The 72,089-nt window shown below is 38.5% G+C and overlaps 3 non-coding genes across 3 annotated transcripts; 1 reads left to right on the plus strand and 2 right to left on the minus strand.

Moving 5' to 3' along the window:
- Positions 1-20,440: 20,440 nt before the first annotated feature.
- Positions 20,441-20,544, minus strand: LOC148567345 (small nucleolar RNA R71). The gene has a single exon (XR_015881437.1). It is a non-coding gene; the product is annotated as a small nucleolar RNA R71 (small nucleolar RNA).
- An 11,356-nt stretch (positions 20,545-31,900) lies between these two features.
- Positions 31,901-32,008, minus strand: LOC148567346 (small nucleolar RNA R71). The gene has a single exon (XR_015882094.1). It is a non-coding gene; the product is annotated as a small nucleolar RNA R71 (small nucleolar RNA).
- Positions 32,009-50,845: 18,837 nt separating this feature from the next.
- LOC148567347 (small nucleolar RNA R71) lies at positions 50,846-50,953 on the plus strand. The gene has a single exon (XR_015882877.1). It is a non-coding gene; the product is annotated as a small nucleolar RNA R71 (small nucleolar RNA).
- The last annotated feature ends 21,136 nt before the right edge of the window (positions 50,954-72,089 follow it).

Below are 72,089 nucleotides of genomic sequence, written 5' to 3' on the forward strand. Positions count from 1 at the left end.
AGTTCTTCTTCAAGGACAAGCAAAGATGCAAAGAGATGTACTGGAACATGCGAATGCCTTAACCGAGGTAGTGAATAAATTAGCTTCCCAACATCTGAACACTCAAAGTACTTCCATGGCTACATGTGGAGAATCAAAAGAAGTGCGTAGCATGAAGGAGACACTAGAAACTTCGATGGACAATGAGGAACATGGCTTTGTATTGGAACAAGTGGAGAAAGCCATAATAGTTAAAGAGGAGGAAGTGGTTGAAGACTTAGGAGATGCAGAACCTCCATGGAAAAGTCCAGTCATAGAACCTCCTTCCAAGACATTTGAATTTGATGCCAAAGAGGGAGAAGAAGAGATTGAATTGGAAGAAAGCTACCAAGAGGAAGAGGTTGAAATTGAAGAAGTTTGCAAAGAGGTGGAAGTTATCAAAGAGCACAAGGGAGTGGAGCTTGAAATCACCTTGCCAAAGTTATTGAAGACCTCTCCGCCTAAGTCACCATCATCCTTCACAACATTCAAGTGGGTAAAATTCATATCCCTTAGCTTTCTCATCCCACTTGAATATAGTTTACTTGAGACAGATGGTCAACTTAGAGCTCTTTGTGGTTATAAGAGTAAGAGGGAGATGGTTAGTGGTAAGAATTGTCATGCAAGGTTCAATATGGTTGCATGCTTCAAACTGAAGTATCATGGTTAGAAGAATAGTAAATTGTATGGGTCTAGGAAGCTGTTTGGATGCCTCAGTGAGAATTCGGATTGCTTACCACCCGGTTGGAACAAAGATGGTCAACAAGAAGACGGGTGCAAAAGCAAGGTCTGGGACCCCGGAATTCAGTCTAGAAATCAACACTCTTGGGACCTTGTCACTTGCTTTAACCTGCTTGAAGGCTTTCTGTGCCTAGTTTGGGATCCCGGAGGCCATTGGAATCACAAATATTGGTGGAGATTTCTGGATGAGTTCAAGCACAAGCCACCATAACAAAGGACTCCCAAAATGTCCAACTTAAGGACTTTAACTAAAAGTGATAGGTGGGAGACAACCCACCATGGTATGATCGTTCCTTTTCTTCAATTTTGATTTTATTTCGTTTTGTTTGTTTTTGAGTTTTATTTTATTCTATTTTCATTGAACTTGGAATTATTCATAGCATCCACACTATCATTGCATTTTGCATCCTGCATATAAAAAAAAAACACGCACACGACGCGTAAGCATCACTGACACGTCCGCGTCACAGGTGCATTAGGAATAAAAGAAAAGTGAACAGAAAGTAACGCGAAAGCGTGGCTGGAGGCATGCCTTAGGCACAAGCATGCCCACGCAAACGCGTCGCTGACGCGGCCGCGTCATTTTGAAAAATAGCCTCCCATGCGTCCGCGTCACCCACGCGAACGCGTGCCCCTAAAAATCGACGTAAAAGAGGTGTATGGCAGTAAGTTATGATGGAGTGGGGCCGGAATGATGCTGGGAGCACCAGCCCTACCACGCGACCGCGTGCCCCACGCGGCCGCGTCGTTTTACAAAATCAGGCCATTCACGCGATCGCGTCACCCACGCGAACGCGTCAACCAAAATTTGGCAAAATGCATTTAAAATAGAGAGTTGCGCGAACGCACGGCTGCACTCGCGCCAATAGCACAAATCAGGCCACGCGATCGCGTGACCGATGCGTCCGCGTCACCTGAACTTATCACACATCACGCGAACGCGTGACCCACGCGTCCGCGTCGCCTGCGTCGCACAACTTATCCAGATCAGCGCCAATTATCTTATCTTTTCTTTTCTAATCCTAATTTCTTCTATCTTTTCTTCTTTCTTCTTTCTTTCTTACTTTATCTCTTTAACCTCTCATCCCTCTTCACTTCCATTCCATTTTATTTAATTTATTTGCATGCTTTCATTCATTGCATTTTAATTTTGTGCATATTTTTATTTTTATTTTTTTTTCTAAATTTATTATTTTTCCATTGGTAGTAAATTTTCTTTTTCAACTGTTGTATCTTTTCAGGAATTATTTTGGTGCTTAGTGACTTGTTTCACACTGTTGGATGATATTAATTATCTGTCAATGCCAATCTTTTCTGATACCTGTATTCTTTTTGCATTGACATGAATTTATATTGTCTTTCATTATCTACTGTCTCTTCCCCTTTGTTGCAATGTTTGGCACTCTTGATTTGCCATGTGCTTCTATTATTTTCTCACTTGCATATTGTAGCTACCATGTAATTGAGACCCTTATTATTTGACATTAACACCGATATTTTATTTATTTTTTATCTTTGTTTCTGGGTTACTTTTCTTCTTTTTTTCTCTTCTTTCAGGCTGGCCACCGAAGAAGGAAAAAGGGAAAGCTTCTAAATGGAGAGACAAACAAGTCCATCTGCATAATCTCTAGAGAAAAACGTCAGTTGTAGCAGCCCGTCCACTTGTACATCTTAGCATGCACCGAGGACGGTGCAATCTTTATGTGTGGGGAGGTCGATACCGATCTCCATGGGTTAGTTACTCTTCTATCTCAACACCAATGTTTAACTTTCTTTGTTAAATTAGTTGTTGCATTTATATGTTTGATTGCATATTTGTTTGATTTTGTGCATATTTTACCACTTGGTTGAAGTAATATTTTCTTTTTTAAGAAACTTTTTTTAGAGTATTTCACTAATTTAAATTAAAATTTTTGTTAAACTTGTTTGAAGAAATATTATACTGGAACATGGTTTAGAGCTCGAACACACAAAACCTGTGAGATTTTGAGCCTATTTGAATTGGTTACATTCTATCAACAAATATTTTATTTTTGGTGTGTGTTTTTCTCTCTAAAATTGTGATCTTTGTCTTGCTTAATTCTATATTTTCATGGTTTGATGTATGCATGCACTTATATGATTGAGGCCTTTGTTTTACTGAGCTTACATACCCATATGGCCTTAACCCTTCATTATCCCTTGCAAACCAATTTGAGCCTATTTTACCCCTTTTGTTCTTTACTTTAGCACATTATTAACTCTAAGCGGAAAACAATAATGTCCTTAATTTGAATCCTTGGTTAGCTTAGACTAGTGAGAATGCTTATGAATTAAGTGTGGGAAAAAGTGGGTTTGAAACATCTTGTTTGAGAATTAAGTATGTTAGAATTTTCTGAAAATGTGAAGGAATGTTGAGAATATGTTCATGCATTCAATACCTTAATCATATGCATTGAGAAAAATAAAAGAAAAGAAATATATAAAAATAAAAAAAATAAAAAAAGAAAAGAAAAAGAGCAAATAATAAAAGGGGACAAAATGCCCCAAAGTAAGTGGTGAAAGCAATGCATATGTACTGTACTTGAAATTAGAATGCATGAATATGTGGAAAACATGGTTAATGGATGGTTAGATATTGTATTATGATTACATGGATTGTCCTAAGTTAGGTGGAAAGTTTAAAATAATTAAGTATTCAGATTTTAGTCCACTTGGCCAAATACAATCCTACCTTGACCCTGACCCCATTACAACCCTTAAAAGACCTCTTGATATGTGTATTTTGTGCATTAAATTTATGTTGACTGTTAGATGAAGAGCAAGCCTTAGAAAGCAAGATTAGTAGAGAATTGAGAGATCGAACCTTAAACACCTGAGCGATTAGAGTGCATACACTTCCAGTGAGGGTTCGATGCTCGATTCCTTGTTCCCGGCTTTCATGAGCTATTTTCTTTTGCAAGTTTACTTGTACTTTATTTTGTAATTTGAATTAGTGAAATTCAGTTCATATTTGTTCTTAAAAGATTTGTTTACTTTTAACCAAGTAGGTAGAAATATTTTTGCATATAGTTGCATTCATATAGATAGGTTGCATTTCATACATTCTACCATTCCTCTTCACTCTTATAGCTTCTCTTGACCATAGCATGAGGACATGCTATTGTTTAAGTGTGGGGAGGTTGATAAACTACTATTTTATGGTTTATCTTGTGCTCAATTAAGTGGTTTTTATCAACTCTTTACCCACTTATTCATACTATTTGCATGGTTTTACTTTTTTCTTCCTGATTTTGTGCTATGATTGAAAACATGCTTCTTTGGCCTTATATTTGCAAATATTAATCTTCTCTTATTACCATTCGATGCCTTGATATGTGCGTTAAGTGATTTCAGAGATTACAGGGAAGGAATGACTTAGAGGATGGAAAGGAAGCATGCAAAAGTGGAAGGAATACAAGAAATTGAAGGAACTGCTAAAGCTGTCTAGCCTGACCTCCTGGTACTAAATCGACCATAACTTGAGCTACAAAGGTCCAAATGATGAGGTTCCAGTTGCATTGGAAAGCTAACGTCTTAGGCTTTGCAAAGATATATAATTTTTCATAGCTGCCTCGAAGCCAGGCAACGCGAATGCGTGGATCACGCGGATGCGTGACCTGGCGAAAACCCAATCCGCGCGAATGCGTGGACGACGCTTCCGTGTCACTTTCCCGCGACTTGTACATACCAGAAATCACTGGGGGCGATTTTTGGGCTGTTTCTAACCCAGTCTTTGGCCCAGAAAACATAGAGTAGAGGCTATAAAGTGGAGGAATGCATCCATTCATAAACATGTCTTCCATTATTAACTTTTCATAATTTAGATGTAGTTTTTAGAGAGAGAGGTTCTCTCCTCTCTCTTAGGATTTAGGATTAGGATTCCTCTTAAAGGATTTAGGATTATTTCTTCTCAATTTCCAGGCTTAATGTTCCTCTTGTTTATTTTCTATTTTTATTATATACCTTTAATTATTATTTATCTTTCCAATTTAGCTTATGCTACATTCATGTTATGATTTTCTTAATTAATATTATTTGAGGTATTTCAGTTTTTGATCGTTTTATTCTATTTATGAATGCTTTTAATTTAATTTAGATATTTTTTTCCTTTTGGGCTTTGGTTAAGTAATTGGTAACACTTGAGTTGTCAAACTCAGTAGTGGTTGAAATTGGCAGATTACTAATTGATCTAGATCGCTCTAAAGCTAGTCTTCCCACAGGGATTGACTAGGACTTGAAGATCAAGCTAATTAGTCCACTTGACTTAATTAAGTGGGATTAAAACCCAATTCTCATCACATCTAATAAGGATAACTAGGATAGAAATTCCAAATTCATATACCTTGCCAAGAGATTTTATTAATTATTAATTTATTTTTCTTGTTAATTAAATTACTTGTTCCTTATTTTAAAAAACCCAAAATTCTACCTTTTCTATAGCTAATAATAAGTCATACTTCCCTGCAATTCCTTGAGAAGACTACCCGAGGTTTAAATACTCGGTTATCAATTTTATTGGGTTTGCTTAAGTGACAACCAAAACTTTTGTGAGAAAGGAATTCTTGTCGGTCTAGAAGCTATACTTACAACGGAAATTTATTTGTAAAAATTCTAGATCGCGCGAGAGTTTCGTTCTTCAATGAACTCATGTTGGATTTGGTTTACATTTAATGCAATTTGATGTAATTGTTTCTTCTATTGATGAATTGAATTGTGATCTTACTTTTCTTGCAATTAGTAGTTGTTAGATTTTACTATTTCTTGCAATTTATGATGCTTACTTTTATTGCACTCTATGTGTTTGATGAAATGTTCTCTTTAGTTGTTGAGTAGTTTTGTCAACTCTTGGTCTAAGCTAAGGGAATTGGGTAACCTTGAGTTATTGGATATAATGGATTTGGTGATTTGAGAATCCTTGGTGATCAATTTGACACCCATTGACGCTAACCTACTACTAAGTTAATTAGTAGGTAGGTTTGAACTTAAGGATTGATGTGATCAAACCTATTTGACGTACTTCAAGCTTAGGAGTAGACATTACGTACTTAAGGCTTCTGGGAAGTAGACTTAATAGGTTGGCCTCTCATGATTATCAATATTTGGTTTGTTAACAAGGACGGTGATCTCAATTACCTAAGTCTTAGCCAAGAGTTCTTTATCTTGCTTTATTTAATTACTTGCTTAATTTACTTTTCTTTCCCTCTTATGAACCAAAACCCCCTTACCCCTTTATAGCCAAAAATTGAGCACTTCATTGTATCCTAGGGAGACGACCCGGAGTCCAAATACTTCGGTTAATTTTCATTGGGGTTTGTTATTTGTGACATAAAACCACAAATTTTTTACTGCGAGAATTCTTTGTCGGTTTGGAGCTATGCTCACAACGAAGTAAATCTTTTCTATAAAAAGAAAATCTAAACCGACACCACACGACTTCCGTCAATAAAAAAAATGGTGCTGTTGCCGGGGAACGCAATGATGCTATGTTATTGGCTATTGTATATATTGTGAACAGCTTGAATTTTGGTTTGTTTGCTAGTTTTTGTTAGTTTAGGATTTTATTTTCTTTGTTTCTTATTAATATTTGTTTTTATTTTCTCTTTCACTATGAATTCTCATCCTTTTGGCTATGAGTGTAGTTCAAACTATGTTATAGGAAATGGAAGCTCCAATGAGGATATACATCAAGGATTTGGAAATCAAGGATGGGAGGAACCCCAAGCTTATGAACAACCTTCATGGTAACAACCTCCTCCGAATTCTTATGGGTATAATCCTGATCGTAATGTGTATCAATCCAATGTGTATGATGACCCTCATTGTGGTTGTCAACCACAATCATCATATGCATATGATCCCACTCCTCAATATAGCCATACCATACTCACATGCCTCACACCATCATTCAACTCCATATGACCATGACCCATACCCACCATACCAACCACCATATGAACCACATCTAGAACCACCACCATCCCAATACCAATACTTCCAAGAACCACAAATTCCACACACACCACCTCAAGAATTCCACCAATATGAACCACCTTCCAATTATAACAATCTTCCCTCAACCAATGAACCCTCTCTTCCACCACCACCTCCCGATGAAGCCTTCATGTTAGAATTGAGAGACCTTGAATCTCGTATCTTAAGACGACAAGAGGAGGATGAAACTAAGTTTAAGGAGCTAAGAGCAAGGATAGCTAGCATGGTAGAAGCCGTGAGTCAGCTAAAATCCCACCTAAGCTCATGCACCATAAGTACCCCCATTGTTAGATGTGGAGAAACAATTAAGGATCTTAGTGAGGAAGTGAACTTGAAGCTCCATGGTGAGGAAGGAGAGTTGAAGCAAGAAGTGCAACAAGAGGAGAAGGTAGAGATTTGTGAACAAAAGGAAGTAGTGGGTGGATGTTTAGGATATGTTGAGCATATAAAGAAATCTCAAGCTGAAGAACCATCCTCCACAGAGTATGGAAGAGATGTTAAAAAGGAGAGTAAAGTTGCGGAAGTAAACGGAGAGTTGAAGGAAATTGATCAAGAAGTGGATTCCATCGCTAGTGATTTTTTGCCCACGTTGATCAATCCCCTTGACAATCTTGTTGAGCCTTCTCCTAGTGGAATAGAAAGCAAGGTTGAGGAGGATTGCAACCTCCAAGACCTATTGTAAGTGAAGAACCAGAAGAAGTGTTCCAAGCAACAAGCCCTCCTATCTATGATGATTCCGCATCAACATATGATCCTTATGAGTTTGAAGAGCCCTTCCCCACAACGCTTAAACTTGATGGTGAGGTAGACTTCACTAGACCTCCTATCTATGATGAGAGTGATGGGGAATAGATAGAAGAAATTGGTGAAGAAGAATGTGAACTTGAGGAAGCTTGGCAAGAGGAAAAACTTGAAAAACCTTGCCAAGTGGTGGAAGCCTCTAGAAGAGGATGGACGGGAGTAGAGCATGCTTTATCAAGATCTTTGGGAACTCCTCTACCTAGTTCGTTGTCCAATCCTTCGCTTGAGTGGGTAAAACTTCTAACTCTTAGCTTTATTATCCCACTTGAGTATGGTTTGCTTGAGACAGATGGTCAACTTAGGGCGCTTTGCGGAATTAAGCGTAAGAGGAGGATGTTTAGTGGTTGGCGTTATAAATCTAGACTCATTATGGTTGGAAGCTTAAAATTGAAGAGCATAGATTGGTGTAATGCTCAATTAAATGGGTCTAGGAGGATAATTTGGTGCTTTCATGAGAATTCATGTCTCTTGTCACCCGGACGGAATCAAGGCGATCAACTAGAAGATGGGTGCGAAGATAAGATATGGGATCCCGTATCACACTTTGGAAGTCAATTTTGGGAGCTCATATCTTGGAGAGAACCTCACCAATGCTTGGTGAAGATGGTTGGAACTTCTGACAACCAATTGAAGGACAAGCACTTTTGGAGGTTCAAGGATGGATACAAGCATAAGCCACCTTGACAAGGAGCCTCCCAAATGTCCAACTAAAGGACTTAAACTAAAAGTGCTTGGTGGGAGACACCCCACCATGGTAAACTCTTTCCATTCTCTTGTAGATATAATGAATGAATGAATTGGGTTCTAGTGTATATAATTTCTTTACTTCTTATTATATTTTGCTTTTCTTGCTAAGGTGTTTATACATTCTGTGCTTAATTAGGGATGATTCTTTGAACTTGAGTTTTTGCTTGGATTGCAAGTTTCCTCAATTTATTTGAAAAATCCCTAAAATTTCAAAAATGTGTTTAATTTTGCATCTTTCCTCAATAATGTGTTTAATTTCAAAATTTCACTCATCTCCGCTCTCCCTTCCCTCCGTTTGCTCCATTCAGTTTCTGTGCCCAGGTTACATACCTTCCCCTGTTCTGCTCCCTTTACTGCTTTATGTTGATTTTATTAATTAGTTAGATTAGTTTAGTTAGTTTAGTTTAATTAGGTGGTTAGAGAACCTGGGCTGAGTAGTGGATTTAGGCTTGTGTGAATTTATGCTGCTGTTTGAAATTGCTCTGTTTCATTAACTTGTCCTGTACTTATTTGATTTGTTGATGCTGCTGCCTGTTTGTAGCATGTTGGATTAGTTTGAATTGTTTTCCCATGCTTTACTGCTGAACTATTGGCTTAATTGTTCAATTCATATGGACTCAAACATGGTTTTTGTGCTTTTGGTTTTTAATGAATTCATATGAAATTGACTTGACTGTTTGAATTTGGAAAATGGCCAATTTGCTGCTGAAATGCTGTTGGATTTTTCCTAACCATATTTCATGGAATAACATTATTTTGATTGGTGCACAAACTTCTATTTGATGATTTCTGTGTTAATAAGATTTTGTTGCCTAAATGTTTTGGAAACTCCTCAAGAACCTGTTTACGAGTTTTGGTCATACTTTTATGTTCCTTACTTGCTTACAATTCTAATTTGTTTATATGCATTGTATGGTTAAGTAAGTTTTCAAATTGACCACAACTTGAAACTCTCTTGAAATTTTGCGCCTCTTTTGCATAAACACACAAGCTTGAAAGTTTTTAATCTATGTGACTATTGATTCATTATATCCATACCTAATCTCATTAAGTCACATGGATCATGAGGTTTTCCATTCTTATTTGAACTTGTGGCTTGTATGCATTGTTTGAATTGGTGTTAATTGTTGTTTGATTTATTTGATTCTCAAGGTTTTGATTTCACCAACACCACTAGTGATCTTCACATTGATTGATGACTTGTTTTCACATTAGTTGCTTTCTGGCAATATTATATTTCATCATCAATTACTTGATGCATTTCATGATTGTGAGTGTGCTTACATTCTTATTTTGTACATTCCCTTTTGAATTGAGCCGGTAACCACCATATCACTGATTTTCAACTGATTTCTAACTCTAACTTGTTTAACTAACTAACTTCTTTTGGTTTTCAACTTAACTCTTTTGATCATTCTTTTGGACATGGTGTTTCCTAGGCTTAGTAAACAAGTAATGTGAAAATGTGGTTTAAATTCTTGGTTTGAAGTTTGATTTGAATTCTGAATTTTGTTGCTTGCATTCCAAGAAATCTCTTTTCTTTACTCACTTCATGAATATGCTTTGCTTCGAGTGCTTTATATCTGCTTGGCTAGCTGCTTATATTGTATCATCTCTGTTTTTCAGGATGTCAGACAAAGGAAAAGCTATAGCCACTACTTCTAAAAAGAGAAAGCGCTCTAAAACTTCTACCCCTTCTCCCTATACAAATTATGCTAAGAATCCGCTGAATGAGGTGGACAAGGAAAATCAGTTGCTACCTTCCACTGATCCGATCAAATTCTCTAATCTTTACTGTGAACTTTGCTTCCACAATTTCCAGAAGAAAAATCTAAACATTGAGAAAGAAACTGCTTCTTCCCAATGATGTGAGACGTGCCATTAACACCTGCATTCTGGAGTTAGGATTGAACTTTGTTAACAGAGATTTGGGGAGGGTAAACACTTCATGGGTGAGAGAATTTTATTACAACTTCTTTCGTGCCACTCTCGATTCAGTTCAGCTACGGGGTAGAGAGATTATGATCACTGAGACTGCTATTGGGGATGCACTACTTTGCCGCCATCGTCCTGATGACACATGTGCCTATAAGTAGGCATAGGTGGCTATCCACTGCATGACATTTGACTATGAGGCACTTAAGCACGTGATTACCACACCTGACGCCCCTTGGGTGATGGATTCTGGGAACAAGAAGCCCAAGGGGATGCGTTTCACTTATCTGTCGAGTGAGGCCAGGACTTGGCAGCATATATTCGCCCACTATGTCTTTCCCACCATTCACTTTTCAGAGATTCCGATGGATATGCTGGTTCTGATTGGTTGTGTGATGGAGGGGAAGGAGGTGAACTTCCCCCGTCTGATCAGGCAGAGTATGTGGCGCACGCATATCTGTGGCCTTTTGCCATTCCCTACACTGGTTACCAGCATGATTGAGATGGCTGATGTTCCGTGGGAGGATGATGACGTGACACCACCACCCCCAGATAACGACGACAAGGAGGTTACCATTTCATGGGGTGGGTGGGTGCACGAGAAGCCCCCACCCAAACACCATTCTCGAGCGAGAATAGTGGAGGAGGCAGCTCAGCCCTCATCATCATCAGCAGCAGCAGGACCCTCTCTACTTCAGTAGCCGCAGCATCCTTACCACCACCACCAGTGCCTGAGCCGACTTACCTGTTGGTGCAGCACCTGCTTCACTTCATGGAGCGCCTCGAGCGTCGTGTCATGCGACGTCTCGACCGCATAGACCAGGTATTTGTATCACAGGGCATCAAGCTACCTCCACTCCCAGACTCTCCCGCCTCCGACGAGCAGGATCAGGAGGAGGAGCTTACTGAGGAGCCGATTCATCAGGATGCACCACCAGAGACACAGGTCACCACAGAGGTTCAGCACCCTCCTGAGGTTTAGCAGGACACTCCATAGCCATAGTCAGAGCCACAGCCGATCCCAGTTCCATAGCCTAAGCCTGAGCCATAGCCTGGCGCAATTGTTGACCCCCATCCCGAGCTGCAACAGTAGCATCGAGGACGATGCTTGATTCTAAAGTGTGGGGAGGTCACCGTTCGTGACCGGTGTTTGCATTTGTGTGGTGAACTTTCAGATATCTATTTCTATTTCCTTCTACTTTAGTTATTTTGCATTTTGTCTTTTAGATCATTTTGGGATTACTGTACATATTTGCTATTGTGGATACCCTTATCTTGGTTGATGCACACTTTTATTTACTTTTATTATATATATATATATATATATATATATATATATATATATATATATATATATATATATATTTTGCATTTTGGCTTTGATTGTGATTAGAAAAATATTTTAGATTGTTAAAAATCTAGTTAACCCTTTTTGTATAAGAATTGTGCTTTGATTAAAAAGGGGGTAAACTAGGGAAAATTTTAAAATTTTCTAAATCACAACATTTCATTAGAATAAGCTCAGTCAATATGATGAAATTTTTCAAGAAATTCATTTTTAGGGCACCACCCCAATTGGTTGAAAATTTTTTTTAGAACTTGCTTGAATTATACACTTGTGGATCATGTTTTGAGCAAAGAACACAAGCATGTGAGATTTGATATGTTTGATTCTTGTGTGCATTATTCTCTTCCTATGATTGTAATCTTTGATTTGTTTGATTCTTTATGTCCATTATTTTGTGTTTACATGCATTTATATGATTGAGGCCATTGTTCAATTAGCTCACTTACCCATATAGCCTATCATTTTATCTTTCATTGTTAACCAATCTTGAGTCTATGCTTGACCCATTTCTTCATAATTATAGCACATTACAAGCCTAAGTGAAAAATAATAAATGTCCTCAATTTGGATCTTTGACTAGCTTAGGCTAGTGAGAGTGTTTATCATTTGATTTTGGGAGAGTTGGGAACATTGGGTAAAGATAAAAGTCTGTGTGTGTTTTTGATTGAAAAATTTTAGGAATTAGGTACATACTCATGTATTAATCATGTGTAAACCATATGCATTGATGTCCTTGTATATATTTGATCTTAAAAAAAATTTTGCAACAAAAAGGGAACAAAATATCCCAAGGTTTAAAGTTTCCAAAATTCAATGCATATGTGTGATAATCTAAAAGGAAATGCATGAGTGTGTGAATGATAAACCATTATTTTATGGTTTATATTGTGTTTAATTGTGTGGTTTTATCAATTCTTTACCCACTTATTCATATGATAAGCATGTATTTACAATTCCTTCCCAAAATCACTCCATGATTGAAAACTTGCTTCCTAGAGACTTTTAATTATGTATTTTAATTCTCCTTTATCCCATTCGATGCCGTGATTTGTGTGTTAAGTATTTCAGGCTTCATAGGGCATGAATGACTTGGAAATTAGAGAGGAGGCTTGCAAAAATGGAAGGAACACAAGAAACTAAGGAGATAAACAGCGAGCAATGACGCGAGCGCATGGCCCATGCGGACGCGCGAAATGAAGAATTCGCAGCGACGCGGATGCGTGCCTGACGTGAACGCGTGGATTGGAGTCTGCACGCATGACGCGGACGCGTGAACGACGCGAACGCGTGACAAGAAAAATCGCTGACTGACGCGAATGCGTGGACGACGCGTACGCGTGACCTGCGCGATCTGCAAAAATAACAGAATATGCTGGGGGCGATTTTGGGCCACTTTTTGACCCAGTTTTTGGCCCAGAAACACAGATTAAACCTAGGAAACATGCAGAGACTCAATAGGCATCCACTCATATTCAGATTCATCATATTAGGATTACACTTAGTTTTAGATCTGAATCTAGATTGGTGTTACATTGATAGTTTTATGCTTTTGCTTGGATTTTTGGATGCTGAAAGTCATTACCTCTGTTGAAGACATTACTTTAGTTTGCTTCTTTACTCCCTTATTTTTAATTAGTTACTCATTGACTCTATTCAATTAAGTATGTTACATTTTGGATTTATTAATATATGAAGTTATTTTTATTTTAATTAATTTTAATTCTCTATTTTAATTTAATTAATCATATATTCTCATATTTTTATGATTATTAATTTCATGTCAATGGAGTAGAATTTCTACTTGACATGGGGGTTGATTAAGAGCTGATACTTGAGTTGGAATGCTCAAGTGCTTGGTTAAACTGGACGTTGTTAGCTAACTTCATACTTACTAACACTAGACCTCCTCAAGGGAGAGGACTAGGATCTGAGGGTAAGAGTTAGTTCAATCACCATATCTTTCCTTATTTAGTAAGGGAAAATCAAGTGAGAACAACAACCTTTTTACACCAGACTTGAGAAGATCCCAACAAGGATAGAAGTTCCACTTAATTATTCCCCCAGTCAAGGCCTTTTATTCAGAATATCAATAATTATTTTTAGTTTATTTTTATTGCCTTAATTTATAATTATTTTAATTACTCGTTATCAAACTCAACTTTCTGGGAATTTTCTGATTAATAAATTAGCACTCTTTCCTGCAACTCGTTGGGAGACAACCTGGGACTCATACTCCCAGTATTTTATTTCTAAAAGGGTTAAGTTCAATTTTGGTCCCTAATGTAGGGGTCAAAAATTTGTTTCGTCCCTAAGTTTTTTTTTTAAACAAAATCGTCTCCGAAGTTGACAGTTGTATTAAAATGGTCCGACGGACAATTATGCCCCTAAGTTCGTTACTCTCTCCTTAACTGTTTGTTAATTAATTAATAATAATAATATTAATAATCATAGTATTAATAATAGAAGAGAACGTTGTGGGAGAGGGAGGAGAAGATGTTGGGTCAAAGGCTTTGAGGAAGAAAGCTGCGCTAGGGTTCGATGAAGTGGAGGACGGGGACAGAGACGCTGATTGGATGGCTTCCCAGGGTTCAAGATCGGGCAGAATTCGAATGCCTGTGAAGGAGATGCTATGTGGGCATGGGAAGAAGCCAATTCTGCGAACCTCAATGACGAAGGACAACCCAAGGCGACGATTTTGGGGTTGTGTCTACTATGAGGTATTTTGTTGGCCTGTAATTTCTGAGATTGAGGTTTTTCATTTGGGTTTCCTTCATCTTATGAGATCTGGGTGGTGATAGGTTCAGGATGGCTGTGATTTTTTTAGGTGGGCAGATCCAGAAGCTGGAGGAGTGCTGCGGGATTCTGAGATTGCAAGATGCAGGAAAAAAATTACAACGTTGAAGACAAGGTTGAAGGATGTGGAATGGAAGCTGAGGATTATAGCTGCTTTAGGGGTAGTTGGGTGGATTGGGTTTCTCTATTTGTTGCTGCATAATCCAAGCAGTTGGAGGCAACCATATGGAATGCATCTAATCAGGAGATGAGTAGAACATCATTTGTAGGATTTTTGTGTGTTGTTTTGGTTTAGGGATGCTGTTACTTTTATGGCTATAATGATGTAATGTGATGTATCCCCTGTTAAGATGTTTGAATGAATGAATGAAAGTGTTGAAGCAGTGAAAATGTGTTGTGCAAATTTCCAACCATGATGTAGCGAAAATCTGTTGAAAACATGTAAAGAACACTTATGTGCACCAGGATAAAACATTAAGCAATGATTCTTAAAACACTGACAATAAAAGTTCACAACATCATCCATAAGCCAAAATGGCAAATTACAGAGTTGTAGCTAGCACTTAAACAAAAAAAACACAGACCAGCATAAGCAATAAACAAGCTTAAAATTTGTCCACCATATGGAACCAAATAACAAAATAACAAAATACCAACATAACATTGTTTCAGACCTAATGAAACAGCCTAACAGCCAAAACACATAACTAATCCTCTTTAAAGATTGCCCCATGCACTAGGAGGCAATTTTGCTATTAGCTTGAGTTTCTGCATTGTGATATGAGGTGCACCAGTCTGGATAACAGAGAAATGCCTCTTCCTCTGAATTAGTTGACTATGTGATGGCTTCTTGCTAGTGGAGCAAGCTTCTGCACTTCTCTTTTGAGGCAAAGGTTGGGATGAAGGAGCTGTAGGGTTGGACTGAGGTGGTGCAGGCCCGGCAACTTTTTTGGTCTGAATCTTGGGCTGGGTTGAATTATCAGTGGGCCTAGCTACCATCTTCCTAGGCCTGGTTACTGGTTTGTTGGGCTGAGTAGTTGCTGTGTTGCAATGACTTGTTGCAGGGCTAGGTTGAGAGCATGATTTGTTGCTAAATCTCCCTCTTTGCACTGTTTGGCCAGGGGGTTGTGAGCTTGCAACCTTAGTACCTCTTCTTGGACCCTTGGCAGCTTGCTAAGATGCAGGTTGGATCTGTGACAGAAACAAAAAAATAAGGAACATTATGAAGCACAAGTAAATATAACCCAACCTGAACACTATAGCAGAATGGAATGGAAGATACCTTCTTCTTAGGCTTTGTGCAACCTGATTTCTTGTGACCTTGAGCACCACAGTTAGAACACCTCTGTGTTTGGCCCCTACGGGAGAGGTGAGTTTGGCTTCTGTTATCATCATCCCCAAGTCCTCTCTTCCTCATCTTGACTGGCCGGTGACTTGGCTTCCGATATGGTGGTGGCATGACATCATCATACTGGGATCTCTCCCACAGGTCTGGCCCATTCAGAGGATGTATCACTTCTTGGTAGCACCTCAGGTAAGCATCCTTCTTGTAATGGTCATCGACAAACGACTCCAAGTCCAAGCCTTTGAATGTTATGCAGCTAATGGCATGAGGACAGGGTAGCCCGCTCATCTGCCACCTCCTACATGAATACTCACAAGCAGCCAAATCTACAACAAATTTATCTAACCCACACATAACCTCATACTTACTAGCAGCTGACCAAAATGGCCTCCAATCTCTAGAATGCTTTACCCTTTTCTCTAGCTTCTTCAATATCAGTGGCATAATGTTACCCTGGTAAACTTGAATCCTAGCTCTATTGGCAGCCCACTAGTCATAATATACACCCTAATGTCCTCTAACATAGTGACAATGGGTTTTTCTCTAGCCTCAACTATCACAGCATTAAAACTCTCACTCATATTATTAACAAGACAGCAGATGCTTTGAATAAAATGAAAAGCGAGAACGGGACCAGAACCTGGGTGGAATGCTGTTCAAGTGCCGAAATGCATCCTCACTCTTGGCTCTCATTGTCTTCATCTGCTTCTCCCAGTCTTTCCAGTGTGTAGATTTCGCACATCTCCACATTTGATTCTTCAGCTCCAATCCAGGATACTTCTTCCTGAAGTTGTTATACAGATGCCTCACACAATAGCGATTGTCCACCCCAGGGATGACTTCCTCAAGAGCTGGTAACAAGCCCTGCATCAAAAAGGTAACCAAACTAATTAGTACAGCATTATTGTTTAAGTTATAAAATGCCCAAACAATTTCAAATTATTGTTTACCTTCTGTTGATCCGACATGAATGTACACCTTCCAATTTTATCAGCACCCAGGTCATCAGATAAGTGTCGCAGAAACCATACCCATGAATCCTTGGTCTCAGCTTCAACCACCGCATAAGCAATGGGAAGGATCTGGTCATTAGGATCTCTTCCTATTGCAGTGAGTAACTGGTCACCCTTCAAACTGATAAAGGGTCTGACATATTGAAAACTCCTCTTGCATGCATTGAAGCAGACATACAATCTCTAGAACACACAATAGTTCATCAATTTAGGGTTCTGGACCTCCTGGGCAAAGTCTGGGCTCCTAATAACTTTCAAGCTGACAGATGAACCTGGATTGGCCCTTAGAATCTCTGCACAATAATCATTAATCCTTCTATACTGCTCCCTAAATGCACCCTGGATTTGACTTAGTGCTTCTTGCTTAGACTTGGCTGCCATGGACTTGGTCACAGTAACATTCCATTTTTTGTGTGCCTTTTGATGCCAAGGCATCTTAGGCTAGTTTCACTAGTATTTTTCTGTTAGTTTTAGTGGTTTTATGCATTTTCTTGAGCTTAAAGTAACCAAGAATGGTTAAAAGAATAACAAAGCAATGAACCATCCAAACAATATAGTTTTGATGCAAATTCCATGAGTTTTAGTTATATTACTTGAATGCTATGAATGGAAGATTTCTCATGAAATTTTGCAAGACTTTGATGCATTTGTTTGGATGATTTCAGGGAAGAAGAGGCTAAGCAAGGAAGCAACAAAATCAATAAAGGAAGCTTGAATATCACATGTGGAGTTTAAGTTCCAGTTTAAGCCTAAACTGGAGCTTAAACGCCAGAATCATGAAGGATAAGAAATGCTGGAATTGAAGTTTAACCTTCAGTTTAACCTTAAACTGGAGGTTAAACGCCAGAATGAAAAGTCCCACCAAAGAAGCATTCCACGTTTAACCTCCAGTTTGACCTCAAACTGGAGGTTAAACGCCAGAATGATAATGCCACTCAGGAAGGAGTTCCACGTTTAACCTCCAGTTTGACCTCAAACTGGAGGTTAAACGCCAGAATGGGAAAAGCACCAGGGAGCCATTTCCACGTTTAAGCTCCAGTTTGACCTCAAACTAGAGCTTAAACGTGTTCGACAGATTTTCTCCTCCAGGGTTGCTCTCTCCATTTCCACGTTTAAGCTCCAGTTTGACCTCAAACTGGAGCTTAAACGTGTTCGACACCTCCAGGGCTACCCTTCTAAGCTTCCATGTTTAACCTCCAGTTTAACCTTAAACTGGAGGTTAAACGTGTTCGACCTCCAGGATGCTTCCTTCCATTCCCACGTTTAACCTCCAGTTTAACCTTAAACTGGAGGTTAAACGTGTTCGACCTCCAGGGCTGCCCTTCCTTTATCCACGTTTAAGCTTCAGTTTAACCTTAAACTGAAGCTTAAACGTGTTCGACTACATTACTCTCCAGGGCTGCCTTCTTCCATTTCCACGTTTAAGCTTCAGTTTAACCTTAAACTGAAGCTTAAACGTGCTTCTACAAGAGGCCTCACTGGAAGTATCTGGCGTTTAAGCTGCAGTTCAAGCTTAAACTGCAACTTAAACGCCACTCTTGAAAAAGGTTTCTGGGCCAATAACATTGCGGTTTAAGTTAGTCTTTGAGCACAAACAATAACTTAAACTTACTCTGGTATGAAACCCAATTGAATATCATGGTTTATGGGATTGGGCCTGAAGGATTGATGAGTTTGAAATCTCAATTTATTGAGTCATGTGTCATTATTTGATTATCACTAAGTTGGCTCAATGAATGTTACAGAGTTTGGATCAACAGCCTCATCAAGATTATGGATCATAAACCCAAGGCAAAAGGAAAGCAAGGAGAGGCCTCAAAGCCCAAGAAGCACAACAGAAGCTCAATATAGAAAGTTTATAAATAGGATAGAATTTAAGTTAGAGAGGACTTTTTACTTCACTTTTAGCTAGTTTTCATTTTTTTTGTAATTGAATTCAGAGCTATGACTCACTAAACCCCCTTTCATTGGGTTAGGGAGCTCTATTGTAATTCAATGAATCAATAATAGTTTATCTTCTTCTTCAATCTTTTCTCTTGAATTTTGTTAGAAAGCTTCTCGATCTAATTCCATTGAGTAGTTGTCTTGGGAAAGAAACTACTCATACTTGGAATCCTTCGGAACCTTGGGAAAGGAATGGAGGATTCATGCTAGAGAAGCTTTCTCACAGTGAATTGGATTGGGGTTTGGATGGATATTGTGACATGTAATCCTACCAAATTGTGGTTCATGAAACTGTGTGGTATAATCAGTGATCAAGCATCATCTCTTCTTATGAACATTTAAACCAAGGGATTGGGAATTTGTTTGTTTTTAGAGAGAATTGGTGAGCCAAGGGATTGGGATCCAATCATATAAGATTGCCAAGCAAAATTCAATGAACGCATTGGTTGAGGAAGAGATAAACATGTTTTGATTCGGAGATCTCAATATCTCCTATAACCCAATGAATTCCCCATTTCTGATTTCCACTTTCTCTTTACATTCTGCTACTCAATTCATGCAATCACCCCCATTCCCTTTTAATTTCAGCAATTTAGTTTCTGCTCTTTAATTCATGCAATTTAAGATTCCGCCATTTCAATTTCTTGTCATTTACTTTTCCCGCCAATTTTACATTCCGCAATACTCATCTCAATCTTGATTCCGCTCAACTAGAACAAACTTCTAATCCGAATTGCTCACTCAACCAATCCTTGTGGGATTCGACCTCACTCTATTGTGAGTTTTTACTTGACGATAACCGGTGCACTTGCCGGAAGGAATTTTGCCGATCGTGCAATTTCCTAAATCGTAGCATAACTAGTTTATGTGCATCAAGTTTATGGCGCCGTTGCCGGGGATTGGTTTTCGATTGACAATTCTCCAATTGGAAGCTAACTAGATTGAGCAATTTTCTCTTGCTTTGTTAATTCTGTTCAAGTTACTTGTTGAATTTTAATTTCTGCACTCGGTTACATGCTTTCTTTCTTTATGCCTTTAAATTCAAGCAACTAATTCACTGACTCACTAACTGTTTGAATTAATTCCTCAATTGCTCTAACTATACTCTTCCAGTAACCAAGAGTATTTCACTTGATTGTGCTTGTGCTGTGTTCTTGTATGACAGGTAGGAGAGGAGAGACATCAACTCCTCCATATACCGAACCAGAGAGGACCCTTCATAGACTGAGAAGGGAAGCAAGAGGGAAGAGAGTAGTGGGAGAAGAGGAATCTGAAGGAGAATCTGAGGACAATTTTGAGGAAGCTCTAGATCTCAACATGGATAGAGAAGTTCACAACCATGAGAGAGCTGATGGAAACAATGCCATTCCTGAGAGGAGGGTTCTTAGTTCATACATAAACCCAACCTCTGGGAATTGTGGTAGTAGCATCCAGAAACCACCGATTCAGGCCAACAATTTTGAGCTCAAACCACAGCTAATATCACTTGTGGAGAATCATTGTTCATTTGGTGGAAGTGCTAATGAAGATCCCAACCAACATCTCACAAAATTCCTAAGAATTTGTGACACTGTGAAGTCCAATGGAGTCCAGGAAGATGCCTATAAACTGCTTTTGTTCCCATTTTCACTTAGGGATAAAGCAGCTAAGTGGCTGGAATCATTCCCAAGGGGGAGTTTGACAACATGGGATGAGGTGGAAAGCAAGTTTCTGGCACGTTTCTACCCCCCACAAAAGGTCAATAGGCTTCGATCTGAGGTTCAGACTTTTAGACAACAAGATGGTGAAACTCTCTACGAGGCATGGGAGAGATTCAAGGATTTGACAAGGAAATGCCCACCAGACATGTTCCATGACTGGGTGCAATTGCACATTTTCTATGATGGACTCTCTTATGAATCAAGGAAGGCTGTAGACCATTCATCAGGAGGTTCATTGAACAGGAAAAAGACTGTGGAAGAGGCCATTGAAGTGATTGAGACAGTGGCTGAGAATGAGTACTACTATGCATCAGAGAGGCACAACACTAAGGGAGTCATGGAGCTGAACCATGTTGATACAATTCTAGCCCAAAACAAGGTGTTTGCCAAGCAGCTAGCAGAGCTTACCAGGCAATTAGAAACAAAGCAAGTGGCTGCAATACACACACAAGATCAAGAGGAAGTAAGCATTGAAGGAGGTGATTGGGAAGAGGCCAACTATGTGGGAAACCAACAAAGGCAATCATATGATCCACATTCCAACACTTACAACCCAGGCTGGAGAAACCACCCAAACTTTGGGTGGGGAAACCAACAAACCCAACCACAAAACCACAAACCTTACAACCACAACCAACATAACAATTCCACATACCAAAACTCCAACCAAAGATCATACCAAGCCACACAAAACACTTACTCCCAACCACCATATCATGGCCAAATTAATCAACCTACCCAACCTAATCCGAACCAACAATTTCAAGATCAATTGAACCGGATAGAAGGAATGCTTGCAACCATGAGTCAAGACATAACCGAATTGAAAGCTTTCAAGGAAGAAGTAAATTCTAACCTGCAAAACCAAGGAGCTGCCATCCTGAAGCTAGAAAATCAAATTTTGTATTTGTCTAAGCAAAACCCTGGGACAAGCGTTTCTCATGCGGCCAAGGCTATTGCAAGGGAAGAATGTAAGGCCATAACCCTCAGAAGTGGAAAGAATCTAAAGGAGATCTCAAAGGAAACCATAGAGGATGAAGCAAGGGAACATGTGAGAGACAAGGAACAAGGACAACCTTTTACACAGTCCGCAACAAAAGAAAAAGAAAAAGAGGTCCTGAAGCCTTATACACCTAAAGCACCATATCCTCAACGTTTGATGAAAAGTGAAAAGGATGGTCAATTCTCCAGGTTCTTGGAGATTTTCAAGAAGCTCCAAATCAACATTCCGTTTGCTGAGGCAATAGAGCAAATGCCACTCTATGCAAAATTCTTAAAAGAATTAATGACCAAGAAGAGAAGCTGGAGAAATGAGGAAACTGTGTTGTTAACTGAAGAATGCAGTGCCATCATCCAGCACAAACTGCCTCAGAAATTGAAGGATCCAGGCAGTTTCCAAATCCCCTGCATCATAGGAGAAGTCATGGTGGAGAAGGCCTTGTGTGACTTAGGGGCCAGTATCAATTTGATGTCTCTAACAATGATGAGAAGAATGAAGATTGAGGAAGCTAAACCAACAAGAATGGCCCTCCAATTGGCAGATCGAACTTTTAAATTCCCTCATGGGATAGTTGAGGATTTGTTGGTGAAAGTGGGAGATTTTATATTTCCTGCTGATTTTGTGGTGTTAGATATGGAGGAAGAAGCAAAAGCTTCAATAATTCTGGGAAGACCCTTCCTAGCTACTGCTGGAGCCATCATAGATGTACAAAAGGGTGAACTCACTCTTAGACTACATGATGAGAAATTGGTGTTTAACGTATTCAAGGCAATGAGCTATCCATCAGAATCACTAAGGGAATGCATGAGGGTTGATGTAGTGGACATTGCAGTACAAGAAACTTTTGAGGAAACAATAAAGGAGGTGGCAGAGGAGGAGTTCACCAAGGATATTGAAGATAGTGACATCAAGGCTGCTGAAACAACCATGCTAAGCATGCCAGAGAGAGTGAAAGAAGAGAAGGAAGCACCAAAACCTGAGCTCAAAGCGTTGCCCCCTAATCTCAAGTATGCATACTTGGGTAGTGATGAGAGTCACCATGTTATCATTAGCTCTGCCCTGAGCCAAGAACAGGAAGAAGAATTGATCAAGGTGCTGCAAACTCATCAAGATGCCATTGGATGGACCCTAGCTGATTTGAAGGGGATAAGTTCATCCATATGCATGCATAAAATCTTGTTAGAAGAGGATGCTAGACCCTCCATTCAAGCTCAGAGAAGATTGAATCCCGTCATGAAAGAAGTGGTACAAAAGGAAGTCATGAAGTTATGGCAGGCAGGGGTAATCTACCCCATTTCTGATAGCCCATGGGTTAGTCCCATCCATGTAGTTCCCAAGAAAGGTGGCATAACTGTGGTGCCAAATGAGAAGAACGAACTCATACCCACAAGAACCGTCACTGGGTGGAGGATGTGCATAGACTACAGGAAGCTCAATGAAGCCACCAGAAAGGATCATTTCCCACTCCCATTCATGGATCAGATGCTTGAAAGGCTTGCCGGACATGCTTACTATTGCTTTTTGGATGGATATTCAGGCTACAACCAAATAGTAGTTGATCCTAGAGATCAAGAGAAAACATCATTTGTTTGTCCATATGGAGTTTTTGCTTATAGACGCATGCCCTTTGGATTGTGCAATGCACCTGCCACTTTCCAAAGATGCATGCTGTCCATCTTTTCGGACATGATTGAAAAATTTATTGAGGTCTTCATGGACGATTTTTCTGTGTTTGGAGATTCTTTCCCTAGCTGCCTACACCACCTTGCCTTGGTGCTTAAGAGGTGCCAAGAGACTAACCTAGTATTAAACTGGGAAAAGTGTCATTTCATGGTCACAGAAGGAATAGTCCTTGGCCACAAAATCTCTAATAGAGGCATGGAGGTGGACAGAGCTAAGGTGGAAATCATTGAAAAACTACCTCCACCAAGTAATGTCAAGGCAGTTAGGAGTTTTTTGGGACATGCTGGGTTTTACAGAAGGTTTATTAGAGACTTTTCGAAAATAGCCAAACCTTTGAGTAACTTGCTTGTCTCTGATACACCCTTTGTATTTGATAAAAATTGCATGCTAGCCTATGAACTTTTGAAGCAAAAACTTTCCTCTGCACCTATCATTGCCCCACCTGATTGGAACTTACCTTTTGAACTGATGTGTGATGCATCAGACCTTGCTGTTGGGGCAGTGTTAGGACAAAGGAAAGACAATTTGGTACATGTGATTTATTATGCCAGTAAAGTCTTGAATGCTAACCAAAGGAACTACACAACCACTGAAAAAGAACTCTTGGCAATAGTCTTTGCATTTGACAAATTTAGATCCTATCTCATTGGATCTAAAGTCATTGTCTTCACTGATCATTCAGCTTTAAAATACTTACTTGCTAAACAAGAATCCAAACCAAGACTCATTAGATGGGTTCTTTTGTTGCAGGAATTTGACATTGAAATCAAAGACAAGAAGGGTGTAGAGAACAAGGTGGCAGACCATTTATCAAGGATACCATGTGAAGAAGGAAGCGCACAAAGCACACATATAAATGAGTGCTTCCCTGATGAACAACTCATGGTAATTCACAAAGCACCCTGGTTTGCAGACATAGCAAACTTCAAGGCCACTGGGAGTTGGCCGTTGGAATTTAACAAGCATCAAAGGAAGAAATTGGTAAATGATGCCAAATACTTCATCTGGGACGAACCATACTTGTTCAAAAAATATTCCGATGGCATACTCAGAAGATGCATATCAGAGGAAGAAGGAAGGGAAGTCTTATGGGACTGCCATGGCTCCACTTATGGAGGACATTTTGCAGGAGAAAGAACAGCAGCTAAGGTGTTGCAGTGTGGTTTTTATTGGCCCACTATCTTCAAAGATGCAAAGGAACTAGTGAAGCACTGCCATGAATGCCAGAAAGCGGGGAATCTGCCAAGAAGAAATGAAATGCCACAACAATTCATTCTGGAACTTGAATTGTTTGATGTATGGGGAATAGATTTCATGGGACCTTTTCCCTCCTCATACTCAAATAATTACATTCTTGTGGCAGTAGACTATGTCTCCAAATGGGTTGAAGCAATAGCAACTCCAACCAATGATAATAAGGTAGTCATGAACTTCCTCAGAAAACACATTTTTTGCCGTTTTGGAGTTCCAAGAGCAATCATCAGTGATGGAGGAAGCCACTTCTGCAACAAACCATTAGAGGCATTGCTTCTAAAATATGGAGTCAAACACAAGGTAGCCACACCATACCATCCACAAACAAGTGGGCAAGCCGAAATATCTAACAGAGAACTCAAAAGGATCCTGGAAAAAACTGTGGGAACTTCAATGAAGGACTGGTCGATTAAGCTAGATGATGCTCTTTGGGCATATAGGACAGCTTTCAAAACACCAATTGGAATGTCTCCTTACCAACTAGTATACGGAAAAGCTTGCCATTTGCCACTGGAGTTGGAGCACAAGGCATACTGGGCCTTGAAACTTTTGAACTTGGACAGCAAAGCTGCTGGAGAAAGAAGGATGTTGCAAATTCAAGAGTTGGAAGAATTCAGAGCTGAAGCTTATGAGAATGCCAAAATTTACAAAGAAAGAGCAAAGAAGAAGCATGACAGCAACATAGCCCCAAGGAAATTTGAAGAAGGACAAAGAGTATTGCTCTACAATTCTAGGCTGAAGCTATTTCCAGGGAAGCTAAAATCAAGGTGGTCTGGACCATTCCTTGTCACCAAGGTCTCCAAATATGGACAAGTAGAAATCATGGAAGAAAATTCACAACGAACCTTCATTGTGAATGGTCAAAGGCTCAAACATTACTTGGGAGATGTGGAGGAGAAGGACAAGGTTAAATATCACCTCAACTGAGGAAGCTGACCGTCAAGCTAATGACGTTAAAGAAGCGCTTGTTGGGAGGCAACCCAACCTGAGGTAATACCCTTTGCTGTTTCTTTTATTTGTTTCAATAAAAAAAGGGTGAAGTAGTTTCTGTGCATTGCAAAGAAATGAGTTTGGTGTTTCACACCAAACAATGAATTCGTAGATCAATAATTCAAAGGGGAATGTGTGACTCTAAGTTTGGTGTTCCACCATAAGGATCAACTGAACACAACAACCTTTGAATTATATGAAAGGAACAACCATTCTAAGCAGTCACAGAAATGTTTGGAACCCTTAGCAGCAACTTCATTCCAAAGAGAACTCAAGGACTCAAAGAATAGAGAAGTAAGTGGGAGTCTAAGTTTGGTGTTCGCACACCAAAACTCGGATACTTACCCATACATAGTTGAGCTAACCACTCAAGTGCTTGAGAAGCAAGCAACTTCATCACTCTTTGCAGGAAAGGAAACAAGGATCTTAAAGCATGAAGCAACATTTAGGAGAAGAAGGAGAAATCAAATTGTTTCCTAGCAACAAGGAGAAAACAAGGAATTTCACAAGGTGGTATTGTTCCTTGATAATTGTTTAAAAAGGCAAACAAAAGCATGCTTGTTCTGGTTTAAACTGTAAATGTTGAATCTTTCTGGAATGTGAAGTTTTTAGTATATTTGTCTGTTTATTGCTTTGAATAAAGTGAATGCCTGGATGTTTGGATATAACTTCACCTTCTTAAACAAATGCTTGCCATGCTTGTTCTGTTTCCAAAAATAAAAGAAAAGTGTGAACAAAAGTGACTTGGCTCAGTTAGTGACAAATCAAGTAGAATTAAGTGGTGGTATGCATGCTTGATTGTTAAGTCACATCACTGGAAATAGAGTGTAGAATTATCATTTTTTGTGTAGAAATTGAAAACTGTCTATGGATCTTGATGAATAAATGTCTTTGGCCATGAAAAAGAAAGAAAAAGAAGAAGAAAAAGCCACTGAAAAAGGGCAACCAAAAAGCAAAAATATTGAGAAAATAAGCTAGGCATCAATGGTTTGAACCTCTGAGACAAATGCCTGTGGTGTTTATGTATTAAGGATATGCTTGGATGAATAGGTTCTGAGGAGTGTTTCAACACTTGGTAACTTGGGTTAACTAACCCGGGATTATCAACCAAAAGTCCATTATCAAGAGCAACCTAAATACAAAACATTTAGTCACACAAAGAGGTGCTGGGCACCAATGTCTCAAGAAGAAATGTGAACTAAAATGCCTAAAGTGGATATGTGTAGTGCACTGATAAGAAAAAGAAAATGCCAAAGGCTTGTGCAACACATGACACTAAGCAAACAAGGAGCAAAGTAGCTCTAAGAAAAAGAAAAAGAAAAACAAAGAAGAGAAAAGTGCCAAAGACATAAGAATAACAAGAGGCCATAGCAGAGTTTGATGGATGCAATGAAAAAGTGATAATCTTACCTGATAAGGATAAAAAAAAAAGTGATGCTGCAACTTTCTGCATAAAACCCTTCTGAGGAACTTCAAAAGCTTGCTAATATAGCCAATGTAATTGCTTTCTGTTTCATACTTTCTTCTTAAATAACTCAGGACTTGCTTAGGGACAAGCAAGTATTAAGTTTGGTGTTGTGATGCCAAGGCATCTTAGGCTAGTTTCACTAGTATTTTTCTATTAGTTTTAGTGGTTTTATGCATTTTCTTGAGCTTAAAGTAACCAAGAATGGTTAAAAGAATAACAAAGCAATGAACCATCCAAACAATATGGTTTTGATGCAAATTCCATGAGTTTTAGTTATATTACTTGAATGCTATGAATGGAAGATTTCTCATGAAATTTTGCAAGACTTTGATACATTTGTTTGGATGATTTCAGGGAAGAAGAGGCTAAGCAAGGAAGCAACAAAATCAATAAAGGAAGCTTGAATATCACATGTGGAGTTTAAGTTCCAGTTTAAGCCTAAACTGGAGCTTAAACGCCAGAATCATGAAGGATAAGAAATGCTGGAATTGAAGTTTAACCTCCAGTTTAACCTTAAACTGGAGGTTAAACGCCAGAATGAAAAGTCCCACCAAAGAAGCATTCCACGTTTAACCTCCAGTTTGACCTCAAACTGGAGGTTAAACGCCAGAATAATAATGCCACTCAGGAAGGAGTTCCACGTTTAACCTCCAGTTTGACCTCAAACTGGAGGTTAAACGCTAGAATGGGAAAAGCACCAGGGAGCCATTTCCACGTTTAAGCTCCAGTTTGACCTCAAACTGGAGCTTAAACGTGTTCGACAGATTTTCTCCTCCAGGGTTGCTCTCTCCATTTCCACGTTTAAGCTCCAGTTTGACCTCAAACTGGAGCTTAAACGTGTTCGACACCTCCAGGGCTACCCTTCTAAGCTTCCATGTTTAACCTCCAGTTTAACCTTAAACTGGAGGTTAAACGTGTTCGACCTCCAGGATGCTTCCTTCCATTCCCACGTTTAACCTCCAGTTTAACCTTAAACTGGAGGTTAAACGTGTTCGACCTCCAGGGCTGCCCTTCCTTTATCCACGTTTAAGCTTCAGTTTAACCTTAAACTGAAGCTTAAACGTGTTCGACTACATTACTCTCCAGGGCTGCCTTCTTCCATTTCCACGTTTAAGCTTCAGTTTAACCTTAAACTGAAGCTTAAACGTGCTTCTACAAGAGGCCTCACTGGAAGTATCTGGCGTTTAAGCTGCAGTTCAAGCTTAAACTGCAACTTAAACGCCACTCTTGAAAAAGGTTTCTGGGCCAATAACATTGCGGTTTAAGTTAGTCTTTGAGCACAAACAATAACTTAAACTTACTCTGGTATGAAACCCAATTGAATATCATGGTTTATGGGATTGGGCCTGAAGGATTGATGAGTTTGAAATCTCAATTTATTGAGTCATGTGTCATTATTTGATTATCACTAAGTTGGCTCAATGAATGTTACAGAGTTTGGATCAACAGCCTCATCAAGATTATGGATCATAAACCCAAGGCAAAAGGAAAGCAAGGAGAGGCCTCAAAGCCCAAGAAGCACAACAGAAGCTCAATATAGAAAGTGTATAAATAGGATAGAATTTAAGTTAGAGAGGACTTTTTACTTCACTTTTAGCTAGTTTTCATTTTTTTTGTAATTGAATTCAGAGCTATGACTCACTAAACCCCCTTTCATTGGGTTAGGGAGCTCTATTGTAATTCAATGAATCAATAATAGTTTATCTTCTTCTTCAATCTTTTCTCTTGAATTTTGTTAGAAAGCTTCTCGATCTAATTCCATTTAGTAGTTGTCTTGGGAAAGAAACTACTCATACTTGGAATCCTTCGGAACCTTGGGAAAGGAATGGAGGATTCATGCTAGAGAAGCTTTCTCACAGTGAATTGGATTGGGGTTTGGATGGATATTGTGACATGTAATCCTACCAAATTGTGGTTCATGAAACTGTGTGGTATAATCAGTGATCAAGCATCATCTCTTCTTATGAACATTTAAACCAAGGGATTGGGAATTTGTTTGTTTTTAGAGAGAATTGGTGAGCCAAGGGATTGGGATCCAATCATATAAGATTGCCAAGCAAAATTCAATGAACGCATTGGTTGAGGAAGAGATAAACATGTTTTGATTCGGAGATCTCAATATCTCCTATAACCCAATGAATTCCCCATTTCTGATTTCCACTTTCTCTTTACATTCTGCTACTCAATTCATGCAATCACCCCCATTCCCTTTTAATTTCAGCAATTTAGTTTCTGCTCTTTAATTCATGCAATTTAAGATTCCGCCATTTCAATTTCTTGTCATTTACTTTTCCCGCCAATTTTACATTCCGCAATACTCATCTCAATCTTGATTCCGCTCAACTAGAACAAACTTCTAATCCGAATTGCTCACTCAACCAATCCTTGTGGGATTCGACTTCACTTTATTGTGAGTTTTTACTTGACGATAACCGGTGCACTTGCCGGAAGGAATTTTGCCGATCGTGCAATTTCCTAAATCGTAGCATAACTAGTTTATGTGCATCACCTTTGCTTGTAACTCCCTTATTTTAATCATGGGATTAGACTCTACCTTCTTTTTAAACTGCGCTCCAAGCCACTTAGTGTGCAGTATCCCAACTCTGTGCGTTTACATGCAGGTGTGTTGGAGGTTCAAGCTTCTTAACTGCCATGTGGATTCATCCCCAACCTTATGAGTATAGAGCCAGAATGGACAGTCCTTCTGACACACAGCTCTAACCCTGACCAAATCACACTTCTTAAATTTGATGCTCCTAGCCGTATGAACTGCATATGCTAGCACAGTCTCCTTAAACTCTTGTCTGGATGCATAAAGTGTCCCTACCTCCCACCTATAGCTGCTCATATCCTTCAAAGGTTTATGAACTGGAAACCTATGACCCACTCTATCTGATATATCATCACCATTATTCTCAGCTGCGTCCTCATAACCCTCATCCCCACCAATCATGTGGTCCATCTCCAACTCATCACTATCTGCTCCATCCTCATCACTAAACTGACTTATACCTTTACCCTTTTCCTTCCCAGCAGTAGCTTCTTCTGGCACAGAATTACCATCGTCAAATCCACTATCACCCTCAAAATCCTCATCACTATCAGTGAAGTGCACCTCTCCTACACTGTCCCCCTCCTCATTAGATGGCATGTACTCTGGGTCCTCACTATCTTCGTCATTGGACTCACTTCCATCTACCTGAAACTCATCCCCCACATCTCCACCCTCGGTTGCCTTATTAGGTTCGGCACTGGCCCCTACTGCCTCAGCCCCGTGCCCTTCAAAAACAACCAAGCCCAGCCCATCATCTGTTCCCTCTTCTGTAACTCCCCCAACGTCAACGTAACCCACTTCTGGAAACGGCTCGGCATCGCCAACATCATGGACAACATACAACTCTACCAAGCCCCGTAACCCAGCAATGTTGCACATGTCGATTGCTTCTGCGTCACCCTTCATCAACTTCAGGGAAGTCTCCATATCATTAAAGCTTGGATCTTTATACCACAACGCAATAATGTTGGCCTGCAAGTACCCAAACTGCCTTAGTTCTTCATAGGCCTCAAACAAAGACCAACGATCGCTGTCAATGTCCTTGATGATGGTACTTTGGCCCTTTAGGTACTTAAAAACCCCCTCCTCATAACCGAATGCACCCCCATGATGCACCCTCACATTCATATGCACCATCTTCTGCTCAATCAACCCCGCAATACAGCAGAATACATTACTCACAAGCACATATAAAGCAGAATACATTACTCACAAACCCTAGCTATGGCAGCAGACTCAAAAGACTGCATTCAACCCCTAAATGCTCGGACAGAGCAACATCGTCATCAAAACCAAACCAACAACATGTTCTGAACAGTTGACGTCATGGCTTGAGGGATGGAAAGTAATCGTACCTGAACAATCAGCTGCTGCAGCGATGACGATCACTCACCAATGTCTCAGCACACCAATTCTCAACCTTAACCCCCCAATAACGACAATGATTTCTGTTCGCACCTACGTCTGAGGGTTTCGCAGCAACGTTTCAGTTCTTAAGTGTTTCAAGGTGATTTATGCGTTGCTTCATGAGGAGGTCTGACACTTCGCGGGAATGAACATTAAGGGACAGAAACCGCAAAGGGCAGAGTTGTCATTAAATTTTATTTTTGGTGCGAAAGGACCATTTTAATACAACTGTCAACTTCGGGGACGATTTTGTTTCAAAAAAAAACTTAGGGACGAAACAAATTTTTGACCCCTACGTTAGGGACCAAAATTGAACTTAACCCTTTTTAAATTGGTGAGGCAGATCTTAGCTGGTTAAGAGCTATACGTGCAACGCTGTCTCTTAATTGAAATCTCTTAATTGGTTAACTTCTGCCATGCATCAATTTTTGGCACCGTTGCCTGGGAGTTGCAATAGCGTACTAAATTATTAATTAGTGTATATATTTTATTTTATTTTTATTTGCATATTTTGTTTTTATTTCTGTTACCACGAGTTACATGTCTTTCTCATTGAATGACGCGTTCATTGCCTAATCCGAGTTTAGTCCCATTTGACCCTGAAATTGAAAGAACTCTTTCACATATTAGACGAACTCGACATCGGTTAGCCTCCGAGGGTGGTAAAGTGGTTATTATCAATTCACCAGTCTCATCTGAGGGCGAATCTGAACCGCCATCTGAGAGTGAGACAAGCTCATTTACTACTGATCCAGTTGATTTACGTGCAGGAAACATGGCAGCACCTAGGAAAATTACCCTCCAGGAGGCAGGAGCCCCAGATTTTACACTACAGCCGTATCAAGTACATCACCCAACTGCAGCTGCAGATTTTGAACAAAAAACCACACTGATCAACTTGGTGCCCAAGTTTCATGGCTTACCTGCTCAAGAGCCTATCAAGCACCTTAGGAATTTCCAGACAGCCTGTTCTACTGTTAGGCGTCATGGTGCAGATGAAACTTCTATTCTGTTAACCGCTTTCCCATTTTCTCTTGAGGAAAAGGCGAGGGAGTGGTACTACTCCCAACCTGAAGCAACTGTTACCAATGGGGATACACTTAGGAGAGAATTTTTGGAAAAATATTTCCCAGCTAAAGTCACAGATAGACTGAGAAAAGAGATTTCCTGCATTGTTCAAGGTGAATCAGAGACTCTCTATGAATATTGGGAGCGCTTCAACAATCTCCTGGACGCATGTCCCCATCACATGATTGGTAAACTAGTATTGATCAACTATTTCACCCAAGGCATGAACCCCCAGGATAAGACTACATTGGAAGGTGCCAGTAATAGTTCTCTGAAAAAGTACAAAACCGCAGATGAAGCATGGCAACTGATCAGCAACTTAGCTGAGTCCACTAGGAATCACAGACAGAGGCGCAACCCCAAAGCTGTTGCAGAGATCTCCACTAGCAAAGAAACTACTGCTCTAACACAGAGTATATGTGAAATGACCAACCTACTTAAACAGATGCAGTTCAATCAACAACAAGCACAACAAGCTCAGCCTTCACCACAACAAAGCCAACAGTTAGTTCCACAAAGAGTATGCGGGATCTGTGCTGATTATAGTCATTATACTGATGAATGCCCACAGCTCCAGGAAGACAACACTGTGGCAGCCACTCACAACTTTTATGACCGCCCGAATCAAGGATACAATCAACAAGGTGGGAACTACAACCAAAGTGGCAACAATAACCATGGATGGCAAGACAACTCCAACCAAGGCTGGAGAGATAATTCTAACCATGGCTGGAGGGATAACTTTAACAGAGGAGGCAGAGACAATAATGAAAACCAGAGATGGAACAACAATAACAACAACAGACAGCAGAATCAGAACCAACCTAAGACAATCACAAGGACCCCAGCAGACCCAACAACAAGTTTCTCAGACTGCTTATTCTAATTCCTCATCATATGACGAGATGCTCCGTTCTCTTGCACAAGGACAACAAGACATGCATGCTCAGCTGAACTCTAGTTTGAATGGCTTAACTACCACTTTACAAGCTCTCGTCTCCCGGATGGATTCCTCACTTAATTCCACACATCAACCTTCAACCTCTAATGGAATTCCTTCTCAACCACTACCTAATCCCAAGGGTGGCATCAATGCCATCACTCTAAGTTCTGGAACCACATTACAGGAGAAGAACCATGAGGAGCCAAGCCCACCAGAAAACGTGCCAACAGAGGATGTGGTGGAAGTGGAAGAAGCTGAAGAAGAAGAGGACGTACAAGACATAGTTGAAGAAGAAGAAGCTCAGCCGCAGAATAAAGCACCAAGGGATGCTGAAGCTACAAATCACACCCCTCCTATTCCATCTCCATAACTTGCGAGGAAGCCCAAAAAATAGATGGAACTTGACCCCAAAATGGTAGAAATATTCAAAAAGGTCGAGGTAACTGTTCCCCTTTTTGATGTTATTCAACAGGTACCTAAATACGCAAAGTTTCTAAAAGATTTGTGCATACATAAAGATAAAATTAATGAATTAGAAACTATTCCTTATGGTAGTTCTATATCTGCTTTAATGGGAAATATGCCTGAAAAATGTAGTGATCCAGGTCCATGTATGGTTAGATGTATCATTGGAGGTGTGATATTTTCTGACTGTATGTGTGATTTAGCAGCATGTGTTAGCATAATGCCTTTGTCTATATATGATACTTTGAGGCTTCCTCCCTTAAAAAGGTTGGTAGCTCGTTTTGTGTTAGCAGATAAAAGCATTATTATAGTAGTTGGAATCGCTGAAGATGTACTAGTGAGCATTAAGGGGCTCACGTTTCCCATTGATTTCTACATCCTGGAAATGCCCCCTAATGACTCAAGAAGACCATCATCAATCCTGCTTGGAAGACCATTCCTGAAGACTTCAAAGTTCAAGCTAGATACATTCTCAGGAACCTACTCTTTTGAGATAGATGGCAGGACAGTGAGTTTCAGTTTGAATGAAGCTATGAAGCATCCTCCGGAAGATTATTCTATCTTCCAATGCGACATTATTGATGAAACTGTAGCTGAAGTTCACCAGGAAGAATTAGAAGAGAAGTACATGGAGCAAGGTCCAAGTGTGGGGACACTTTCTGAAAACCATGAGAAGACTTTACCATTATCACTAGTCCTGGATGATCCAGAGCCTAGCTTTGAGTAGAAATTAGAGTTAAAGCCCCTTCCTCCACACCTAAAGTATGCTTACCTTGAGGACAAGCAGAAGTTCTCAGTCATCATTGCAAGGGAACTCACTTCTCAATAGGAAGAACAACTACTCAGAGTGCTGAGAAAATATAAGAAAGCAATCGGACGGAGCTTGGCGGATATAGTAGGCATTAGTCCCCAAATTTATGAACACAGAATATTCTTAGAAGAGGGAGCAAAGCCTGTCCGTCAGCCTCAAAGAAGATTGAATCCCACCATCTTAGAAGTTGTCAAGAAAGAAGTAACCAGACTACTTGAAGCAGATATCATTTACCCCATCTCAGATAGTGAATGGGTCAGCCCAGTACAAGTAGTGCCCAAGAAGTCTGGAGACACAACAATAAAGAATGAGCAAGGAGAGCTTCTGACAACTAGAGTACAGAATTCATGGAGAGTTTGCATTGACTATAGGCGTTTCAATCAAGCCACTCGCAAGGACCATTACCCCTTGCCATTCATTGATCAAATCCTTGATCGCTTGTCAGGTAAATCTCAATATTGTTTTTTAAATGGTTATACAGGATACTTTCAAATTCATATAGCTCCTGAAGATCAAGAAAAGACTACTTTCACATGTCCCTTTGGAAATTATGCTTATAAGAGAATGCCCTTTGGCTTGTGCAATGCACCAGCTACCTTCCAAAGATGCATGATGAGTCTTTTTTCTGATCTTATTGAGAACTGTATGGAGTTTTTATGGATGATTTCAGCATATATGGTGATTCATTTAACCATTGCTTGGATAGTTTATCTATAGTGTTAGACAGATGTGTTAGTACAAATCTCGTATTAAATTTTGAAAAATGTCACTTTATAGTCAAACAAGGAATTGTACTAGGACATGTTGTATCTAATACTGGCATTTCTGTAGATCTAGCACAGGTGGATGTTATTTCTAGTTTACCTTACCCCTCCTCCGTGAGGGAAGTCCGTTCGTTCCTTGGCCATGCAGGTTTTTACAGGAGATTCATTAAGGACTTCAGTAAGGTAGCATTACCTTTATCCAGATTGCTGTAGAAGGAAATTGAGTTCGAGTTCAATGAAAGCTGTATGCAAGCGTTTGATAAGCTGAAGACCGCCCTGACTCAAGCTCCAATTGTGAGAGGACCAGACTGGAGCCAGCCATTTGAAATCATGTGTGATGCTTCCAACCATGCAGTAGGAGCAGCGCTGGCTTAGCGCGAAGGTAAGGACCTTTTTGTAATTGGTTATGCATCTAAGACTTTAGATGCTTCTCAGTCTAATTATACTACTACTGAAAAAGAGCTTCTTGCTATTGTTTTTGCTCTGGATAAATTCTGAGCCTACTTACTTGGTACTAAGGTAGTAGTGTACTCAGACCATGTAGCTCTAAATATTTATTAGCTAAAAAGGAATCCAAACCGAGGCTAATACGTTGGATACTGCTGGTGCAAGAATTTGATTTAGAAATTAAGGATAGGAGTGGTAACCAGAATTTAGTGACAGACCACTTGAGTCGCCTTGAGCACATTAAGGGTGACTCCACTCCTATAAACGATAATTTCCCATTTGATAACTTACAAGCAGTTTCTGAAGTAGTTCTTTGGTATGCACCTGTAGCTAATTATCTAGTTAGCCACACTGTTCTTCCAAATTTTACTAAGCACCAGAGAGACAAGCTGAAAAGCGAGTCCAAATATTATATATGGGACGATCCATATTTATGGAGGTGTGGTGCTGACCAGTTAATTATACGGTGTGTGCCTCAATCAGAATTCCAGTCTATTTTAGAGGCTTGCCACTCGTCTGAGAGTGGAGAACATTTTGGCCCTCAAAGAACAGCTAGAAAAATTCTAGATTGTGGATTCTGGTGGCCTACTATTTTTAAAGATGCTGCTGAATTTTGTAAATCTTGTTCCCCATGCCAAAGGTTTGGTAATATATCCAAGAGGGATGAGATGCCTCAACAGTTTATGCTTTTCTGTGAAATTTTTTAGGTTTGGGGCATTGACTTCATGGGTCCATTTCCAAATTCTAGCGGTTACTCTTATATACTGCTAGCCGTTGATTATGTTTCTAAGTGGGTGAAAGCAATTCCCACCCGCACTGATGATGCTAACATTGTTGTTTCCTTTGTTAGAAACCATATTATCTATCGCTTTGGATCACCACGAGCAATCGTGAGCGATTAAGGCACCCATTTTTGTAATAGGAGACTGATAGGATTACTGAAGAAGCATGGGATAATTCACAAAGTAGCAACAGCTTATCATCCCCAGACCAATGGGTAAGCAGAAGTCTCTAACAGAGAGATTAAACGTATTCTGGAGAAGATAGTAAAACCTCACAGGAAGGACTAGAGTGCCAGGCTACAAGATGCACTCTGGGCTTATAGAACAGCGTACAAGACACTAATTGGGATGAGCCCCTTCCGCTTGGTTTACGGAAAGGCTTGCCACCTCCCCGTAGAGGTAGAACACAAGGCTTTCTGGGCTGTGAAAGAGTGCAACATGAATCCTACAAAAGCTGGTGCTAAAAGAAAGCTACAACTGGCAGACCTAGAGACTCTTCGCCTAGAAGCATATGACAACTCCAGGCGTTACAAGGAGAAAATGAAGGTTGTCCATGACAAGCACATTAGAAGGAGAGAATTCAAACCAGGGGAGTTAGTTCTTCTTTATAACTCCAGATTGAGGCTCATGCCAGGTAAACTGAGATCAAGATGGGAAGGTCCATACATAGTAGAGAAGGTAGAGCCATACGTAGTTTTCCACTTGCGTCATCCTATTAACTCCAAATTTCTAAAGGTCAATGGACATCGCCTAAAGCCTTACCATGGTGAGAAGATGAAGAATCAAAAAGAACTAGAGATTTTTCTCTTGGAAGATCCACCAAGAGATGCTAAATGAGCCTAACGAGCGTACAACTTAAGGACGTAAAAGCAAAGTGCTAGGTGGGAGACAACCCACCATGGTATGATCGTTCCGTTTCAGTCTTAGCTTTCTTTTTCCTTTATTTTTATGATGTTAATGACTCTTCTCATCATCCCTGCATTTAGCTACATACAGTTTGCATGTGCATTTTGCATATTAGTTAAAAAAAAAACACGCACGTGACGCGTAAGCGTCGCTGACGTGTCCACGTCACAGGTGCGTTGGGAAGAAAATAAATTGAACAGAAAGTCACGTGAAAGCGTGGCTGGAGGCGTGCCTTAGGCACAAACATGCCCACCCGTCCGTGTCACCTACGCGAACATGTGGCCCTGTAAAGTCGACGTACATAGGTGTATGGCAGCATGTTGCGATGGAGCTGGGCTGGACTGATGCTAGAAGCACCAGCTACATCATGCGACCGCGTGCCCCATGCGGCCACGTCGTTTTCAAAACATCACCATTCACGCGATCGCGTCAACCACGCGATCGCGTCACCTTTAAAATTTTGGCAAAAAGTGTTTGAAACAGAGAGTCGCGCAAACGCGGGGCTGCTCTCGCGCCATTCACACAATTCAAGTCACGCGACCGCGTTCCCCACGCGTCCATGTCACTTGACATATTCACATGCCACGCGACCGCGTGACCCACGCATCCACGTCGCATGCAGCACACAGAATATTCAAATCAGCCAAAATATCTTATCTTTTCTTCCCCCAAATCCTAATTTTTCTTTTCCTTTGTTATTTCTTTCTTCCCCCTTATTCTTCCTCTACTCATTCTCACTTTTTACATTCTCCATCCTTGTTTTTCACACCCATCATCAAGGTTCTCTTCTTTCTTTCTTTACTTTTTACTTTCCCTTCTCAATTTTATTTATGTTTTAAATTTTTCTTTTCACCTTCATTATCTATATTTTCCCTTATTTTTCTTTCTTCTTATCCCTTCTTATTGGTGTTGAAATTTATTTCAGTCTTTATTTTCCATATTTTGCTTGTGGATTATCATGGATTTGTTTGACAATTATATATTACTTTTCATAAGGGTTGTTTGCATGTTCAAATTTCCTACTCTCTATAACATCTTCATCATGCATGCCGAGTGTTTGTGAAATAGCCCGTATGGTATTGCACATTATTTTAATTTATTCTATTCCACTACTTTATTGCCTGCTTTTCACAGAACCCCTTTTATAATTTATTAATTTAATTTAATTGTCAATACAAACAGGTTATTAGTTTGAAAGACTTGGTAATCTAACTTGGACATTGAATGCTTGATCTATGCTACTCATGCCTTTGCCAACATGCCAATAAACATCTTGCATTTAATTGCCATCACATGCAATTACTATCTTACCTTTGATGAACTTTTCACATGTAATTTAGACCATGTGTTAACGACATCCCTCTTTACCATGCATTGTTTACCACTCATAATATTCGCTCCCTTGCTCGAACCCTTAACTTTACATGTACTTACCTCTTTCCTTTTTCAGGATGGCCACCAAGAAAGGAAAAGAGAAAGCTATTCCCAAACCACCAGCAAGGAGAGGAACAAAAAGAGCATTAGTAGCAGAGCCATCTTCAACAGCAGTAAAGCCCTCAACAAAAAGAATCAAGAGGATTATCAAGGTCGATGAAAAAGAAAAAGCCTTTCTAGCAAAGGACACTGTGCGGTTTCCTAACCCTACTGTGAGCAGATGTTCCCCATCCTGGCAGAGAGGAATTACAACCATGAATACCTTCTCATCCTCCCAAACCACATTGGTGACTTTGTTGAGCCACAAATTGAACGAAGACAATGGGAATTCCTACGAAGACAGCCGCGGCAGGTTAATCTCTCATGGGTAGTAGAATTCTACTCCAACTTTCACGTGCCAACCATGCAGTCTGTCTTCGTCCATCAAAAGCAAGTCCCCACAATTGAAGAGGCCATTCAACAAGATTTAGATCTTCCCCCTGTTCCAGAAGGATTGGATGCATTTCAAGAAGCCTCACTCAAGCGCCAGACATACCAATTTGACTGGGACGCCGTTCTTAGAGTTATAGCACAACCTGGTAGCCTATGGATCTACGGATACCATCGATCCCGACCAAAAGGGATATCGGCTTCAGCACTTACCTTGGAGGCTCGAGTATGGGCATAAATCATGTCCCATTATGTATTCCCGGGCACTCACGAGTCCTCCTTCACCGCAGACATGGTTGTTTTACTTTGGTGTATCCTTACAGACCAGCACCTCAATTTACCAAGACACATCCGAAATGCAATGGACACGTACAGATAGCGGGCAACTTACCTTTTTCTGCCTTGGTTTCAGATCTCGTCTCGGCAGCCGGAGTCTCCTACAGAGCTGGGGACACCAAAGCCTTCCTTCCACAGGATGATCAGTACGTCCCTAACGGGAAATATATCAGACCGCCAGCAGCCACTACAAGTCAGCTTACAGAACCAGCTGAAGAAATTCCTTCTTCAACACCACAAGCACCTACAACAAACCAACTGCTCCATCAGATACTTGAAAGGTTGGATCGGCAGGAACACAAAGCAAAGTTAAGAGAGCGACGTAACAAGCACCGATTCACATACCTTAAGGAGCTATTTATGGGAAAATACAGATCTGACGACCCAGATGTCCCGGACTCCACCTCATTTACCAGCACAGGGAGACATGACAGCCCCGATAGTGGAGATGTTGCTACCAGCCCCCCTTTGTTCCTGACAGATGGCACCGAGGACGGTGCAAAGCCTTAAGTGTGGGGAGGTCGGTCAGTACCTGACTTCCGGAGGTAATTTCTTTCCCTTAAACACCAGTAAAATAGGATATTTAGTCAATTTTTCTTTTGTAGAATAGAATACATTGCATAGAAATAGATTATTCACATGCATGTTCTACTTGATTGAAAATAATAAGTTTTTTTCTAAGACCCTACTTTTTGAAAAATTTCACTAATTTAAATCAAAACCTTTGTGTAAACTTGTTTGAAGTTGTATTTGGAACATAGTTTAAAAAGCTAAGAACACACAACCTGAGAGATTTGAGCTTAATTACATGGTTACATTATTTAACCATAAATATTTTATTCTTGTGTGTTTGCTTCTCTATGATTGTGATCTTTATTTTGTTTCATCCTATATGTCCAATGTTTAATATGTTATATGCATGCGTATGATTGAGGCCATTATTTGTTTAGCTCATTTATCCCAAATAAGCCTACCCTTTAAATTACCTTTGTCAGCCACTTTGAGCCTTTTTATCCCATTTGTTCTATATTTTACCACATTACTAGCCTTAAGCGGAAAAATAATTAAATATCCCAATTGAATCCTTGATTAGCTTAAGATAGGAATGGTGTAATAATTAAGTATGGGAAGATTGTGGGAACAAGGGTTAATAAGGGGATGCTTCATGATAAAATAATGGGAATTTGGGTACCTACTCATGTGAAACTATGAAAATTCAAAATCCATGTGCATTGATAAGTTATGTTTCTTTTTTCTAATTAAAAAAAATATTCAATAAATAACTAAATAAATAAGGGGACAAAATTACCCCAATGTTAAGTTAATGAAAAATCAATGCATATGTGATAAAACTAAAGAAAGGTTGATAGGTGAGTATGTAATGCAAAAGTGAAGACTATGGGTAGCTAGGCATGAATTAGAATTGTATAGAGTATATGTATGTTAGGTGAAAGCTTAGGTTAACTAAGGATTCAATTTATAAAGCTCACTTAGCCATATATATATATATATATATATATATATATATATATATATATACCCTTACCCTTACCTTAGCCCCATTACAACCTTAAAAAGACCTCATGATGTTTGCATTGGTATATTAAATATTGTTGATTGGTTAGGTGAAGAACAATTTTTAAAAAGCATGACTAGAGAAGAGTAGAGTGATTACCCTATACACTTGAGAGAATATAGTGCACATACACTACCAGTAAGGGCTCAGTGCTTAATTCTATGTTCCCTTCTTTCATGAGCTGTCTTTTTACAATGTTACCTATATTTACTATATGAATTGAGTTAGTGAAATATAATTTATATTTGTCTTGAAGAGCTTACTTACTTTTAACCAAGTAGACAAGAAGCATATAGTTGCATTTACATATGTATATAGGTTGCATTGCATTTCATGAGTTTTACATGTCCCTACTCATTCACTTTATCTCCTTCAACTAAGCATGAGGACATGCTAATGTTTAAGTGTGGGGAGGTTGATAAACCCTTATTTTATGGTTTATATTGTGTTTAATTGTGTGGTTTTATCAATTCTTTACCCACTTATTCATATGATAAGCATGAATTTACAATTCCTTCCCAAAATCACTCCATGATTGAAAACTTGCTTCCTAGAGACTTTTAATTATTTATTTCAATTCTCCTTTATCCCATTCGATGCCGTGATTTGTGTGTTAAGTGTTTCAGGCTTCATAAAGCATGAATGACTTGGAAATTGGAGAGGAGGCTTGCAAAAATAGAAGGAACACAAGAAACCAAGGAGATGACCAGCAAGCAATGACGCGAGCGCATGGCCCATGCGGATGCGTGCTTGACGCGAACGTGTGGATTGGAGTGCAACGCATGATGCGGATGCGTGAACGCTGTGAACGCGTGACAAGAAAAATCGCTGACTGACGCGAACGCGTGGACGACGCGTACGCATGACCTGCGCGATCTGCAAAAATAATAGAATACGCTGGGGTGATTTCGGGCCACTTTTTGACCCAGTTTTCGGCCCAGAAACACAGATTAAACCTAGGGAACATGCAGAGACTCAATAGGCATCCACTCATATTCAGATTCATCATATTAGGATTACACTTAGTTTTAGATCTGAATCTAGATTGGTGTTACATTGATAGTTTTATGCTTTTGCTTGGATTTTTAGATGCTGAAAGTCATTACATCCGTTGAAGACATTACTTTAGTTTGCTTCTTTACTCCCTTATTTTTAATTAGTTACTCATTGACTCTATTCAATTAAGTATGTTACATTTTGGATTTATTAATATATGAAGTTATTTTTATTTTAATTAATTTTAATTCTCTATTTTAATTTAATTAATCATATCTTCTCATATTTTTATGATTATTAATTTCATGTCAATGGAGTAGAATTTCTACTTGACATGGGGGTTGATTAAGAGGTGATACTTGAGTTAGAATGCTCAAAAGCTTGGTTAAACTGGACGTTGTTAGCTAACTTCATACTTACTAACACTAGACCTCCTCAAGGGAGAGGGCTAGGATCTGAGGGTAAGAGTTAGTTCAATCACCATATCTTTCCTTATTTAGTAAGGGAAAATCGAGTGAGAACAACAATCTTTTTACACCACACTTGAAAAGATCCCAACAAGGATAGAAGTTCCACTTAATTATTTCCCCAGTCAAGGCCTTTTATTCAGAATATCAATAATTGTTTTTAGTTTATTTTTATTGCCTTAATTTACAATTATTTTAATTACTCATTATCAAACTCAACTTTTTGGGAATTTTCTGATTAATAAATTAGCACTCTTTCCTGCAACTCGTTGGGAGACGATCTGGGACTCATACTCCCAGTATTTTATTTCTAAAATTTGTGACAACCCTTTTTAATTTGGTGAGGCAGATCTTAGCTGGTTAAGAGCTATACGTGCAACGCTGTCTCTTAATTGAAATCTCTTAATTGGTTAACTTATGTCACGCATCAGTGAAGAAATGAAGAATGGATAGCTAGGTTTGTTTAGAATTGTTTAGGTTGTCAGAGGTTAGGTGGGAAGTTTAAGTTAATCAAAGATTCGAATTTCATACTCACTTGACCATATGCATCCTACCTTGACCCTAGCCCCATTACAACCTATAGGAAAGTCCTCATGATATTTGTATGCATGCATAAAGTAATTGTTGATTGTTAGATGAAAAACAAGTCTTGGAAAGCATGATTAGGGGAGAATTGAGTGAATCAACCCCATACACTTGAGTGCCTAGAGCGGATACACATCCGGTGAGGGTTCGATCGCTCGATTACATGTTTCCACCCATGATCATCTTTTCTTGAAAGTTTGCAAACTTTTTCAATGATTCAATCTAATTGTGGTTTGCTTTGATTGCTAATGCCTTAGCCCTTGTGCTTGCATGTGTTTTCTTGGAATTTGATTTATTTTGAAAAAGCCATTGCATCATGTAAATAGATTGCATATAGATAGATTGCATTTAGTTAGTTTGCATTGAATAAATGTGATACTCTTTGCTTCTTTCTTGATTTTAGCATGAGGACATGCTTAGTTTAAGTGTGGAGAGATTTGATAAACCCCGATTTCATGATTTATCTTGTGCTTATTTTAGGGGATTTTACCACATTTTTCCACATTTATTCAATGAAATAGCATAGTTTTGCAATTCTCCCTTGAATTGTGCTTAAGTGTAAAAACATGCTTTTTAGGCCCTTAATTTGGTGATTTTGATTCACTTTAATTCCATTCGATGCCTTGAAGTATCTGTTGAGTGATTTCAGGTTCATAAGGCAAGTATTGGATGGAAGAAATGTGGAGAAAAGCATGCAAAGTGGAGAATGCATGAAGAAACAAAGATTGGGAATGCATCAATGGACGCGCACGCGTACAAGGCGTACACGCGCAAAAGTGGTTTCACATAGAGACGCGCACGCATACATGACGCGTCCGCGCAGATGAAGAATTTGCCAATCGACGCGCACCCGCACATAGCGCGCATGCGCCGATACTCTCACATGGTCCACTTAAAGGCAAAATGCTGGGGGCAATTTCTGAGCTGTCCAGGCCCAAATCCAACTTGTTTCTGAGTGTATTTCATGAAGAATTGAAGTCCAAGCAAAGGGGGAGCAATTAGTTTAGCCAAAATGAGCCTTTAGTTAGTTTTCTAGAGAGAAAAGCTCCCTCTTCTCTCTAGAATTAGGTTAGGATTAGGTTAGATTGTCTTAGATCCATGTTTAATTACTTGATTTCATCTTGTTTCTTTTATAATTTCTCATTTATACATCTTGATTCTGTTGTTTGTGATGTTAATGTCTTATTTTTCTCTGTTTTGTGATGATGAACCCATGTTGGATTTGGTTTACATTTAATGCAATTTGATGTAATTGTTTCTTCTATGGATGAATTGAATTGTGATCTTACTTTTCTTGCAATTAGTAGTTGTTAGATTTTACTATTTCTTGCAATTTATGATGCTTACTTTTATTGCACTCTATGTGTTTGATGAAATGTTCTCTTTAGTTGTTGAGTAGTTTTGTCAACTCTTGGTCTAAGCTAAGAGAATTGGGTAACCTTGAGTCATTGGATATAATGGATTTGGTGATTTGAGAACCATTGGTGATCAATTTGACACCCATTGATGCTAACCCACTACTAAGTTAATTTAGTAGGTAGGTTGGGACTTAAGGGTTGATGTGATCAAACCTATTTGACATACTTCAAGCTTAGGAGTAGACATTACGTACTTAAGGCTTCTGGGAAGTAGACTTAATAGGTTGGCCTCTTATGATTATCAATATTTGGTTTGTTGACAAGGACGGTGATCTCAATTACCTAAGTCTTAGCCAAGAGTTCTTTATCTTTCTTTATTTAATTACTTGCTTAATTTACTTTTCTTGCCCTCTTATGAACCAAAACCCCCCTTACCCATTTATAGCCAATAATTGAGCACTTCATTGTATCCTAGGGAGATGACCTGGAGTCCAAATACTTCAGTTAATTTTCATTGGGGTTTGTTATTCGTGACATAAAACCACAAATTTTTTATTGCGAGAATTGTCTGTCGGTTTGGAGCTATGCTCACAATGAAATAATTCTTTTCTATAAAAAGAAAATCTAAACCGACACGACAATTTTTCTTAAATCATGAATCTCCTTTATTGTGTTGTAAAATTGATGACAAGGAGGACCGTGCACAACCTCAAACACATGGTTTGAGCAATGAAGGGTGTATAGAAGAAGTTGGAGGTGGAGGTAGTCAAGAAGGAGCACAAGGGCATAGACCTCGCATTGGCTAAGTGTGGAGAGGTCCCCCTTCCTAAGTCACCATCATCCAACACAACATTCAAGCGGGTAAAATTCTTATCCCTAAGCTTTGCTTTCTCACTTGAATATGGTTTGATTGAAAATGACGGTCAACTTATAGCTCTTTGTGGAGTTAAGAGTAAGAGAGAGTTGTGTAGTGGTTGGAGACACCATTCTAGGTTCATGACGGTTACATGCTCAAAGTTGAATAGCAATGGTTAGTGTAGAACCAAATTGCATGGGTCTAGGAAAATATTTGGATGCTCAATTGAGAATTCACAAGCCTTGTCACCCAAATTTAACTATGGTATTTGGTGCACGAAATTGTGATCTCTGGTAATGGCTCCAAAAACATGGTGCTCTAATCTCAATTTATAATGTGTCACAACTTCGATACAACTAACCAGCAAGTGCACTGGGTCGTCCAAGTAATAAACCTTACGTGAGTAAGGGTCGATCCCACGGAGATTGTTGGTATGAAGCAAGCTATGGTCACCTTGTAAATCTCAGTCAGGCGGATATAAAACAGTTATGGAGTTTTCAAAATTAAGTAATAAAATAAGGATAGAAACACTTATGTAATTCATTGGTGAGAGTTTCAGATAAGCGTATAGAGATGCTTTCGTTCCTCTGAACCTTTGCTTTCCTGCTATATTCATCCAATCAGTCTTACTCTTTTCTATGGCTGGCTTTATGTAAGGGCATCACCGTTGTCAATGGCTACATCCCATCCTCTTGTGAAAATGGTCCAAATGCTCTGTCACAGCACGGCTAATCATCTGAGGTTCTCGATCATGCTGGAATAGGATTCACCCTCCTTTTGCGTCTGTCACTACGTCCAGCAATCGCGAGTTTGAAGTTCGTCACAGTCATTCAATCCCAGAATCCTACTCGGAATACCACAGACAAGGTCTAGATTTTCCGGATTCTCATGAATGCCGCCATCAATCTAGCTTACACCACGAAGATTCTGATTAAGAGATCCAAGAGATACTCATTCAATCTAAGGTAGAACGAAAGTGGTTGTCAGGCACGCGTTCATAGGGAATGATGATGATTGTCATGTTCATCACATTCAGGTTGAAGTGCGAATGAATATCTTAGAAGCGGAATAAGTTGAATTGACAAGAAAAGAGTAGTACTTTGCATTAATCTTTGAGGAACAGCAGAGCTCCACACATTAATCTATGGAGTGCAGAAACTCTACCGTTTGAAAATACATAAGTGATAATGGTTCAGGCATGGCCGAATGGCCAGCCTCCAAAACGTGATCAATATGATCCAAAGATGGTTCAAAAGATCATAAGATGTCTAATACAATAGTAAAAAGTCCTATTTATAATAAACTAGCTACTAGGGTTTACAGAAGTAAGTAGTTGATGCATAAATCCACTTCCGGGGCCCACATGGTGTGTGCTTAGGCTGAGCTTGAATGTTACACGTGCAGAGGCTCTTTCTGGAGTTGAACGCCAGCTTTTGTGCTATTTTGAGCGTTGAACTCCACTTTGCAACTTGTTTCTGGCGCTGGACGCCAGAATTGGGCAGAGAGCTGGTGTTGAACGCCATTTTCCATCGTCTAAACTTGGACAAAGTATGGACTATTATATATTTCTGGAAAGCCATAGATGTCTACTTTCCAACGCAATTGGAAGCGCGCCATTTTGAGTTCTGTAGCTCCAGAAAAACTACTTTGAGTGCAGGGAGGTCAGAATCCAACAGCATCAGCAGTCCTTCTTCAACCTCTGAAGCTGATTTTTGCTCAAGTCCCTCAATTTCAGCCAGAAAATACCTGAAATCACAGAAAAACACACAAACTCATAGTAAAGTCCAGAAATGTGAATTTAACATAAAAACTAATGAAAACATCCCTAAAAGTAACTAGATTCTACTAAAAACATACTAAAAATAATGCCAAAAAGCGTATAAATTATCCGCTCATCACAACACCAAACTTAAATTGTTGCTTGTCCCCAAGCAACTGAAAATCAAATAGGATAAAAAGAAGATAATATACTATGAATTCCAAACTATCAATGAAACATAGCTCCAATCAGATGAGCGGGACTTGTAGCTTTTTTGCCTCTTGAATAGTTTTGGCATCTCACTTTATCCATTGAAGTTCAGAATGATTGGCATCTATAGGAACTCAGAGTTCAGATAGTGTTATTGATTCTCCTAGTTCAGTATGATGATTCTTGAACACAGCTATTTTATGAGTCTTGGCCGTGGCCCTAAGCACTTTGTTTTCCAGTATTACCACCGGATACATAAATGCCACAGACACATAATTGGGTGAACCTTTTCAGATTGTGACTCAGCTTTGCTAAAGTCCCCAATTAGAGGTGTCCAGGGTTCTTAAGCACACTCTTCTTTTGCTTTGGACCTTGACTTTAACCGCTCAGTCTCAAGTTTTCACTTGACACCTTCACGCCACAAGCACATGGTTAGGGACAGCTTGGTTTAGCCGCTTAGGCCAGGATTTTATTCCTTTAGGTCCTCCTATCCACTGATGCTCAAAGCATTGGGATCCTTTTTATTTACCCTTGCCTTTTGATTTTAAGGGTTATTGGCTTTTTGCTCTTGCCTCTTGGTTTTAAGAGCTTTTGGCTTTTTCTGCTTGCTTTTTTCTTTTTCTTTCTATTTTTTTTCGCTATTTTTTTCTTTTTTTTTTTCTGCAAGCTTTGTTCTTTACTGCTTTTTCTTGCTTCAAGAATCATTTTTATAATTTTTCAGATTATCAAATAACATGTCTCCTTGTCATCATTCTTTCAAGAGCCAACATATTTAACATTCTTAAACAACAACTTCAAAAAACATATACACTGTTCAAGCATTCATTCAGAAAACAAGAAGCATTGTCACCACATCAATATAATTAAACTAAAGTTCAAGGATAAATTCGAAACTCATGTACTTCTTGTTCTTTTGAATTAAAACATTTTTCATTTAAGAGAGGTGATGGATTCATAGGACATTCATAACTTTAAGACATAGTTACTAACTACTAATGATCATGTAATAAGACACAAACATAGATAAGCACTTAACAGAGAAAACGAAAAACAGAGAAAGTAAGAACAAGGAATGAGTCCACCTTAGTGATGGTGACGTTTCCTTCTTGAGGAACCAATGATGTCTTTGAGCTCTTCTATGTCTCTTCCTTGTCTTTGTTGCTCCTCCCTCATTGCTTTTTGATCTTCTCTTATTTCATGAAGGATGATGGAGTGCTCTTGATGTTCCATCCTTAATTGTCCCATGTTGGAACTTAATTCTCCTAGGGAGGTGTTGATTTGCTCCCAAAAATTCTGTGGAGGAAAGTGTATCCCCTGAGGTATCTCAGGGATTTCTTGATGGTGAGCTTCTTCATGTGCCTGTTGAGATCCATGAATGTGCTCTCTTATTTGCTCCATCCTTTTCTTAGTGATGGGCTTGTGAGATGAATCTTTCCATCTCCCATGGCTCAGAGGTAGAAGCAATTGTCCTCCCTTTCCTCTTTCTTGAGGTTTCTCTGGCCTTAGGTGCCATTAATGGTAATGGAAAAACAAAAAGCTTATGCTTTTACCACACCAAACTTAGAATATTGCTCGCCCTCGAGCAAGAGAAGAAAGAATAGATGAAGAAGAAGAAGATATGGAGGAGATGGAGGGATGTGTGTATGGATGTGAGTGGTGAATGGAAAACAGAAGGGATGACCATGAATGGAGAGATAGAAGGTAAGGTGGGTGGGGATCCTATGAGATTCACAGATCCTGAGATGATCCTGTGGTGTCCACAGATCCTGAGGTGTCAAGGATTTACATCCCTGCACCCATTAGGTATGTAAAATGCCTTTGCACACAACTCTGGGCGTTCAGCGCCAGATTGGTGCTTGTTCTGGGCGTTGAACGCCCATTTGTTGCCCATTTCTGGCGTTGAACGCCAGAACCATGCTTGTTCTGGGCGTTCAGTGCCAGCTCTTCTCCAGGGTGCATTTCTGGCGTTCAAACGCCCAGATGCTGCCCCTTTCTGGCGTTCAGCACCAGAACCATGCTCTGTTCTGGCGTTGAACGCCTAAAACATGCTTCTTATTGGCGTTTAAACGCCAGTAAGGTCTTCCTCCAGGGTGTGATTTTTCTTCTGCTATTTTTGATTCCGTTTTCAATTTTTATATTTATTTTGTGATTCCACATGATCATGAACCTAATAAAACATGTAAAATAATGAAAATTAGATAAATAAACATTAGGTTGCCTCCCAACAAGTGCTTCTTTAATGTCAATAGCTTGACAGTGGGCTCTCATGGAGTCTCACATATGTGCAGAGCTTTGTTGAGACCTCCCAACACCAAACTTAGAGTTTGACTGTGGGGGCTTTGTTTGACTCTGCTTTGAGAGAAGCTTTTTATGCTTCCTCTCCATGGATGCAGAGAGAGATCCTTGAGTTGTAAACACAAGGTTGTCCTCATTTATTTGAAGGATCAATTCTCCTCTGTCCACATCAATCACAGCTCTTGTTGTGGCTAGGAAAGGTCTTCCTAGGATGATAGATTCATCCTCATCCTTCCCAGTATCTAGGACTATGAAATCAGTAGGGATGTAAAGGCCTTCAACCTTTACTAATACGTCCTCTACTTGTCCATAAGCCTATTTTCTTGAATTGTCTGCCATCTCTAATGAGATTTTAGCAGCTTGTACCCCATAGATTCCCAGTTTCTCTATTACAGAGAGGGACATGAGGTTTATCCCTGAACCAAGGTCACACAGAGCCTTTTCAAAGATCCTGTTGCCTATGGTACAAGGTATTACGAACTTTCCAGGATCCTGTTTCTTCTGAGGCAATCTCAGTTGATCCAGATCACTTAGTTCATTGGTGAACAAGGGAGGTTCATCTTCCCAAGTCTCAATACCAAATAATTTGGCATTCAGCTTCATGATTGCACCAAGAAACTTGGCAGCTTGCTCTTCAGTAACATCCTCATTCTCTTCAGAAGAGGAATACTCATCAGAGCTCATGAATGGCATAAGGAGGTTTAATGGAATCTCTATGGTCTCTAGTTGAGCCTCAGATTCCTTTGGTTCCTCAGAGGGAAGCTCCTTATTGATCACTGGGTGTTCCAGGAGGTCTTCCTCCTTGGGATTCACGTCCTCTCCTTCCCTTATAGGTTCGGCCATGGTGATCAATTCAATGGCCTTGCACTCTCCTTTTGGATTTTCTTCTATATTGCTTGGGAGAGTACTAGGAGGGATTTCAGTGACCCTTTTACTCAGCTGGCCCACTTGGGATTCCAAATTTCTAATGGAGGACCTTGTTTCATTTATGAAACTTACAGTGGCCTTAGATAGATCAGAGACTAAGTTTGCTAATTTAGAGGTATTTTGTTCAGAGTTCTCTGTCTGTTGCTGAGTGGATGATGGAAAAGGCTTGCTATTGCTAAACCTGTATCTTCCACCATTATTAAAGCCTTGTTAAGGCTTTTGTTGATCCTTCCACGAGAGATTTGGATGATTTCTCCATGATGGATTGTAGGTGTTTCCATAAGGTTCACCTAAGTAATTCACCTCTGCTATTGCAGGGTTCTCAGGATCATAAGCTTTTTCTTCGGAAGACGCCTCTTGAGTACTATTGGATGCAGCTTGCATTCCATTCAGACTTTGAGAAATCATATTGACTTGCTGAGTCAATATTTTATTCTGAGCCAATATGGCATTCAGAGTATCAATTTCAAGAACTCCCTTCTTCATAGGCGTCCCATTACTCACAGGATTCCTCTCAGAAGTGTACATGAACTGGTTATTAGTAACCATGTCAATGAGTTCTTGAGCTTCTGCAGGCGTTTTCTTTAGGTGAATGGATCCACCTGCAGGGGTATCCAATGACATTTTAGCTAATTCAGACAGACCATCATAGAATATATCCAGGATGGTCCATTCTGAAAGCATGTCAGAAGGACACTTTTTGGTCAGTTCTTTGTATCTCTCCCAAGCTTCATAGATGGATTCACCTTCTTTCTGTCTGAAGGTTTGAACATCCACTCTAAGCTTGCTTAGCTTTTGAGGAGGAAAGAACTTGGATAAGAAAGCCTTGACCAGCTTATCCCAAGAGTTCAGGCTATCCTTAGGTTGAGAGTCCAACCATACTCTAGCTCTGTCTCTTACAGCAAAAGGGAAAAGCATGAGCCTGTAGACTTCAGGATCTACTCCATTAGTCTTAACAGTATCACATATCTGCAAGAATTTAGTTAAGAACTGAAAAGGATCTTCAGATGGAAGTCCATGAAACTTGCAGTTCTGCTGCATCAGAGAAACTAGCTGAGGTTTCAGCTCAAAATTGTTTGCTCCAATAGCAGGAATGGAGATGCTTCTTCCATGTAAATTGGAATTTGGTGCAGTAAAGTCACCAAGCATCCTCCTTGCATTATTATTGTTGGGTTCGGTTGCCATCTCCTTTACTTGTTTGAAATTTTCAATAAGGTTGTCTCTGGATTGTTGTAATTTAGCTTCTCTTAGTTTCCTCTTTAGAGTCCTTTCAGGTTCTGGATCAGCTTCAACAAGAATACCTTTTTCCTTGTTCTTGCTCATAAGAAAGAGAAGAGAACAAGAAAAGAAGAGGAATCCTCTATGTCACAGTAAAGAGGTTCCTTATTGTTAGTAGAAGAAGAAAAGGAATAGGGGTTAAGAAGAATGAAGAATCCAAACACAAAGGTAAGGATAGGAGCAGTGATGTGAGATGAAGAGAAGTGTTAGTAGATGAATAGATAATTAGAAGGAGATGAGGGAGAAGGATTTTCGAAAATAGTTTTTTTGAAAAAGGGTTAGTGATTTTCGAAAATAGTTTTTGAAAAAGGTTGGTAGTTTTCGAAAATTAAAATCAAAAATTAAAATAATTAGTTAATTAAAAAGAAATTTTGAAAAAGAAGGGAGATATTTCCGAAAATTAGAGAGAGAGAGTTAGTTAGGTGGTTTTGAAAAAGATAAGAGACAAACAAAAAGTTAGTTAGTTAGTTGAAACAAATTTTGAAAAGATAAGAAGTTAGGAAGTTAGAAAAGATATTTTGAAATCAAATTTTTGAAAAAGATAAGATAAGAAGATATTTTTAAAAAGATATGATTGAAATTAGTTTTTGAAAAAGATTTGATTTTTAAAATCACAATTAATGACTTGATTCACAGGAAATCACAAGATATGATTCTAGAACTTAAAAGTTTGAATCTTTCTTAACAAGCAAGTAACAAACTTGAAATTTTTGAATCAAAACATTAATTGATGATGTTATTTTCGAAAATTATGATATAAAATTAAGAAAAAGATTTTTGAAAACTATTTTTAAAATTTTCGAAAATAACTAAGAAAAATGGAAAAGATTTGATTTTTGAAAAAGATTTTGAAAAAAGATAAGATTTTTAAATTGAAAATTTGATTTGACTCATAAAAACAACTGGATTTTAAAAATTTTTGAAAAAGTCAAATCTAATTTTCGAAATTTTGAGAGAGAAAAAGGGAAAGATATATATATATATATATTTGATTTTTTATGATGAGAGAGAAAAACAACAAAAAATGATGCAATGCATGAAAATTTTGGATCAAAACAATGAATGCATGCAAGAATGCTATGAGTGTCAAGATGAACACCAAGAACACTTTGAAGATCATGATGAACATCAAGAACATATTTTTGAAAAATTTTTAACGCAAAGAAAACATGCAAGACACCAAACTTAGAAATCTTTAATGCTTAGGCACTAAGAATTCAAGAATGCATATGAAAAACACTTTACAACACAAAACAAGAAAACATCAAGATCAAACAAGAAGACTTACCAAGAACAACTTGAAGATCATGAAGAACACTATGAATGCATGAATTTTTTCGAAAATTTTATGCAAACTTTAAAACATGCAGTTGACACCAAACTTAAAATCTGACTCAAGACTCAACCAAGAAACACAAAATATTTTTGAATTTTTTTTTATTTTATGATTTTTTTTGTATTTTCTTTTAATTTTTTCGAAAATCATTTTGAAAAAGAAAAATAAGGATTCCAAAATTTTTAATATGAATTCCAGGAATCTTATGCTCTTTAGTCTAAAGCTCCAATCAAAGGGTCAGGCATGGCTTAATAGCCAGCCAAGCTTTAGTAAAAATATGAGTGTAATTCATTCAATTTTAAGCCAAAACCTCAGTCCAAAAGAATTTAGACATGGCATTACAGCCAGCCAGGCTTTAGCATGCTTCATGAAACACTAGAATTCATTCTTAAAAATTCTGAAGAAAAATATATTTTTGAAAATATTTTTATTTTTTTCGAAAACAAAAGAAAAATTTTTGAAAGATTTTTGAAAACTTTTTGAAAACAAAATAAGAAGAAAATTACCTAATCTGAGCAACAGGATGAACCGTTAGTTGTCCAAACTCGAACAATCCCCGGCAACGGCGCCAAAAACTTGGTGCACAAAATTGTGATCTCTGGTAATGGCTCCAAAAACTTGGTGCTCTAATCTCAATTTATAATTTGTCACAACTTCGATACAACTAACCAGAAATTGCACTGGGTCGTCCAAGTAATAAACCTTACGTGAGTAAGGGTCGATCCCACGGAGATTGTTGGTATGAAGCAAGCTATGGTCACCTTGTAAATCTCAGTCAGGCGGATAGAAAACAGTTATGGAGTTTTCGAAATTAAGTAATAAAATAAGGATAGAAACACTTATGTAATTCATTGGTGAGAGTTTCAGATAAGCGTATAGAGATGCTTTCGTTCCTCTGAACCTCTGCTTTCCTGCTATCTTCATCCAATCAGTCTTACTCCTTTATATGGCTGGCTTTATGTAAGGGCATCACCCTTGTCAATGGCTACATCCCATCCTCTTGTGAAAATGGTCCAAATGCTCTGTCACAGCACGGCTAATCATCTGAGGTTCTCGATCATGCTGGAATAGGATTCACCCTCCTTTTGCGTCTGTCACTACGCCCAGCAATCGCGAGTTTGAAGTTCGTCACAGTCATTCAATCCCAGAATCCTACTCAGAATACCACAGACAAGGTTTAAACTTTCCGGATTCTCATGAATGCCGCCATCAATCTAGCTTACACCACGAAGATTCTGATTAAGAGATCCAAGAGATACTCATTCAATCTAAGGTAGAACGGAAGTGGTTGTCAGGCACGCATTCATAGGGAATGATGATGATTGTCACATTCATCACATTTAGATTGAAGTGCGAATGAATATCTTAGAAGCGGAATAAGTTGAATTGACTAGAAAACAGTAGTACTTTGCATTAATCTTTGAGGAATAGCAGAACTCCACACCTTAATCTATGGAGTGCAGAAACTCTACCATTTGAAAATACATAAGTGATAATGGTTCAGGCATGGCCGAATGGCCAGCCTCCAAAACATGATCAATATGATCCAAAGATGGTTCAAAAGATCATAAGATGTCTAATACAATAGTAAAAAGTCCTATTTATAATAAACTAGCTACTAGGGTTTACAGAAGTAAGTAGTTGATGCATAAATCCACTTTCGGGGCCCACTTGGTGTGTGCTTGGGCTCAGCTTGAATGTTACATGTGCAGGGGCTTTTTCTGGAGTTGAATGCTAGCTTTTGTGCCATTTTGGGCGTTGAACTCCACTTTGCAACTTGTTTCTGGCGCTGGACGCCAGAATTGGGCAGAGAGCTGGCGTTGAACACCAGTTTGTGTCATCTAAACTTGGGCAAAGTATGGACTATTATATATTTCTGGAAAGCCCTGGATGTCTACTTTTTAACGCAGTTGGAAGCGCGCCATTTTGAGTTCTGTAGCTCCAGAAAATTTACTTTGAGTGCAGGGAGGTCAGAATCCAACAGCATCAGCAGTCCTTCTTCAACCTCTGAATCTGATTTTTGCTCAAGTCCCTCAATTTCAGCCAGAAAATACCTGAAATCACAGAAAAACACACAAACTCATAGTAAAGTCCAGAAATGTGAATTTAACATAAAAACTAATGAAAACATCCTTAAAAGTAACTAGATTCTACTAAAAACATACTAAAAACAATGCCAAAAAGCGTATAAATTATCCGCTCATCAGTATTCAATGAGAAGATGGGTGCAAGAACAAGGTTTGGGATCCCAGAATTCATTTCAACAATCAAAACTTTTGGGGCCTTGTCATCTACCTAAGCTTACTTGAAGGCCATGTGCGCATAATTTGGGATCCCGGTGGACATTGGAGATGCAAAAAATAGTGGGGATTCAAGGATGAATTCAAGCATAAACCACCCTAGCAAGGACCTCCACCAAATGTCTAACTTAAGGACTTAAACTAAAAGTGCTAGGTGGGAGACACCCCACCATGGTAAACTCTTTTCATTTTCTCTTTTGTAAATATTGGTAGAATAGATTTGATTTCATATTTTGTTTAGTTTGTTGAGTATATTTGGTAGTATAATATGTTAAATAAGGTTTTAGGGTGTTTTGGTAGCTGTTTGGAGGTTTAGAATGCTTGGATTGGTGAAAAAACATAGAAAAATTTTGAAAAACAGACAAGGGCATTAAGTTGATGCTTACTCCAATATCACATAATGCTTTCTCAAAGGTTGTGCTCCCAATGGTGCATGGAATTTGGAAGCTCCCTGGATCCGGCATCTTCATTGACAAGTTATTCTGAATGATGGCACTGCATTCTTTAGTCAGGACCACTGTCTCATCTCCCTTTAAAGGCTTCTTCTTTGACAACAACTCTTTCATGAATTTGACATAGAAAGGCATTTGCTCCAAAACCTTAGCAAAAGGAATATTGATTTGCAACTTTCTGAAGACTTCCAAGAACTTTGAAAACTGCTTGTCCTTGGTCTCCTTCTGAAGTCTCTGAGGATATGGCATTTTAGGTTTGTACTCAGGAGCTTTTGGTAGTGTAGGATAAGTATCAAGAGAGTCTGGGAATGGGTTGTCTGCACGCTTTGGAGGGACGTGCTCTACTTCTTCCTTCTTCTCATCTGAAGCTTCTTTTTCAACTAACTCTTCATTGACCTTGGTCTCAGAGCCAGCTACTTTACCACTTCTCAATTGAATAACCTTGCAATCTTTTTTTTCAACTGGCTCCTTATTAACTTGTGCTTCTGTACTTGCCACTTGTCCACTTATCAAGGTGATAGCCTTGCATTCCTCTCTTGGATTTGGAATTGTGTTACTAGGAAGGCTATTAGTGGTCCTCTGATCAATTTCATTAATTTTTGTGGCTAGTTGATCCATCAGAATCTCCAAGTTCTTGATGGATGCTCTGGTTTCCTGTCTGAAACTTGCCAATATTGCTTCCAAGTCATTGTTCTGTTGGGGCTGAGAAGTTGCTTGCTGAGATGACTGAAACTGGTGGTTATTAAAATTTTTTTTGTTGAAAACCACCTTGAGAATTATTATTAAAATTCTGTGGCCTCTAAGGTTATTCTATCCACCCAAAATTTGGGTGACTTCTCCACCCCTGATTGTAGGTTTGAGAATAGGGATCATTATTGGGGTTTCTAGGAGCACTCCCCATGTAATTGACCTGTTCAGAAGAGGATTGAGCATAACCATAATTATCATTTTGCACAAAATTACCTGTCATGTCATAAGAGACCTCTTGAGGTAGATTTTGGGTGTTGATAGCTGAGAGTTGTGATGACAAATCATCTTAGCCTAGTTTCACTAGCCTTTTTCTTTTGTTTTCAATTGATTTATGCACTTTCTTGAGCCATAAGCAAGTCAATTGGGTAGATTTTCATGCTTCCTTTGATTTAATCAACCATAGATGAATTAATGCAATTTCATGAGGTTTTATGCTATAATTGTCACATATTATGAAAGAATGAATATCTCATGATTTTGAGCATAGCTTTGATGTGTTTGGTTTATTAATGATAGGTGAAGAAAGCTTGGAGAAAGGTTGAAGCAAGAAGGAATGGCTAGGAGGAAGAGAGGACAAAAAGTTTGAGCAAAAGTTTGCCTCAAACTTTAGCTCAAACTTTTGGAATAAGTGAAAACGAACCAGGGAGCAAAAAGCTTGATCAAAAGTTTGCCTCAAACTTTTGTGCAAACTTTTAGGCAAAAAGCTTGAGCAAAAGTTTGCCTCAAACTTTTTGGCAAACTTTTGGCATCACAAATCAACACCCTGGAGAGCAAAAGTTTGCACCAACGTTTGCCTCAAACTTTTTGGCAAACGTTGGCGCCATGAGTGTGCAAGGGTAGGCCAACGTTTGAGCAAAAGTTTGACCCCAAACTTTAGCTCAAACGTTGGTAGCAGCAAAATGGGGGTGGCTGATGTGAAAAGTTTGAGTAAAAGTTTGCCTCAAACTTTTACTCAAACTTTTACTCAAGCTTTCATGATTCCAAACCCGGTTCACTTCGGTTCTTCTCCAAACTCCAACAGCAATCAACCAAGGCCTCTATCAACCCAATTCCATCAAGATCAAAGGCCCAATTGAAGGCTTGAAGACCATTTGAAGAAAGTGTATAAATAGCATAGAATTTAAGTTTTCGGGGAGCTTTCCTTTTAGTTTTCATAGAGAGTTTTCGGAGAGCTTTTGGTGTGGAGTGAATTTTAATTTCTAAGTCTCGGGGAAGGAGAATTGAATTCCCTTCCTCTTAGTTTTCTTTGTTTCAATTTCAATTACAATTGTCTTGGATCTTGGGTTGGAGAATTGAAGGAATTCTGTTTCAATCTCATCCTGAGACCTCTCTGTTTCTTTACTGCACAATTGAATTTAAATTTCTGTTAATTGCTTCTTCATCTACTTTCTCTACAATTTACATTTCCTTTGCAATTGTTCTTGTTGGATCTAGGAAGGCATTGAGATCTAGACTTGGTTATCTAGTCTCTTGGGTCCTGAGATCTGAATTATCATTTTACATTCTCTGTTTACTGCTTTCAAGCTCATTTACATTTCTGTTTCAAGATCCACTTCAATCCAATTCATCTTCCACTCTTATGTTTGTTGAATTTTACTTTGCCTTGTTTAATTTCTGCAAATCCAATTCCCAATTCCCTTTACAATTCAAGCCATTTACATTTCTTGCACTTTAAGATTCTGCAATTTACATTTCTTGCATTCTAAGTTTCTGCCATTTAATTTCTTGTTCTTTAAGATTCAGCACTTTAAATTTTAGTTCTCTTTAATTTCATGCAATTTACCCATTCCCTTTACTTTCTATGCAATTTAAATTCTGCAAATCACAAATCTCTCAACCAAATCTTGATTCGCTTGACTAAATCAACCACTAAACTAAAATTGCTCAATCCTTCAATCCCTGTGGGATCGACCTCACTCCCGTGAGTTATTATTACTTGATGTGACCCGGTGCACTTGCCGGTGAGTTTTGTGTCGGATCGTTTTCCGCACATCAAGTTTTTGGCACCGTTGCCGGGGATTGATTAGATTGACAATGATTAAGTGAGGTGGTAGTTTAGATCAAGCACTTTTTCTTTAATTTTGACTAACCCACTAACTGTTCGAGACTTTGTCTCTACTAACTCTAACTGCACTCAAGTTACAGAGTGCTCTGTTTTAGTTTCTGGTTCTATTTGTGTTTCTGATTTTGTGATAGGAGGAAAGAGCGATGAATCCACACCTTTTGATCCTGAAATATTTTGGAGGTTGAGGAAAGAGGCAAGAGATAGAGGGGAGAAATGCTGGGATTCAAAAAAATCCCCACTGAGAGTTTCTCACCAGGGGATAAAGTGATATTAAACACCCAACCAATGAGAGTGCCTCCACAATTATCTGAGTACTATACTGTGAACCGGATCCTTCCACATGAACACCTAGAGATCATCAAAGAGAATACTGGAAGGAAGTTCACAATAAGAAGAGAAAAACTGAGGCACTATGATTTTCAGCCTCCATGATCAAAGAATGAAGAATGTCAAGCTAGTGACAATAAAGAAGCGCTTTGTTGGGAGGCAACCCAACCTGAGGTAGTTTTCTTTTCATAGCTATTTTAATAAAAAGGTTAATTAGTTTTATCTATATTGCAAGAAGCTAAGTTTGGTGTTGCACACCAAAACAATATAAGGGAGAATGAAGGATTCTAAGTTTGGTGTTCCACCAAAATCTCATTTAAAACATATTCTCACCTTCTGCATAATGCTAGCTTCAAGCAGCTAGATAAACTAGTTAACTATTTTGCTATTCTTTAGTTTTCAGTTTTGTCACTTTTGAAAAAGAAAAAGAGTTTTACACATGGTTAATCTGATGCACAAGAACCATTGGCAAGGTACTAAGTTTGGTGTTCCCACACCAAAGTAAGTACAAAGGCCCACAAATAAATCATGCATGCTAACCATTGTTTCTAAGTGCTTGGGGAACAAGCAACTTTCGATATCACTGCAGAGCATCATACAAGCTTTTGGAAAAATTAAGCATCATCAATCAAGGAGATAAAAGAGGAATATGAAGACCAGTAATGATGATGATGAGAAGGAGGAAAGCAAGTAAACTCCAAAAGGTTGTATTGTTAAGTGATTATTTTACATCAGATATTGCTGTGATTGAAAGTGATATTGTACCCCTGTCTGTCTGCATAGTATAGTTTTTCTGTAATTCAATAAGCAAGATGCTTGATCATTTACAACACTATATACTCTCCAAAACTTGTTTGCACTCAATATTTCAAAAAAATGCATCACATGAAAGTTCTTTGAAAAGAAGGATTGAGGAATCAAACAATTTTGAGGCAAGCAAAAGATTAGGAGAAGTGGTGGTTCTAGTTGTATGATTATGTATTGAGGTTGCATGCTTGTGAAAACTTGCATGGGAGCTCATAGGCAGGACATGAAGTTCAAAGAAGTATTGTGGAGATTCTCAAAAATCTATTGATCCAAGAAGCAGCAAACAAAACAAAAGAAAATAAAGAAAATACAAAAGCAAAAAGAACATGGCCCAAGGCTCTGAGCATAAATTACTCGGCAGAAAAAGAAAGAAGAAACAAAACTCAAAGAGTTGTTAGCCTAGTAAATGCTTGTGGTTGAGTTGTGTCAAAGAAAGAGGCTTGAGCAAGTAAATCCTTAGGGGTGCTTTAACACCTAATACCTTAAAACCAACTGGTTTAGGAGTATTGATTGAAAGCTTATCTAAAGAGCCGCTTTGAGACATGACACTTAGAGTCGAGGCCAAAGCACAGAAACTATAAGCTGCTTCAAGGTGACTACATATAAAGAGATCTCCATGATACCATTTGGATGAAAATCCTAAGACCTAAGACTCCCAATATGTGAGGACTAGTAAGCACTGAAGCCCTTGTATGAGCATATAATTTAGAGTTCACCCCACTGTTACTTGATCACTTCACTCACAGGACTTGACAAGTTGTTCTTCAATCCGTCTTAATTGAAAGAACCTCTGAGCATAATTAGTTTCCTTGCTTGGGGACAAGCAAGCTTTAAGTTTGGTGTTGTGATGACAAGTCATCTTAGCCTAGTTTCACTAGCCTTTTTCTTTTGTTTTCAATTGATTTATGCACTTCTTGAGCCATAAGCAAGCCAATTGGGTAGATTTTCATGCTTCCTTTGATTTAATCAATCATAGATGAATTAATGCAATTTCATGAGGTTTTATGCTATAATTGTCACATATTATGAAAGAATGAATATCTCATGATTTTGAGCATAGCTTTGATGTGTTTGGTTTATTAATGATAGGTGAAGAAAGCTTGGAGAAAGGTTGAAGCAAAAAGGAATGGCTAGGAGGAAGAGAGGACAAAAAGTTTGAGCAAAAGTTTGCCTCAAACTTTAGCTCAAACTTTTGGAATAAGTGAAAACGAACCAGGGAGCAAAAAGCTTGATCAAAAGTTTGCCTCAAACTTTTGTGCAAACTTTTAGGCAAAAAGCTTGAGCAAAAGTTTGCCTCAAACTTTTTGGCAAACTTTTGGCATCACAAATCAACACCCTGGAGAGCAAAAGTTTGCGCCAACGTTTGCCTCAAACTTTTTGGCAAACGTTGGCGCCATAAGTGTGCAAGGGGAGGCCAACGTTTGAGCAAAAGTTTGACCCCAAACTTTAGCTCAAACGTTGGTAGCAGCAAAATGGGGTGGCTGATGTGAAAAGTTTGAGTAAAAGTTTGCCTCAAACTTTTACTCAAACTTTTACTCAAGCTTTCATGATTCCAAACCCAGTTCACTTCGGTTCTTCTCCAAACTCCAACAGCAATCAACCAAGGCCTCTATCAACCCAATTCCATCAAGATCAAAGGCCCAATTGAAGGCTTGAAGACCATTTGAAGAAAGTGTATAAATAGCATAGGATTTAAGTTTTCGGGGAGCTTTCTTTTTAGTTTTCATAGAGAGTTTTCGGAGAGCTTTTGGTGTGGAGTGAATTTTAATTTCTAAGTCTCGGGGAAGGAGAATTGAATTCCCTTCCTCTTAGTTTTCTTGCTTTCAATTTCAATTACAATTGTCTTGGATATTGGGTTGGAGAATTGAAGGAATTCTGTTTCAATCTCATCCTGAGACCTCTCTGTTTCTTTACTGCACAATTGAATTTAAATTTCTGTTAATTGCTTCTTCATCTACTTTCTCTGCAATTTACATTTCCTTTGCAATTGTTCTTGTTGGATCTAGGAAGGCATTGAGATCTAGACTTGGTTATCTAGTCTCTTGGGTCCTGAGATCTGAATTATCATTTTACATTCTCTGTTTACTGCTTTCAAGCTCATTTACATTTCTGTTTCAAGATCCGCTTCAATCCAATTCATCTTCCACTCTTATGTTTGTTGAATTTTACTTTGCCTTGTTTAATTTCTGCAAATCCAATTCCCAATTCCCTTTACAATTCAAGCCATTTACATTTCTTGCACTTTAAGATTCTGCAATTTACATTTCTTGCGTTCTAAGTTTCTACCATTTAATTTCTTGTTCTTTAAGATTCAGCACTTTAAATTTTAGTTCTCTTTAATTTCATGCAATTTACCCATTCCCTTTACTTTCTATGCAATTTAAATTCTGCAAATCACAAATCTCTCAACCAAATCTTGATTCGCTTGACTAAATCAACCACTAAACTAAAATTGCTCAATCCTTCAATCCCTGTGGGATCGACCTCACTCCCGTGAGTTATTATTACTTGATGCGACCCGGTGTACTTGCCGGTGAGTTTTGTGTCGGATCGTTTTCCGTACATCAACTTGTATGCCACCCATCTGTTAAGTAAGTAGACTTATTTACTGAGACATAAGCTTATTCTGAGCAAAAAGAGCATTAAGAGCTTCTACTTCTATAACACCCTTCTTCTGAGGAGTCTCAGAGTTCATAGGATTTCTGTTAGATGAGTATAAATATTAGTTGCTAGCAACCAATTCAATCAGCTCAATAGTCTCCTCCGGTGTCTTCTTCTTGTGCAATGAACCACCTGTAAAATTATCTAAGCACATCTTGGATATTTCACCCAATCCTTCATAAAAGATATCTAGTTGGGTCCATTTGGAGAACATGTCCGAAGGGCATTGCCTAGTAAGTAGCTTGTACCTCTTCCAAGCTTCATAAGAGTTTCACCATCCTTCTGCCTGAAGGTCTGAACCTCCACCCTAAGCTTAGTCAGCTTCTTTGGTGGGAAAAATTTAGTAAGAAACTCAGTAACAACCTTGTCCCAAGTATCCAAACTCTCATTGGGTCAGGAATCTAGCCATAGCTTTGCTCCATCCCTCAGAGCAAACGGGAAGAGCATGAGTTTGTACACCTCTGTGTTCACTCCATTTGTCTTCACAGTATCACAAATATGCAGAAAGTTAGAAATAAATTGATTTGGGTCTTCGTGGGGAAGACCATGATACTGGCAGTTTTGTTGCACCAAGGTGACCAATTGTGGCTTCAACTCAAAGTTGTTCGTAGCTATAGGAGGCACCACAATACTTTTTCCATAAAAATCTATAGTAGGAGCAGAGTAAGAGCCAAGCACTCTCCTTTGTTGATCATCCTCATTCGAATTTGCCACATTGGCATCAATAGCATTATTGTGATCCATAGTGGATTCTACAGCCTTGTAGAGTCTTGCTTGTTGTAAACATCGCCTACAAGTCCGTTTAGGTTCTGGATCAAAGTCTAACAGAGGTTTTTTGTCCCTGTTCTTGCGCATAAACAAACAGAAGACAAGAAAAGATGGGATTCTCTACGTCAGAGTGCAGAGAAGTCCTTGTGAGGTAACCTGTGTAAAATAATAAAATAAAAATACTAAATAAAATAAATAAACAAATTTCGAAATTTATAACTGAAAGTAGACAGAAAATTTCAAAAATTAACAGGGAAAATAAACAAAAAAAAATTAAAATAAAATTAACTAGGTGACACCAAACTTAAATTCAGAAATTAAGGAAAAATATTAGTGCTATTTTTTTAAAAAAATATTTTTTTTGAAATATACTAAAGTAAAATTTAAATAAAATTAAAACTAAAACGCCTAATCTAAGCAATCAAATAACTAATAGTTGTTAATCACTATCAATCCCTGGCAACGACGCCAAAAACTTGGTGTAGAATTTCTAACCACAAACTAACCAGCAAGTGTAACGGGTCATACCAAGTAATACCTCAGGTGAGTGAGGGTCGATCCCACGAGGATTGAAGGACTAAAAAATAATGGTTAATTGATTTACTTTGTTAGGCAAATAGAAAATAATGTTTGGGAGTTCAAAGACATTAAACAATAGCAAGAATATTAAAGAAAGGCAAGTAAATAAGTTGGAAATAAAATATGGAGAAACAGTTAAGGCTTCAGATTTATCTATTTTCTGGATTGACTTTTCTTATTAATTTATTTTAATCATGTAAGATTTAATTCATGGTAAACTATATGTGACTAGACCCTAATTCCTTAGACCTTCCTAGTCTCCTCTAAAATTCATCAACAGCCAATTCCTTGGTCAATTAATTCCAATTAGGGGGTGAAGTTCAATTCTAGTTATATGCCACAAAAATCCTAATTACCCAAATATAATAGGATTATATATCACGTATCCTGTTAAATTCAGATAAACTAGAAATTTAGGAGAAGTTGTTTTCAAGCTGTTGTTCAAGTAAATAGTTTTTCCAAGTTATACAAGAACTCAATTAGAAAAAGGGTCATACTTCCATTCCACCCGAATTCATAAAATAAAGAACGAAAACAATTCTTGAAAAATAAATCAAAACATGAATTAAAATAGAAAAACAATAAAATCAATCCATACAATAAACAAAGCTCCTAACCTTAACAGTGGAGGTTTAGTTTCTCATGGTTTAGAGAGAAAATAAGGATTCTGATAAAAATGTATTTTAGTAGTTTGAATGGAATAATGTTGGGCTTGAATCCCCCTGTTGGAATCCCCTTTTATATCAAATCCTAATTAATTTAAAATCTATCTTCTAAAACTAAAATAATATCTTTTCCTATTTTAAAATAATATTTAAATTTAAATCAGAATTAATTATGGCAATCAGCAAGTCTTCAATTGATGGATGGGGACCACTTGATTCCTTCACTCTATAGCCTCCAATCTATGCTTTTTGGGGTAAAAACTAGGTCAAAACTTGGCCTAAATTCGCCCCCAACATTTTCTGCAGATTCTGCATGTCTGACGCGTACGCGTCGTTGGTCTTCTTCACGTGTCATGCGTACGCGTCAGGTACGCATCAGGTACGCACACGCGTTGCCATGAAAAGCTCCAAATCACGCGCACGTATCAGGCACATGCACACGTCGCTCCTTGCTGGTCAGCTCCTTGGTTTCTTCTCTTTCTCTGTAAAAACTCCATCAAATTCATCCGAATGCTACCTAAAATAAACAGAATTGCACAAGACTCAAAGTAGCATCCATAATGGCTAAAAGATAATTAATTCTTGATTAAACTCAATAATTTAAATGTAAATTCACTAGGAAAAAATAGGAAAGATGCTCACGCATCATACGCATCACTTGTCTGTTGCACCAGTCACGTGTACGCGTCGCCCATGCGTGCGCGTCGCTACCAGATTCTGAAATGCTTCATTTCTTGTGTTCCTTCCACCTTTGAATGCTTCCTTTCCATCCTCTAAGCCATTCCTGCCCTATAAACCCTGAAAACATTTAACAAACATATCACGACATTGATTAGTAATAAGAGAGGATTAAAATTAGCGAATTTAAGGCCAAAGAAGCACATTTTCAATCATAGCACAAAATTAGGAATGAAGATGTAAAACATGCGAATTCTATGCATAAATGTGAGAATAATGGATAAAATCTACTCAATTCAGTATAAAATGTACCACGAAATAGTGGTGCATGAAATCTCCCCACACTTAAACATTAGCATGTCCTCAGGCTAAGCTCAAGAGAACCAAAAGAGTGAAGAGGGGTGATAGGGATTATTAAATGCAAACTATCTATATCAATGCAGCTACATGCAAAAATGCTTCTACCTTCTTAGTTAAAAGTAAATGAATCGCCAAGAACAAATATGATCTGAATTCCACTAATTCGAATTCCAAAATAAAGTACAAATAGAGTTGCAAGAAGAAAGCTCGTGAAAGCCAGGAACAAAGAATCTAGCTTCGAACCCTCTCCGGAAGTGTATACACTCTAATCACTTAAGTGTTTAAGGTTCAATTATCTCAATTCTCTACTAATATTGCTTTCTAAGGCTTGCTCTTGTTCTTCCAATCAACAAAAATTTAATGCACAAATACACATATCAAGAGGTCTTTTAAGGGTTGTAATGGGGGTTAGGGTAAAGGTAGGATTGTATTTGGTTAAGTGGACTAAAATATGAATCCTTGATTAACCTAAACTTTCCACCTAACTTAAGACAACCCATGTAATCAGAATACAAAATCTAATTGCCCATTTACTATGTTTTCCACATATTTATGCATCCTAATTTTGAGTACAGTACATATGCATTGCTATCACCATTTACTTTGGGGCATTTTGTCCCTTTTTTTTATTTGCTCTTTTTTTTTAATTTTTTTCTTTTTATTTTTCTTTTCTTTTGTTTTTCTCAATGCATATGATTAAGGTATTGAATGCAAGAAAATGTGCTCTATTTCTTTTTTCATTTTTACCAAAAATATACAATACCTAATTTCCAAACCAAATTTCTCCAAACCCAACTTCCCCACACTTAATTCATGAACACTTCTCACTAGTCTAAGCTAACCAAGGATTCAAATGAAGGAAATTTATTGTTTTTTGCTTAGAGTTAGTCATGTGCTAAAGTAAAGAATAAATGGGATAAAATAATCTCAACATTGGTTTGCAAAGGATAATGAAAGGGTAAGGTCATATGGGTATGTGAGCTATAGTGAAACAAGGCCTCAATCACGTAAATGTATGTGAACAAACGCATTTTCTGCCAGTAAATAATTTTATAAAAATAATCACGTTGCAAGTATAGCTTCTAAACCAACAAAGAATCCTTTCGTACAAAAGTTTTGGTTGTCACTTAAGCAAACCCAATAAAATTTATAACCGAAGTATTTAAACCTCGGGTCGTCTCTCAAGGAATTACAGGGAGGTGTGATTTATTATTGGTTATGGAAGATTATCTTTTTGGGGTTTTTGAATAGTGAATAGAAAAAATAAACTGGCAAGAAAGTAAATTAATTATCATGAAAACCATTCCAAGGTATAAGAACTGGTAATCCCATCCTAGTTATCCTTATCAGGTGTGATGCGAATTGTTTATTGCTTCCACTTAGTTAACCCTTACTAAATAAAGGAAAGTCAGGTGGACTAATCAATTTGATTCCTCAAGTCCTAGTAAACTCCTGTTGAAAGACTAGCTTTAGAGGGATCCAAATCAATCAGGAAATTCCAATTTTCAATCAACAGCTGAGTTTGATAACTCAAGTGTTACTGACTACTCAACCAAAGCAAAGGGGGAAAAATATAAATTATTATATCATAAATAGAAGAAAGCAATCATAAATCTGAAATACCTCGAATTATATTAAATAGAAAATCAAATTAAACATAGGAATCCATAAACCAAGTAGCAACATAAGTAATCAATAAGGGAAAATAGATAAAGTAGAATACTAAGACAATTAAAAGTAGAAAAGAAACTAAATTAAGGAACATTGAACCTGGAATTGAGAAGGAATGAACCATAAACTAAGAGAAATCCTAAATTATAAAACCTGAGAGGAGAAAGCCTCTCTCTCTAAAAAACTATATCTGAAACCTAAAATTCTCCCTATGGAATAAATGATTGATTGATCATTTGATTCCTTCATTCTCCAGCCTCTATTATGTATTTCTGGGCTTGGATTTGGGCCGAAAAAGGGCCTAGAAATCGCTGGGGGCGACTTCTGCAACTTTCTGCACGTGGCGTCTATGACGCATACGTGTAGGCCACACGTGCGCGTCATTTGGAAGTTTCCTTGTCACGCGTACATGTTTCTCGTGCTTTGTGCTAGGCACGCGTCCGCGTCGTCCATGCGTGCGTGTCGCTGCCATTTTCTTTAAAACTCTATTTTGTGCATTCCTTCCTTTTTGCATGTTTCCCTTCTGTCCTCTAAGCCATTCCTGCCCTATGAAGCCTGAAAATACTTAACACACAGATCACGGCATCGAATGGTAATAAAGGATAATTAAAATTAACATTTTCAAGGCATAGGAAACATGTTTTCATACATATCACATAATAAGGAAGGAATTGTAAAACCATGAAAATTATATGAATAAGTTGGTGAAGAATTTATAAAAACACTCAATTGAGCACAAGATGAATCATAAATTAGTGGTTTATCAACCTCCCCACACTTAAACATCAGTATGTCCTCATGCTAAATTCAAGAGAAACTAAAAGAGTGAAGTTAGAATGGTGGAATCTATGCAATGCAGTCTATCTAAATGCAAGCTACCTAAATGAATCATGCAATTCTAATTATTATCCACCTAGATATATAAAACTTTACATGTGGTTAAATTGAGTTAATTTTTTCAAGGAATCATATATGCATAACCAAGGCTAAACCATATTAAAACATATTCACAATTGAGTTGAGTTAATCAAAAGAGTTCACAAACTTGCAAGAATAACAATGATTAAACATGGATATATGGAAATGAGCTATTGAACCCTCACTGGATTTGTATGTACACTCTAATTACTTAGTGTTTAGGGTTAATCACTTTACTCTTCTCTAGTCATGCTTTCTAAAACTTTGTTCTTCATCTAACCAATCAACAAATATTTATTGTACACATGCAAACATCATAAGGTCTTTTTAAGGTTGTAATGGGGTTAAGGCAAAGGTGATGGTATATATATATATATATATATATATATATATATATATATATATATATATATATATATATATATGGCTACGTGAGCTATAAATTGAATCCTTGATTAGTCTAAGATCTCACCTAACATATACATACTTTATACAATTATAAAATTATGCCTAGCTACCCAATTTTTTTCCACTTTTTGTATCACATACTCATGTACCAAATTATTTTTTATTTTTATTACATGTGCATTGATTTTTACTAAACTTAATACTGGGGTAATTTTGTGTCCCCTTATTTAATTATTTAATTATAGAATGAATTTTTTTTAGAGAAACATAACATATATCAATGCACATAGTATTTTAATTATTTTGGTCTTACATGAGCATGTACCCAAATTCCAAATAATTTTATCAATTTAAGACCTTTTTCCTATCAACCCATGTTCCCACGGTTTTCACACACTTAGTTGATACACAATCTCTATCTTAAGCTAACCAAAGATTCAATTTTGGGGATATTTAATTTGTTTTTTTGCTTAAGGCTAGTGATGTGGTAAAATATAAAATAATTGGGGATTAAAAGGCTCAAGGTGGCTAACAAGGGTGACTTAAAAAGATAGGCTTATTTGGGATAATGAGCAAAAAAAAGTAATGGCCTCAATCATATGCAAGTATGTAAATACATTCTATATTGGACATATAAAGTGGAACAAAGTAAAGATTGCAAGCATAGAGAAGGAAACACACAAGAAAGAAAATATTTATGGTTAAACAATGTAACCATGTAATTAAGCTAAAAAACTCACGGGTTGTGTGTTCTTTGGCTCAGAAACCATATATCTGTCATGTATATTATGCAAGTAGGGATAAAGAGTTTCAACTCTAATCAATGTGAATGTTTGATGGCTTTTATAAAAATAAATATATTCTTTGAAAAAATGTCGTCAATTTACCAACATTTATTTTTATATATATCTATATATATACTAAGTGGATTGTTGTGATTATGAAAAACTAAAAATTTCTAGTTTACTCTCTATTTTTAATTAAACTAAATTATCATATGCTAAAAGGGTAAACTAAACTAAATAATCCATATTTTCTATATCACAACTAATAAGCTAAGAGTGCAAATGAAGCTAAATATCTAAGATATATACAACCCAAAGTGTAAAATGTAATAAAGTAGAAATAAACAAAAGTACAGCAAAAGAAAATGTGCAAGTACTGAAAGGAAAAATAAGATAAAATAAAATAAAATAAAACAAAAATAAGATAAAAAGGGTCTGAAAGTTGTTCACCAAAATAAAATTTGCCAGAGATGGCAACCTCCCCACACTTATATAATAGCATCGTCCTCGATGCTCAATCAGGCTGGGTGTGAAGTAATGTCATCTCCGGAAGGGTGTACTGCTGGCTCTGTAGTCTATGTGGGTGCCTCGAGATCTGCCTGCTGAAGCGGAGGCACTGTCTGTATAGGGACCTGTGGATCTGCTGGCTGTATCTGCTGGGGCTCCTCATGCTGGGGCGCTGCCTGCTCGGGTCCTGCCTGCTCAGCCTCTGCTCGTGTATCCTCCTCATGCTCATCCGCCTCCTCCTCAGATGGCTCTGATGGTGTGTCAGGCTCGGAGGGAATGTCAGAGTGTCCCGATCTGATCATCAGCTTCAAATGCTCATAGCGTCGCTTGCTGCGATGCTCAGACCGCTCATATCACCGCTGGTTGCGACGCTCCATCTGATCTAGGCGCTCAAATAGGCAGTGCACAAGGTGGTAAATGGGCTGGGAAGCAGGTGAGGGTGCTGTGGGTGTGGGTGGTGCTGCAGGTGCTAAAGGGGTAGCAGAAGATGTGGCTGCATCAGCGGAGGCAGTAAGAGAGGGCGGTCTGTAGCCCAGAGCCTCGAATTTCCTGCCATGTGGGATGATCTTCCTGCACACTGCGCCTGGTGGCCTCTCATCCTCAGGCTCCCAGGGTACTTCAGCTCAGTGGCCCAACTGAGTAATTAGATATGGGAAAGGTAGAGTGCCTCGGACATGGACTTTAGCCATGGAGTGACGGATGAATTGGGGAAGGTATAGGTCCTTGCCTTCCATCACGCACCAAATAAGAGTAATCATGGCAGCTGGCACCTCAGTCTCGTGAGTGCTTGGCATCACATAGTTGCTCAGAATTTGTTGCCATAGCCGAGCCTCATCATTCAGATAAATAATTTTTATGCCTTTAGGGTTTACTGTCGACTTACCCATAACCCATGGGACAGCTGGATCAATGGCTATGGTGCAATTCACTGCTTCCCAGTCAAAAGTCATAAATTGCACGGCTTCCTCAGCCTGCTGGTAACTATCTGGCTGATCCGTTTTGGCTGAAAATGGAGGATATCTTCAATGGCCTCCTCAGTAACTAAAATCTGTTTGCCTATGAGCTGCACTGCATCCAGGGTCGTTTTATAATAGTTGTAGTAAAATTTCCTGACCTAAGATGCATTTATCTCAGTCAAATTCCTCTCCAGAAAGAACCAGCCTCTCTGTTTTATCTGTTCTGTGGTGTACTGTTGTAGTTCAGCTGGAATTCGGAGGGTCTTTTCCAAGTATAGGTGTCTTTTAGTCCCAAAGACATCATATTTTAGTTCACAGTAGCGGTTTGCGAACTTGATCTGATCAGTGGCAGGCACTAGTTGATCTGCCTTTTCTTGCAAAGTAAAGTTTTTCTCACACCAGGAATCATAATGTAGTATATCTAAAATAGTGGTAGATAATTTTCCTCTTTTCCTTTTGCATGTGCCTGCTTTAGCTTTTCCTTTCCCTTTTGGATCTGACATCCTGAAAAGCAGAGATTCCAGGATACAATTTAATAAACTAAAGCAGAAAAATAGGAAGGCAAATAGTATTCAAGTAATATAAGCATAGATGAGTAAAAGAGGAATGAAATCCAATGCATGAAGTGAGTCAGAATTATATAGGATGTTGGACTGAATGCAAGGTACAATTCAAAGAATTTAATACACAATCCAAAAACTATGAGATGCAGGATGCTTGTTTGTCAAGAAACAACAATAAACATGTCATGAAAGGGGTTAAAAGTCAGTTAAGTTAAAAGCCAAAGAAGTAGGTTAGAATTAGTAGCATGGTAATGTAGTTCCTAGAAGTGAAAAAGGTTTAGGAACAAGCAGGCTCACATTCAAGCATACAATGCAGATTATTGATGATAAACCGTGTGATAAAAGAAGCACAAAAATGAATGAAATCATCAATAATGCGATTTAACTAAGAAGAGAACCAGAAGGAATAGGAATGCTAGCCCATCCGTCCATGAATTGGCTTGGTTGAAACCAATTAGTGCAGAATTCAAAAGTACCAAAGCCAATTCATGAATGGAAGTTGAGTGAAACAATTTGCAGAAAAATCAGACAGCATTCCAGCAGTTAAAGGAACGTTCCCGGAAAAAACAAATAGCAGAATCAACAAGTAAAATTCATATGTAGTGCAGTAGTTGGCAATTTTCATGAAGAACAGGGAAGTCTCATGATGCTTGTAACATTAAGCAAAAACACAATTTGGGTTTTCTAAGAATTTATCAACAATGAAAAACACGAAAACCATATGTAACTTCCTAAGAATTAAATAATTGAGCCAAGAAAACAGCCATAAGTAATAATTCAATAAACAATTGAACACAGGCAGCAAGCTTTCCTTGAGCAATGAACAGAATAATGGTTGAAACATGGTATTGATGCAGCAAAGGGTGGTCAACAAGGGGCTAATTGACTCAGAATTTCGTCAATTAGTTCCTTGATTCTGGTAATGAAGAATGCACATGAGAGGGAACCAAAAGTAGGACGGAGATGCTGGTCTAATGAAATATGAGTTGAACTGGGCTAAAAGAAATGGGTACAGGGTAAAAACAGTGCCAGATTCAACTCATAATTTGCGGTTGAATAGCTTAGCATCAAAAACTTTTTCGAAAAAT

This window comes from Arachis ipaensis, chromosome B4 (genome assembly GCF_059453495.1).
Source record: "Arachis ipaensis isolate K30076 ecotype BB chromosome B4, ASM5945349v1, whole genome shotgun sequence".
NCBI lineage: Eukaryota > Viridiplantae > Streptophyta > Magnoliopsida > Fabales > Fabaceae > Arachis > Arachis ipaensis.